Source organism: Hyla sarda, chromosome 1, assembly GCF_029499605.1.
Source record: "Hyla sarda isolate aHylSar1 chromosome 1, aHylSar1.hap1, whole genome shotgun sequence".
In the NCBI taxonomy this organism is placed as follows: Eukaryota; Metazoa; Chordata; class Amphibia; order Anura; family Hylidae; genus Hyla; species Hyla sarda.
In genome coordinates, this window is record NC_079189.1 from 72,671,419 (window position 1) to 72,743,507 (window position 72,089).

Below are 72,089 nucleotides of genomic sequence, written 5' to 3' on the forward strand. Positions count from 1 at the left end.
ATCCCTACGCACGCCGCGCCGGCGCAGCAGCATAATAACGTCACCAGAAAGCAAGGCCCGGACCTTGCAGAAGATGCGCAAGACACCGGAGGATCGCGAAGAAGACACCGGAGCAGCGGGACAGCATCGGGAGCCCCTGGAACAGCAGCGGGAGCGGTGAGGACCTGGTGCGGAGCGGCGGGGACAGGTAAGTACAGCTTCCTATACTTTACATTGCACGGATCCCTCAACATACGATGGATTCGACAAACGATGGGTCGTTTGGAACGAATTACCATCGTATGTTGAGGGACCACTGTATTACAAGCTCTGGACAGGTTAATGGAACCCAGGTGAATCATAAACTGCGGCGTTGAGTTCATATGAAATATAGAATCGAATACAAGTCCAAAACACAAGAAAACTGATCTATATAGCACTCGCGAGTCATAGTTTTGCAGAAATAACTGTACTTTATTCAAGCTTCAGTAGCCACATAAGAACGATATACATGGTGCAGGGAGGGAGAGAAAGCAGCCAAAGCCGCACAGCAAAGGAACGACAGACTGTTTCACATCAGTGGCGCTTCATCTGGTTCATTTTTACCTTCAAGTGTACCTGTCAGATCCAAAAAAATGTAAATAAAAAATGAATATGTTACCCAGTACCTAATACTCAAATTGTATATATCATTTTTATGTGACTAGCACCATTATTTTTTTTATTACACTTTTATTGTTGCTCACTTGCTTGAATTTCTCTCAAATTGAGGGGACGTGGCCTCACTGTGCAGGCCTCAGCCTGCTGTCAGCTCACCTCCCTTTGCATTAGCAAAACTACAAATCCCAGCATGTCCTCATTGTCAGTGCGTGCTGGGAGTTCTAGTTTTATATGTTCCCTCCCCAACCAGTCACTCTGCAGCCGCTCTAAAACTACAACTCCTATGATGCCCTGACAGCCTGTATATCTGTCAGGGCATGATGGGAGTTGTAGTTTCAGAGAGTGACAGGTTACGGAAAGAACATATACAAATATGTGTAACAGTACTAAATATATATACACATATGTTCTCTCCCTAACCTGTCACAGGCTGTCAGGGCATGATAGGAGTTGTAGTTTCAGAGAGTTTACTGTACCCTATACCTCCGCCCGCCATGCCCGCCCTGCTTTTCCTGCCACGCTACTCCGGGCTCTCAGCAGTGGCGTTGTCTGGGGGTCGGCAGCTCTTGCGGGGCACGCTCTGGGTTGGCTCTCCCTCCTGCTCTGCCGGAGAAATTACGGGCCAAGAAGGAGAGCAGGAGGTGCAGCACATAAACTGGGGGACCGCCACAGATGGCGCACCAAAACCTGCACACATCGGCGACCCCCTCTGTGGGCACCTGATGGAGGACTCCCCCCCCTTCTAACCCAAAACATGTATAAAGAAATATACACATACCAATTGTTGTGCAGTAACTTGGGTTGCTGCCAATGCCCACGATACACAGGATCCTGCTGATGCGCCTGATGTACGTGCGTGCGCGCTCTCCCGGAGGCCATGCGCTCACACAGGCAGTGAGCACAGCAGCACCGGACCTGCTGTCAATCAAGAAAAGGTTCCATGATGTAGGTGATGACCGCTGGACACGGCCAGACTGGTATGTGTACCAGAAGGCAGGAGGACCCCTAGTGGCCAGTCTTTTGACTGACTCTTTAATGGGGTACTCAGCCCCTAGACATCTTATCCCCTATCCAAAGATGTCAGATTGCTGGGGTCCCACTGCTGGGGACCCCGGGGATCCCTGCTGCAGCACCCCGCTGTCATTACTGCACAGAGCGAGATCGCTCTGCACGTAATGATGGCCTATACAGGGGCCGGAGCATCATTATGTCACGGCTCCGCCCCTCGTGATGTCACGACCCGCCCCCGTCAATACAAGTCTATGGGAGGGGGCGTGGTGGTCGTTACGCCCCCTGCCATAGACTTGCATTAAGGGGACAGGCCGTGATGTCATGAGGGGCGGAGCCATGACGTCACGCTGCTACGGCCCCTGTATCGCCCGTCATTACGCACAGAGCGAACTCGCTCTGTGCAGTAATGACAGCGGGGTGCTGCAGCGGCGATCCCCGGGGTCCCCAGCAGCGGGACCGCGGCGATCTAACATCTTATCCCCTATCCTTTGGATAGGGGATAAGATGCCAGGGGCGGAGTACCCCTTTAAGCATGAAATGCTGAAAATTTTCTGATTAAAGCAATTGGAAAACATATTGGGGGAGATTTATCAAACCTGTCCACAGAAAAAGTTGCCCAGTTGCCAAGAACAACCAATCAGATCGCTTCTTTCATTTTTCAGAGACCTTGTTAAAAATGAAAGAGGCGATCTGATTGGTTGCTATGGGCAACTGGTCAACTTTTCCTCTGGCCAGGTTTTGATAAATCTCGCCCCATTGTTTTGCAATGTTTTAGAACATATGAAAAGTTTTTATATCTGACAGTACTCATTTAATGACCGAGCCCTATTTTATAAATCTGACTTGTGTCTCTTTAAGTGGTAATGTTTGTAATGGGTTTTTCTTTTATGAGTGAAGCGATTCTGAGTTTTTTTGGGGCATTTCGTATTTATCTTAGTGGTACATATTTGTTGCTATAGGCAGCTTTTTGTGCTCCAAAAAATACTCCAAAATATAGTGAAATTTTTTATTTTATTTTATTTTGGTATTCACTGTGTGGTAAAAATGTTATCTTCATTATGTGGGGCGTTATGATTTTGGCAATTACTATGATTATGCAATACCTAATTTCTACAGCTTTCTATGTTTTTTCTTTTCACAATAACATCCTTTTTTTCTCTCTCTCTTTTTTTGTGTAGCGACGTTCCGTCAGCCATAACTTTACTTTTTGCCCTATTGCACTGTGTGAGGGCTTATTTTTTGCGGCACAAGATGTACTTTATTATATGATGTATTACAAAGCCAAAATATAAAACAATATATGTATGGCAAAATATGGAATTGCGCATTTTTTTCAGAGTTCACAATACGGTAAAAGTGATATGTTTACTTCATTTTATGGGTCAGTACGATTCCAATGATACCAAACTTGGTTGATTTTTTTTGTTTTGGTTTATGGATTAAAAAAATTGAAAAAACAACAAAAAACATGTCAATCTACAAAGCTGTGTTAGGGTTCATTATTTGCGTCATGAGTTGTAGTTTTTAATGGCACCTGTGTGGTTCTGGCTTTTTGATCCACTTTTTATTTAATTTTTCAATTTTGTGAATATTTGGACAAATATTCGTCCTATATTCCGCATATTCGTTCACTTTTTTTTCCATGCGAAATCTATATATATATTCAAAAACAATGCAGCACTACTTCACCATTAGATGCCCGGTGCCAGCGCCCCGACTCGATCAAAGTCCATGTAATAGAAAACAATGGCGCAGCACTCCAAAATTGCAAAAAAGTGTAAAAATGTATTCCTTCATGTCAAGATTCAAAGCGACGTTTCAGCTCCCCAGTGGGGAGCTGAAACATCGGTTTGAATCTTGACATGAAGGAATACATTTTTACACTTTTTTGCAATTTTGGAGTGCTGCGCCATTGTTTTCTATATAAAACTCTATGGGGGATATTCATCAAGAGCTGTGCGCATTTTCACAAATTAGGTGCACAAAAGACCGGCCTAACACTCTGTAGTTTGGTCTATATTGATGCGGGACATAGACAGCTTTGATAAATCTTCCCCAATGTGTGTATGTGTATGTGTGTGTGTATGTTCCAGCATCACGTCCAAACGGCTAAAGATATTAACATGAAACTTGGCACACATGTTACTTATATGTCAGCAACAAACATAGGATAGGGGATTTAACCCTTACTAACCCCCATTTGCCAGGGTTGGGGCTTTTATTTAAAGTCCCATACAAGTCTATGGGAAATTTATGTTATTGCATAATTTCCAAATGTCAAATTTAAATATATAATAGTTAAATTAACCCCTAATCTGTCCCCATATGTGAAGTATGGGGTTTTTGTTTCAAGTCCCCTGCAAGTATATAGGACTTCTGGTGCCTTACTCCACAAGCTCCGCTCTGCATCTCCTGGTGAATGTGTCAGTCCAGCTGGTAAGCCACACCCCATCTCACAAAGGCACGACCACCTTTAAGCCACACCCCTTTTATTTTCAGCTTACAATATCTTTACCACAACGCAGCCCCACCTGAGGACGGGGGATGAGGATTAGAAATGAGGATTAGCTATGGGAACGGGATATAAGGATGGGATATGAGGACGGATATGGGGACGAGATATGGGGTAGGGATATGGGGATGGGATATGGGGACGGGATACGGGGGCCGGATATGGGGATGGGATATGAGGACAGGATATAAGAACAAAATATAAGGACAGGATATGAGGTCGGAATATGAGGAGGGGATTTAGGGATGGGATATGAGGAGGGGATATGGAGTCAGGATTTTGGGACTGGATATGAGGACAAAAACTTCCTCCTTTGTTGCTTTTCCCCCACAAGGATAAGGTAGGAAAAACCGGGCAGCGCAGGGTTCTCAGCTAGTTTGTAATAAAATGTGCAACATGCACATGCGCGATTATATCTGTCAACTGACTACTTTCCTATTGCTTGCTAGGGATGTTGCTAATTTCTGACAACTGTATATGCATCCTTCTCATTGGCCAACAAGCTTAAAGAAGGGAGGGATCAATGTCCTCTGGAAGTGCGGATATTCGCTTATTTTTCGCATACAATTCGCATTCGCATATTCGCCTTCTTTGGACCACAAGCTGGAAGCAGGAAGGGATGATCACTTTTTATTTACACATGTGGAAAAAAACAAACGAATATTCGTCATAACGAATATAATTTGCGATATTCTAAATATTCGCAAAATTGCGAAGTGCCGATATTTGCGAAAAAATTTGCTATTCGAATATTTGTGCTTAACCCTACTGCTTTGTTAGGATACAGCAATCCCCAATCTATAACTCCCCAGCTGTGACAAAACTACAACCCCCAGCATGTCTTCACAGTCAGGGTATGCTGAGTTGTAGTTTTGCTAATGGTAGTGGGTGGAGGAGGTGGTGGGGAGATGTGCAGCGGGGATATGTGAGCAGCAGAGAGTTTGCGGGGGAAATGTGAGCAGCGGGATATGTGCGGAGGGAGATGTGCGGTGGGCAAATGTGAGTGCCGGGAGATGAGCAGCGCAGGGGGTAGGGAGCACGTTACTTCTGCCCGGGCTGCACAGTCAGTCTGTGGCGGTGAGATGCTATTCTCCCGCTCTCCGCGCCAAACCTGAAAGTCTGAAATCTTCTAAGACTGCTGCCAGGCATGGAGAGCGGGACAGCAGAGGAGCTGACAACCAACAATTGCGTCTTGCGTGCCTACATGCAGCACGTCACCACGTAACCTTAAAGCCACAGCTGTTTTAAAGCAGATGTAGCAATAATTAAAAAAACAAAGAGGCAGCCTGAGACCCGGGGCTATTGGCCTGACTCCAGTCCCGTTAGCCCCCACACCCCCGCCCCCAGCAACGCCACTGCCGGCAGACACTTCGCAGACCATGAGAAGACCATACACGCTTATATGTGCACTTGTACTCATCCATGCCAGCAGCTCTCATCCCCCACAACAAAGATTAACCCCTTAAGGACTCATGACATTCTCATATGTCTTCATTTCAGAGTCCTTAAGGACTCATGACGTATGAGAACGTCATGAGCTTTCCCGGCCCCCGCAGCCAGCTGGAGCGGAGCCGGTGCCCGATTCCTGCTGAAATCGTTCAGCAGGCATCGCGGCATATCGGCCAGGGGGGTCATGATGACCCCCATGTCGGCGATGGCCGCAGATCGCTGTACAATTCAGCCCAGCAGTCTGCGGCGGATTCCGGGTCAATTGGGTCTCCAGTGAACCGGTGACCCGGAATTACTGGCTGATCGGGGCCGTCTCTGACGGCCCCGAACAGCCATAGCCAGCAGGGGTGAGGTGGCACTGGTGCCAACTCACGATCGCCCTGATTCCTCGGCTGGTTTACCGGCCGACCAATCAGGGCACCTGCTGTGGGTGTCACTCCCGCAACCCGCTCCGCCCCTCTTCCGGAGGACGTGAGCGGTGCGGGAAGTTGACCCCGGCAACTGGGGTCCCCGGTGTCAATGTTGGGATCGGGGCCCCAGGAGCGGTGACGAGGGACTGACCTGTGTGCCGGAGCAGCAGTTGGAGCTGAGTGACAGCCTCCTGCTGTTGCTTAGCAACAGCTCCCAGTATGCAAAAAGGGCATGCTGGGAGCTGTAGTTATGCAACAGCAGGAGGCAGACCACCACAACTCCCAGCATTCCCTTATGGGCATGCTGGGACTTATAGTTTTGCAACAGCTGGAGGCACATTTTTTCTATGGAAAAGTGTACCTTCAGCTGTTGTATAACTACAACTCCCAGCTTGCACAATCAGCTAAAGTGCATACTGGGAGTTGTAGTGGTGCATCTGCTGGTTGCATAACTACTACAACTCCCAGCATGCCCGTTGGCTGTCAGTGACTGCTGAGAGTTGTAGTTTTGCAACAGCTGAAGGCACACTGGTTGTGAAACACTGAGTTAAGTAGCAAACCAGTGTGTCTCCAGCTGTTGCATAACTACAATCCCCAGCATTCCCAGCCAAAGTAGTATGCCTCCAGCTGTTGCATAACTACAACTCCCAGCAGGCACACTGGTTGCAAAACACTGAGTTTGTTACCAAACTCAGTGTTTCACAGCCAATGTGCCTCCAGCTGTTGCAAAACTACAACTCCCAGCATGCACTGATAGACCGTACATGCTGGGAGTTGTAGTTTTGCAACCGCTGGATGTTTCTCCCCCCCAATGTGAACGTACAGGGTACACTCACATGGGCGGAGGATTACAGTAAGAATCTGGCTGCAAATTTGAGCTGCCGCAAACTTTCTGCTGCAGCTCAAATTGCCAGCGAGAAACTACTGTGAACCCCCACTCGTGCGACTGTACCCTAAAAACACCACACTACACTACACTAACACACAATAAAATAAAAAGTAAAAAACACTATATATACACATACCCCTACACAGCCCCCCTCCCCTATAAAAATGAAAAACGTCTGGTACGCCACTGTTTCCAAAACGGAGCCTCCAGCTGTTGCAAAACAACTACTCCCAGTATTGCCGGATAGCCACTGACTGTCCACGCATGCTGGGAGTTTTACAACAGCTGGAGGCACCCTCTTTGGGAATCACTGGCGTAGAATACCCCTATGTCCACCCCTATGCAAGTCCCTAATTTAGGCCTCAAATGCACATGGCGCTCTTTTGCTTTGGAGCCCTGTCGTATTTCAAGGCAACAGTTAAGGGTCACATATGGGGTATCGCCGTACTCGGGAGAAATTGTGTTACAAATTTGGGGGGGTATTTTCTGCTATTACCCTTTTGAAAAATTTTAAATTTTTGGGAAACCAAGCATTTTAGGTAAAACATTTTTTTTTTTTTTACATATGCAAAAGTCGTGAAACACCTGTGGGGTATTAAGGTTCACATTACCCCTTGTTACGTTCCCCGAGGGGTCTAGTTTCCAAAATGGTATGCCATGTGTTTTTGTTTTGCTGTTCTGGCACCATAGGGGCTTCCTAATTGCGGCATGCCCCCAGAGCAAAATTTGCTTCCAAAACGCCAAATGTGACTCCTTCTCTTCTGAGACCTGTAGTGCGCCAGCAGAGCACTTTTCACCCCCATATGGGGTGTTTTCTGAATCGGGAGAAATTGGGCTTCAAATGTTGGGGGGTATTTTCTGCTATTACCCTTTTTAAAAATGTAAAATTTTTGGGAAACCAAGCATTTTAGGAATTTTTTTTTTTACATATGCAAAAGTCGTGAAACACCTGTGGGGTATTAAGGTTCACATTACCCCTTGTTACGTTCCCCGAGGGGACTAGTTTCCAAAATGGTATGCAATGTTTTTTTTTTGCTGTTCTGGCACCATAGGGGCTTCCTAAATGCGACATGCCCCCCAAAAACCATTTGTCGCTCCTTCCCTTGTGAGCCCTCTACTGCGCCCGCCGAACACTTTACATAGACATATGAGGTATGCCCTTACTCGAGAGAAATTGGGTTTCAAATACAAGTAAAAAATTTCTCTTTTTACCCCTTGCAAAAATTGGGTCTACAAAAACATGCGAGTGTAAAAAATGAAGATTTTGAATTTTCTCCTTCACTTTGCTGCTATTCCTGTGAAACACCTAAATGGTTAAAACACTTACTGAATGTCATTTTGAATACTTTGAGGGGTGTAATTTTTATAATAGGGTCATTTATGGGGTATTTCTAATATGAAGACCCTTCACATCCACTTCAAACCTGAACTGGTCCCTGAAAAATACTGAGTTTGAAAATTTTGTGAAAAATTGGAAAATTGCTGCTGAACTTTGAAGCCCTCTGGTGTCTTCCAAAAGTAAAAACTCATAAATTTTATGATGCAAACATAAAGTAGACATATTGTATATGTGAACCCAAAAATTTTTTATTTTGAATATCCATTTTCCTTACAAGCAGAGAGCTTCAAAGTTAGAAAAATGCTAAATTTTCATTTTTTTCATCAAATTTGGGGATTTTTCACCAAGAATGGATGCAATTTCCCACCAAAATTTACCACTATGTTAAAGTAGAATATGTCACGTTATATGTCACATTCCAGAGTTATTAATGTTTAAAGTGACAGTGGTCAGAATTGCAAAAAACGGCCGAGTCCTTAAGGTGAAAAAGGGCTAAGTCCTTAAGGGGTTAAAGGGGTACTCCGGTGGAAAACTTTTTTTTTTTTAATCAACTGATGCCAGAAAGTTAAACAGATTTGTAAATTACTTGTATTAAAAAATCTTAATTCTTCCAGTATTTATTAGCTGCTGAATACTACAGAGGAAATTATTTTCTTTTTGGAACACAGAGCTCTGTGCTGACATCATGACCACAGTGCTCTCTGTTGTCATCTCTGTCCATTTTAAGAACTGTCCAGAGTAGGAGAAAATCCCCATAGAAAACATAAGCTGCTCTGGACAGTTCCTAAAATGGACAGAGCTGTCAGCAGAGAGCACTGTGGTCATGTTGTCAGCAGAGAGCACTGTGTTACAAAAAGAAAACAATTTCCTTTGTAGTATTCAGCAGCTAATAAGTACTGGAAGGGTTAAGATTTTTTTAATAGAAGTAATTCTAATAGAAGTTAGTTGTGGTAGGGGATTCTATAATCAGGAAGACAGATAGAATAATTTGTCGCCAAGACCACCTCAACCGAATGGTTTGCTGTCTCCCTGGTGACAGGGTTCGGCATGTGGTGGAAAGGGTGGACAAATTACTAGGGGGGGCTGGGGATGACCCAGCTGTCGTGGTCCATGTGGGAACCAACGACAGAATACATGGTAGGTGGAGGTCCTTGAAGAATAATTACAAGGAACTAGGTGCCAAGCTGAAGGGAAGGACCTCTAAGGTTGTGTTCTCTGGAATACTTCCTGTGCCATGCGCATCGCAGGAAAGACAGCGGGAGCTTAGGGAGTTAAATGCATTGCTTCAGTCGTGGTGTAAAGGGGAAGGGTTTGGGTTTTTAGAGCACTGGGCTGACTTTTCATTGGGGTGCAAACTCTATTCTATGGATAATTTGCACCTGAATGGAAGGGGGTCCGCTGTGCTGGGGGAGAGAATCCTGAAAGGGGTGGCAGAGTATTTAAACTAGATGAGTGGGGGGGAGGATAATAAAGCAAAGAAAGCAGACAGTGGGATGGATAGGTTAGAGAGGGGTCAGGACATAATGGTGGGTGGAGAGGAGTCCTGTGGGGGGAGGTTAAGAGCAGTGGATAAGGAGATCCATGGGTTACAAACCAGCCGTAAAAATAAATGTAGCCCGAAAAATTGTAATCCCAATAATTCAAAAAATTCCATTAGCCCCAATAACTCAATAACTACAATAAGTCCCATTAACTAAAAAAAATACCATTAGCCCCAATAACTTAAATAATAACGTTAGACCCAATAACGCAAAAAATCCCATTAGCGCCAATAACTTAAATAATAACGTTAGACTCAATAACTCAAAAAATCCCATTAGCCCCAATAACTTAAATAATAACGTTAGACCCAATAACTCAAAAAATACCATTCGCCCCAATAACTTAAATATTACAATTAGCCCTTATAACTCAAATAATAACATTAACCCCAATAACTCAGAAAATCCCATTAGTGAGACTATATGTGTAAAACTTAATGGAAATATAAAGTGTATGTTCACAAATGCCAGAAGCCTAGCAAATAAAATGGAGGAGCTTGAGGCCCTGATACTGGAGGAACATATTGATATAGTTGGGGTCACTGAGACATGGCTGGACTCCTCGCATGACTGGGCTGTCAATCTGCAGGGGTTTACATTGTTTCGCAAGGATAGAATGAACAGAAAAGGTGGTGGAGTCTGTCTGTATGTAAGAAGTGGTATGAAAGTCAGTGTGAACGATGCCATAGTGTGTGATGATTCTGAGGATGTGGAATCACTGTGGGTAGAATTACAAAAGGAGGGAAATACTGAAAAAATAATATTTGGTGTAATCTACAGACCCCCTAATATCACTGAAGAGATAGAAGGTCGGCTGTATAAACAAATAGAGAGGGCCGCCCGGGCAGGTACAGTGGTAATAATGGGAGATTTTAACTATCCAGATATAGATTGGGGCCGGGGGCCGGGGGCTGGCTAAAACTACAAAGGGGAGAAAATTCTTACATTTATTGCAGGATAATTTTATGGGCCAGTTAGTGGAGGACCCAACAAGAAGTGATGCCTTGTTGGATCTGATCATTTCCAACAACGCAGAGCTGGTTGGTAATGTAACTGTGTGGGAAAACCTTGATAATAGCGACCACAATATAGTTACTTTTGACTTAAAATGTAGAAAACAAAGACAGACGGGGAAGGCAAAAACATTTAACTTTAAAAAGGCAAATTTCCCTGGGCTGAGGGCTGCACTACAGGACATAGACTGGGGGGAGGTGTTCTCAAATACTGATACAAAAGGTAAATGGGACATCTTTAAATCAACTCTAAATAACTATACAGCTAAATATATACCAAAGGGGAACAAATATAAACGATTAAAACTAAATCCTACATGGCTAACAAATGATGTTAAAAGAGCAATAAACAACAAAAAAATAGCCTTCAAAAAATTCAAATCTGATGGGTCAGCTATAACATTTAAACAGTACAAAGAGCTTAATAAAATCTGTAAAAATGTAATAAAAACAGCAAAAATTCAAAATGAGAGACAGGTGGCCAAAGAAAGCAAAACTAATCCTAAATATTTTTTTAGATATATAAATACAAAAAAAGCAAGGACAGAGCATGTAGGACCCCTTAATAATGATAATGGGGAGGTTGTCACGGGCGATCAAGAGAAGACGGAGCTACTGAATGGGTTCTTTAGTTCTGTATACACTATGGAAAAAGGAGCTGACATTGGCCAGGTCAGTGCTGGTAACACATCATGTAATGTACTGAACTGGCTTAATGTAGAGATGGTACAAGGTAAGTTAAGTGAAGTAAATGTAAGCAACTCTCCAGGGCCGGATGGACTACACCCAAGAGTTCTTAGAGAGGTAAGTTCAGTAATATCTGTACCCCTGTTCATGATATTTAGAGATTCTCTGGTGTCTGGTATTGTGCCAAGGGACTGGCGCAAGGCGAATGTGTTACCAATCTTCAAGAAGGGCTCTAGGTCTTCGCCAGGCAATTATAGACCGGTAAGTTTAACGTGCATTGTGGGTAAATTGTTTGAAGGACTTATAAGGACTTACATACAGGAATACATAGGGGATAATAGTATTATAAGTGATAGCCAGCATGGGTTTACTAAGGATAGAAGTTGTCAAACCAATCTAATTTGCTTTTATGAAGAGGTGAGTAGAAGCCTTGACAGAGGAATGGCTGTAGATATAGTGTTTCTGGATTTTGCCAAAGCGTTTGATACTGTCCCTCACAGACGTCTGACAGGTAAGTTAAGGTCTTTGGTCTTGGAAACTTTAGTTTGTAACTGGATTGAACACTGGCTCATGGATCGTACCCAGAGAGTGGTGGTCAATGATTCGTACTCTGATTGGTCCCCGGTTATTAGTGGTGTACCCCAAGGTTCAGTACTGGGCCCGCTGTTGTTTAATTTATTTATCAATGATATAGAGGATGGTATTAACAGCTCTGTTTCTATCTTTGCAGATGACACCAAGCTTTGTAGCACGGTACAGTCTATAGAGGATGTGTATAGGTTACAAGATGACTTGGATAGACTAAGTGTCTGGGCATCCACTTGGCAAATGAGGTTCAATGTGGATAAATGTAAAGTTATGCATCTGGGTACTAATAACCTGCATGCATCGTATGTCTTAGGGGGGATTAAACTGGCAGAGAAGGATCTGGGTGTACTTGTAGATCACAGACTACAGAATAGCACGCAATGTCAGGCTGCTGCTTCCAAAGCCGTCAGGATATTGTCATGTATAAAAAGAGGCATGGACTCGAGGGACCGGGACATAATACTCCCCCGTTATAAAGCATTGGTACGGCCTCACCTGGAATATGCTGTTCAGTTTTGGTCGCCTGTACATAAAAGGGACACTGTGGAGCTGGAAAGGGTGCAGAGACGCGCGACTAAACTAATATGGGGCATGGAACATCTTAGGTATGAGGAGCGATTAAAGGAGTTACAATTGTTTAGTCTTGAGAAGAGACGTTTAAGGGGGGATATGATAAACTTATATAAGTATATAAATGGCCCATACTAAAAATATGGAGAAAAACTGTTTCAGGTTAAACCCCCCCAAAGGACGAAGGGACACTCCCTCCGTCTGGAGAAGAAAAGGTTTAGTCTAAAGGGGCGACACGCCTTCTTTACCGTGAGGACTGTGAATTTATGGAACGGTCTACCTCAGGAACTGGTCACATCAGGAACAATTAACAGCTTTAAAACAGGGGTAGATACATTCCTGGAACAAAATAACATTAATGCTTATGCAGAATTATAAAAGTGCATCCCTTCCCCTTATCCCCTTACACCCTTCCCTTCAATTCCCTGGTTGGACTTGATGGACGTATGTCTTTTTTTAACCTTACTAACTATGTAACTATGTAACAAGGCCTCTGCATAATGAAAGAAGCAATCTGATTGGTTGCTATGGGCAACTGGACAACTTTTCCCTTGCACAGGTTTTGATAAATCTCCTCCATTTTTATTGTGAGCCCCCCAGTTGGTTTTCCCTTTACCAAGGGACCAATACAGAAGGGAATTTTTTCAATGCTTTACACTTTTTGTAACCCCCTGGAATGATAAGTGATAGAGAGCAATACGTTTCCTCTCTAAATGGAAGAGTCTTAGGATTTCCACTTTGGGTCCAACTGGTACTACAACCAATGAGGTCCAAGATAAAGCATTTAGTTGTTGGAGGTAGCTGTGTGTCATACATCCTACGTGTAATTGTGGCGACTACTAACGGTGTGCAGGGATATAGATCAGTTTGTGTCACCAAGGCACCGGGCACAAAGATGACACCAATGCAACTATCTTTACTGAGGCAGGGATTGTTAAATCTGTTGCAATACTGACTTCGATGCAGAGTGAACAAGGATAGCTTGTCCTCATGCTGGGATTTGTAGTTGCTTAGACTTCAGATTAAATAGCTGCCCATGCTGACTTGAAGATTTTAGATTGACTGGCTGACTGAAGAGAATGTTTCCCCCCTGCAATTTTATGCTCACCGCTAGGCTTTGACTTTCACCTGAGCGAGGGGGTGTCCTGAGATTGACGTGGCTGTAGATTTTGGATTTCTCCTCCTTAGGCCTCCTTTGACTTCTTCACACTCTTCTCCACACTCCTCTGAACTGGACTATACTGAACTGCATCTCCTCACTACTGAACAGCTCCACCCCCCTACACTATATAAAGGCCAATGTTGGGGGCTCCCATTAGGGCACCAGGGTCACTGTGCAGCAATCCCTTAAAGGTACAGTAACAATTTAACACAACACAGTGCAATACAACAGAATACAAGATGGAGTAGTGGGTCCAGCACAGTAGCAGCAAGGATGCCTGAGGCAATATTTAGCCCACAGGACGACAGCCTTTGCTTGGACACCATATAATATTTAAGACCCCCAGCCAAAATGAAAGAAGAAGAGGGCAATTTAGACCATATGGAGAATAATAGCATCAACTCACCAACAACTAGGACACGAGGAGTCTGTGAGAGCCAAATCTATGCAGTAAGACCTGGGTGTTATACATTCTATGGAGTAGGAAACGTTGAGACAACAGTCCAGCCACAGAAAGTGACAGGAAGGGTGTGTAAGATAAAGTTTCCCAATCTTCTGAGGACAAAACACCAAAATCATAGTAAAAAAATTTCAAAAACTGTAAGAGAATATCACAAATGGTATTTACTAAAAAGTTAACCATAAAGAGATGAGTTAACTGCAGAGGAGTATAATTACATGACTGCTGTCTCTAGCGGAGAGCAGGAATAGACAACCAATGACCTTGATCTGCCCTACACCTCAACAGCACGGCAAAGTTGCAAATAATGGTAAAAAGTGTCCACACCACTCTTTGGTGGATATAAATTCCCAGCCAGCCTGTTGTTCATTGCTTGTGTTTGTATCTGCACTGACACTTGTTTAACTCCTGGCTTGATCTTCACTCTGTATTTTTGACCCTTGGCTATGGTGACCTGACAATTCTCTTGTTTTCCGTCTTGGTACTGCTACCCATCCTTGTTTGAAGCAGCCTGTCTGTTTGTCTAAAATCCAAACTGGAGAGTGAGCAGTTGACTACCTCACATGATGTGCAAGTGTCTTGCCATCCTGCCAGGGCTGGAACAGCAAACTAGATCCGCAGAAAATAGACACAGAGGTCTGGTGAAAAAATGCTTAAAATGTATTGCACCAATAAAAGAAAATGCAATGTTTTGGCGTGAAAGCCTTTCTCAAGCATTACAAACAATAGGACATAGCCTTCTTAAATATACAAAGATCCAATATGACAGGTGACATATCAGGTTAATTACATTCACATAATCTCTAAATCCACTCACTGTTTTACAACTGGTCTCATAGACAAATCATGTGACTAATATCTGTCAAAACACGCAAATGATACCCCATAGTATATTCTATATATCTTAAGCCATTCTATGTGCACACAACATTCACTGTTTGTCTGTTTGCTGTATTGTGCTCCCTGGTTTGTGCTTTTGTTAACCTTTTTGTGTCCTGACCTGTTTCCCTGACCTCTGTACAGTATTGTTTATTGTTTTCAACTTTATTACACCCCAGGTCTATCATCCAGTTGAGGATCTTTTGCTTAAGGCGGATACTAAAGTAAACAGGGATAGTGACTGTAAGTGAGCTCAGAACTGCACTTATCCTTCCCAAGTGATGCCATGCTTCCAAGAAACCAACAACATCTGAGCCTTCGGCCTTTTTGGGCAAACCCGCAATGCCAACATTATTTTTGTGGAGCTGGTTCTAATAGTAATTCGCTCTTTCAGAAGCAACCTTGTTCTGCTGCTGGAGGGCAGTAATTTGCTGAGGGATAGGACCAGAAGCGTAGCTTGTAGCTTCAGGGCCCCGATGCAAAATATGCAAGAGAGCCCCATAGGCCAATTCTTTTACTGCTCTCTTATGGGGAGATATGCTTTGGGGCCCCCTTAGGCACCAGGGCCCTGGTGCGACTGCTACTTCTGCTATCTCTATAGCTACGCCCCTGCCCGTATATAACCAGGGGAGGGGCTGCAATGTCTCTCTTAGTTCCTGAGGTCCAGTGCAGTCAAATCGTCTCATTGTGTGTGTCCAGAGCATTGGAGGCCTCAAGCCTAAAGTCTGCAGCCACCTGTCAATTGCAAGTAAGTCAAAGTCATCTAATTGTCAGTCATCAAGTCAAGTCTACTATTTAGTCACCATGGCCTGCACCAAAGTTTGTCTAACTACTGCGAGTCCCAGCAAACCTGTGAGGTCCCCCTGTGTCACTGGTCACCACCTTGGGATATTGGCTGTATTGCACAGACTGTGTCATCTGTCGATCCCTTAGTAAAGCTACCGTTTGTCCGTAACTTGGCGTCAGTGTCTTCATTGCCCCCGTGCCTAGCCAAGGACCAGCAGTATTACCTTCTGGTGTTAAGGCTAAAACATGTCTTGGCGTCACGACAAGAAGGGGTTCATAACATCTGCCCCTTGGGTTATAACATCTACCCTGCACCTAACACCCCGACGCCACATCAACAACTAACATGGGATAGATAATTTAACCCTTACCCACCCAATTTGCAAGGGTCGGAGTTTTTATTTAACCCCTTAAGAACCATTTTTTTTCCGTTTTTGCATTTTCGTTTTTTGCTCCTTGCCTTTAAAAAATCATAACTCTTTCAATTTTGCACCTAAAAATCCATATTATGGCTTATTTTTTTGCACCACCAATTCTACTTTGTAATGACGTCAGTCATTGTGCCCAAAAATCTACGGTGAAACGGAAAAAAAAATCATTGTGAGACAAAAATGAAAAAAAAACGCTGTTTTGTAACTTTTGGGGGCTTCAGTTTCTACGTAGTACATTTTTCGGTAAAAATAACACCTGATATTTATTCTGTAGGTCCATATGGTTAAAATGATACCCTACTTATATAGGTTTGATTTTGTCGTACTTCTGAAAAAAAAATCATAACTTCATGCAGGAAAATTTATACGTTTACAATTGTCATTTCTGACCCCTATAACTTTTTTACTTTTCCATGTATGGGGCGGTATGAGGGCTCATTTTTTGCGCCGTGATCTGAAGTTTTTAACGGTACCATTTTTGCATTGATAGGAATTATTGATCACTTTTTATTCATTTTTTCATGATATAAAAAGTGACCAAAAATGCACTATTTTGGAATTTGGAATTTTTTTGCGCGCACGCCATTGACCGTGCGGTTTAATTAACAATATATTTTTATAATTCGGACATTTCCGCACGTGGCGATACCATATATGTTTATTTTTATTTTTATTTACACTGTGTTTTTTTTTATGGGAAAAGGGGGGTGATTCAAACTTTTAATAGGGAAGGGGTTAAATGATATTTATTCACTTTTTTTTCACTTTTTTTTTGCAGTGTTATAGCTCCCATAGGGAGCTATAACACTGCACACACTGATCTTTATCATTGATCACTGGTTTCTCATAAGAAACCAGTGATCGATGATTCTGCCGCTTGACTGCTCATGCCTGGATCTCAGGCACTGAGCAGTCATTCGGCGATCGGACAGCGAGGAGGCAGGTAGGGGCCCTCCCGCTGTCCTGTAAGCTGTTCGGGATGCCGCGATTTCGCCGCGGCTATCCCGAACAGCCCACTGAGCTAACCGGCATGCTTTCAGTTTCACTTTAGACGCGGCGTTCAACTTTGATCGCCACTTCTAAAGGGTTAATAGCGCGCGGTACAGCGATCAATGCAGCGCGCTATTAGCCATGGGTCCCGCCGTGGCCCCGCGTTATAGATCGGGAGTGGACACATGACGTTCCAGTACGTCATGTGTCCCTAAGGGGTTAAAGTCACAAACAAGTCTATGGGAAATATATGTTACTGCATAACTTCCAAACAGCTGGAGATATTTTGATAATACTTGGTCACATGTTACTTATATGTCCACTAAAAATATAGGATAGCTAATTTAAACCTAACCTACCCTCATTTGCGAGGGTTGGGGATTATGTTTAAAGTCCAATGCAAATCTATGGGAAATGTATGTTTTAGCATAACTTCTGTACAGCTTGAGATATTTCGCTAATACTTGGTCACATGTTACTTACAAGTCAAATAGAAATATATAATAGTTAAATTAACCCCTAACCTACCCCCATATGTGAAGGATAGGGTTTTTTTTTTAAATCCCATGCAAGTATATAGGACTGGTGCCTTACTCTACAAGCCTCGCTCTGCATCTCCTGGTGAATGCATCAGTCACTGGCAAGTCACTCCCTCCCCGCATTCCATGCCCTATCTTGCAAAGACATGCCCACCCTTTAAGCCACACCCCTTTTATTTTCAGCTAACAATATCTTTACCACAACACACCTGAGGACAAGATATGAGGATTAGAAATGAGGAATAGATATGGGGACGGTAGATGAGGACTGGATATGAGGACGGGATATTAGGATGGGATATGAGGTCAGGATATGAGGTCGGGATGTGGGGACAGGATATGGGGACAGGATATGAGGATGGGATATGAGGTTGAGATATGAGGACAAAATATGAGTACAGGATATGAGGTCAAAATATGAGGAGGGGATATGGGGTCAGGATTTAAGAATGGGATATGAGGACACAAGCTTTCTCCTTTGTTGCTTTTCCAATAAGGTAGGAAAAACTGGGCAGCGCCGGGCTCTCAGCTAGTTTACAGTATAAAGGACAAAAAGTACTGCCAGGTTATTGAGGACCAGTTCAGTGTTGCACAAAGCCTTATATCCTACATCAGTGTCTCAGAATCTTAAGCAGCACTTGTCACCTTAGCTAAGGTCAGTACTTTGGAAGTAACTCAATAAACAGGAATAATGATGCCGAAGTCTTTACTGCTTTACTGCCCTCGACACATAAATGGTATGGTTAGTTAAAGAAAGGTGATCAAATTACTGTACCGTGCAAAGTGCAGCAGATCAAAAAGAATTCTGAACATTTCCACGTCTCTAGTAGTTTGCATGTGCTTTCTTGGGACTACAGATATAGATATCAGCCGGGTTGCGGAGAGGGGAACAGGTTCATGTAGTGTGTCAGAGGCATCAAAGGCATTTCTAACAGTTCAAAGCCACCTCTATTACTCATGGCTGCATCATCCCTACTAGAGATGAGCAAACTTTTAAAAAATTCGATTTGGCCGATTCGCCGAATTTTTTGAAAAAATTTGGTTCAATCCAAATTTATTTGTGGCAAATCTATATTAAAAACGGCTATTTCTGGCCTACAGAGAGCCTTAATAGGGGTGTAGAACACTTTGCTGTGTTTTTACACGCAAATGGAGTGTGCTGGGGTAGTGAAATAATACTGTTATTCAGAATAACATGCAGATTACAGGCATCGCCTTTAGAATCACTGCCGCAGAGTTGCACAATGACAGGGCTTGGAGGTGGCTTCAGTATGAGGAGACCATATGTTGGGTGAATTACACAGCGTGGAGGTGTTGGCAGCATGAGGAGACCATGTAGTGGCTGAATGACACAGCTTGGATGAGGCTGAAGCATGAGGAGACCATATAGTGGCAGAATGACACATCCTGGAGCTGGCAGCAGCATGAGTAGACACTAGGGCTTCACAATCCCTAAGATTAAAAAATGAATTTTGAAATTTAAATTGAAGATTTATGGTAACTAGTTCTACCCAGACCATGGCCCAGCGGCATCAGTAAACCATATATTGCCTGTGTGACACAGCCTGTATTAGGCAACAGCCGGAGTAGACACTAGGGCTTCACAATCCCTAAGATCCCTAAGATTTAAAGATCTACTAATAAAGTGACATTTCTGTGCTACCTCTTTCAACAGTATCTTGTAAATCATAGGTATACTTTTATTACCCCGTGTAAGCAACCAATCAACAATGTAATTTGACTCAATATCAAATATCTCTTTATCAATTGATGCAGCATAAGCATGCAATATTTGTATCATTCTATACCCCTGTGAATTATTTAAATGACATTGATTTTGTAAAGTTTCAAAGCTAACAACTTTTCTATTTACAATCAATTGTTCAACCAACAAAATATTGTGTTTTTCCAAAATCCATAATCCTCTATTTTATAGAATTCCAAAAGATTTTTATTATTCCATAACTGGGTTTATTTTGTGCAAATTAACTCTAATTTCTTTTTTAATTCTGAGCCAAAAATCAATTTGTTATAATATAGTGAATTTTTTCCCTAATTCTTGTCCTAATCCCCGTGATTCAATTTTATCGAATATATAACCAAATCATATCCAAACCTTTCCATATAAAAATCCCAGAGTAGGTCTCCCCTATGTCCTGTTATTTGAGCCTGTTGAGATGACCAGTAGTATATCTTAAAATTTGGTATAACCATTACTTCTCATTGTTTGGGCAATGTCATATATTTCAATTTCATACATACATTCTTATTTCCCCAAATTAGTGTGTCTACCATGCTGTCAATTTCTTTAAACCATTTATCTCCAATATAAATGTGTGACGCCTATAAAAAATAAAGTATTTGTAGGAGTACAACCATATTGACCAAGGCTATACAATCTGCCATTGAAAGAGCAATTTTCAGCCATAATTAAATTTTTACATTTTTTTTTTAGTTTCTCAATTGCTGGTTTTAAATAAATTTTCAAATAATCCTATATCCTTCTGTTCATTTCTATACCTAAGTATTTGAACGAGTCAGGATATTTTATTGCTTGCAGCTCTCTAATGTCTATTTTAGCTTCTCTATCTAATAGTAAAAAGTAGGATTTATCGCAATTTATTTTGAATTCTGATAAGGTACTGTATTTTTTAGTGATCTGCATAATTTGTTTAATATATTTATGAGGTCTATTAATAAAATGCAAAATATTGTCTGCATAATAAATGGCCTTTCCGCTTTTGTTCTTGTACCCAAAGCCTTCAAAATTTCCATATTCCTTAAAGGGGTACTCCGCCCCTAGACATCTTATCCCCTATCCAAAGGATAGGGGATAAGATGTCAGATCGCCGGGGTCCCGCTGCTGGGGACCCCGGGAATCGCTGCTGCAGCACCCCGCTATCATTACTGCGCAGAGCGAGATCACTCTGTACGTAATGACGGGCAATACAGGGGCCGGAGCATCGTTACGTCACGGCTCCGCCCCTCGTGACATCACGGCCCACCCCCGTCAATACAAGCCTATGGGAGGGGGCGTGGCGGTCGTCACGCCCCCTGCCATAGACTTGCATTAAGGGGACGGGCCGTGATGTCATGAGGGGCGGAGCCATGACGTCACGCTGCTCCGGCCCCTGTATCGCCCGTCATTACGCAAAGAGCGAACTCGCTCTGTGCAGTAATGATGGCGGGGTGCTGCAGCGGCGATCCCCAGGGTCCCCAGCAGCGGGACCGTGGCGATCTAACATCTTATCCCCTATCCTTTGGATAGGGGATAAGATGCCAGGGGCGGAGTACCCCTTTAATGTAGGAAGCATGAGTTTCCAAAAATATAATAAACAAAAGTGGAGAAAGGGGGCAGCCTTGCCTTGTGTCCCTCCCGAGGCAGAATCCATCCATCATCATCATTGATTTCTCATAATTTGGGCCTGAGCCCCAAAATACATTGTTTTAACCATACCTATAAAGCCTTTCCCGAACCCCATCTTTTCCAGCACCTTCCATAGGAATGCCCACTCCACCCTGTCGGCTTCTATCAAGTGACAGGGTGGAGCTGACCGTTCCACTCCCCATTTGCATTGTTACCTGCGTTTTCCTTATATTATGAAATACATTTCTGCCTGTCATGAAACCCTCCTGGTCTTCATTCACTACAAAATTCATCAGGGGTTTAATACATAACGTTAGGGCTTTTGAAAAAAAGTTTAAAATCAGTATTTAGAAGCGAAGTTGGCCAATACGAGTTGGCTTTCAAATCAGCTTCTTTCAAATAATTTCCTAAATTTGGTCCCCTGCCTGGCTGGAAGGAGACCAAACTAACTGTTTGACTTGCGCAGGGAACAGAACAGAGCCATCTAGTGGCTGTTTTTTCAATCACACTAAAACATATAAAGGTTGAGAATTTTAACAGTAATTAATAGCAAAGTATCCTATAATTATAAGGAACAATATATTAAAAGTTTAGTTTGGTGACAGATGCTCTATAACCCCTTAAGGACCCAGCCAATTTTCACTGTAGGACCCGGCCATTTTTTGCACATCTGACCACTGTCACTTTAAACATTAATAACTCTGGGATGCTTTTGTCTTTCATTCTGATTCCAAGACAGTTTTTTCGTGACATATTCTACTTTATGTTAGTGGTAAAAATTTGTCGATACTTGCATAATTTCTTGGTGAAAAATTCCATAATTTGATGAAAAAATTGAAAATGTTGCATTTTTTTTTAACTTTGAGGCTCTCTGATTATAAGGAAAATGAATATTCCAAATAAATTATATATTGATTCACATATAAAATATGTCTACTTTATGTTTCCATCATAAAGTTGACATGTTTTTACTTTTGGAAGACATCAGTGGCCTCATATGTGTATATCAAATGTTCGGCGGGCGCAGTAGAGGGCTCAGAAGGGAAGGAGCGACAGTGGGATATTGGAGAGTGAGTTCTTCTGAAATGGTTTTTGGGGGGCATGTCACATTTAGGAAGGCCCTATGGTGCCAGAACAGCAAAAAAAAAAAAAAAAACACATGGCATACTATTTTGGAGACTACTCCCCTCAAAGCACGTAACAAGGGGTCCAGTGAGCCTTAACACCCCACAGGTGTTTGACGACTTTTCATTAGCTCCTTAAGGACGTAGGGCATACCTGTACGCCCTATGCCCGGTCCCGGTGTTTAAAGCGGGGTCACGCCGTGACCCCGCATTACACCGGGTCGGTCCGGCTGCTAATCATAGCCGGGACCCTGGGCTAACAGCGCGGGGCATCGATCATTGTGCCGCGTGCTGTTAACCCTTCAGGCGCAGCGATCAAAGTTGACCGCCGTGTCTGATCAGCTGGGACGCAGGCGGAGGTCTCCTTACCTGTCTCCGCGGCGTCCGATCGTCGATTGATTGCTCCAAGCCTGAGCTACAGGCTTGAGCAATCAAGCCCCTATCTCAATGATCCGTGCAAAGCTATGGCTTTGCAGGGATCAGCATAGGAGATCAGTGTGTGCAGGGCTATAGCTCCCTATAGGAACCATAGAACTGCAAAAAAAAGTAAAAAAAAAAGTTAACAAAGGTCATTTAACCCCTTTCATAATAAAAGTTTGAATCACCCCCCCTTTTCCCATAAAAAAAAAACTGTGTAAATAAAAATAAACATATGTGGTATTGCTGCGTGTGGAAATGTCCGAACTATAAAAATATATAGTTAATTAAATTGCACGGTTAATGGCGTGCGCACAAAAAAATTCCAAAATCCAAAATAGGGTATTTTTGGTCCCTTTTTATATAATGAAAAAATGATTAAAAAGTGATCAAAAAGTCCAATCAATACCAAAATGGTACCGATAAAAACTTCAGAACACGGTGCAAAAAATGAGCCCTCAAACTGGCCCGTATGCAGAAAAATAAAAAAGTTATACGGTTTAGAAGATGAGAATTTTTTTACGTATAAATTTTCCTGATTTTTTTCCGAAGTATGACTATTTTCAACCTATATAAGTAGGGTATCATTTTAACCGTATGGACCTACAGAATAAAGATAAGGTGTTATTATTACCAAAAAATTAACTGCGTAGAAACGGAAGCCCCCAAAATTAACAAAATTACATTTTTTCTTCAATTTTGTTGCACAATGAATTTTTTTTTCGTTTTGCCTTGGATTTTTGGGTGAAATGACTAATGTCACTGCAAAATTGAATTGGTGGCGCAAGAAATAAGCCATCATATGGAATTTCATGTGCAAAATTGAAAGTGTTATGATTTTTAGAAGGTGATGAGGAAAAAATGAAAATGCAAAAACGGAAAAACCCTGCGTCCTTAAGGGGTTAAAGTTGGATGTGTAAATTTTTTTTCCCACTAAAGTGCCAGTTTTCCATCAAATTTAAAATTTTTACAAGGGGTAATAGGACAAAATGCCCCCCAAAATTTGTAACCCCATCTCTTCTGATTTTGATGATACCCCATGTGTGCTCTGCTGGCGCACTACAATGCTCAGAAGAGAAGGAGCACCATTGAGCTTTTGGCCAAAAAAAATTGTTTGTAATGGAAGACAGGGGTCATGTGCGTTTACAAAGTCCCCAGTGCTGCCAGAACAGTGGACCCCCCACTTGTGACCCTATTTTGGAAACTACACCCCTCACAGAATTTCATAAGGGGTGCAGTGAGTATTTACACCCCACTGGCGTTTGACAGATCTTTGAAACAGTGGGCTGTGCAAAAGAAAAAAAAATGTTTCCTTTTCACGGACCACTGTTCCAAAAATCTGTCAGACACCTCTGGGGCATAAATGCTCACCGTACCCCTTATTACATTACGTGAGGGGTGTAGTTTCCAAAATGGGGTCACATGTGGGGGTCCATTGTTCTGGCACTATGGGGGCTTTGTAAACAAACGTGGCCTTCAATTCCGGACAAATTTTCTCTTCAAAAGCCCAATGGTGCTCCTTCTCTTCTCAGCATTGTAGTTCGCCCGCAGGGCACTTTACATCCACACATAGGGTATGTTCTTACTCAGAAGAAATGGAGTTACAAATTTTGGGGGGCTTTTTTCCTATTTTCCCTTGTGAAAATGAAAAATTTAGGGTAACACCAGCAATTATTTTTTTCATTTTTTCATCCAACTTTGAACAATTTTCATTAAACACCTGTGGGGTGTTAAGGTGCACTATACCGCTTGTTATGTTCTGTGAGGGGTGTCGTTTTCAAAATGGGGTCACATGTTGGTATTTTTTTTTTTGCATTTATGTCAGAACCGCTGTAAAATCAGCCACCCCTGTGCAAATTACCAATTAAGGCCTCAAATGTACATAGTGCACTCTCACTCCTGAGCCTTGTTGTGCGCCCGCAGAGCATTTTACGCCCACATATGGGGTATTTCCGTACTCAGGAGAAATTGTGTTACAAATTTTGGGGTCTTTTTTTCCCTTTTATCGCTTATGAAAAAAAAAAGTATGGGGCAACACCAGCATGTTAGCGTAAAAAGTTTTTTTTTACACTAACAAGCTGGTGTAGCCGGTCCTTTGTTCCATAAATATTGCGATTTTTACACTATATACTCGTACCTCCTAACTATACCAGTCATCAAGGAGTTAATAAAGCTAGAACTCAGCCAGGAATCACTTCTGTTATAACCTGGCTCCACACTAAAGCGTGACGTCCGGGACTCTAACCCGCCCCCTGTGGGCGTCAGAGCAGGGCGGAGATAGGTGACGTCACGCCAGGATGCCAGGATATGACGCCAGACGCCGACAGACCCGGAAGGTGAGCGCAGAGAAGCCGGTTAGACTTATTCCGGCTCCCCGCCACTGCAGGTTGCGCACACTCCGGGATCCTGTGATCGGCATCACGTTCAGCAAACCGTGGGTAGCTGATGAGTGGCTTTACAGCTAGCTTTTTTGCAGGTACAACGGAGCTTTTCTATTTACAGGATTGCATTGTTTTCATTTCACAGGTGTTTGAAAGAACGGAGAGTATTGTGAGTGTGAAACTCCCAACAAGATCAAAAATTTACAGCACTGTATTGTGAGCTGGGGCTTACCCCATTGTTGATTTCTCTCCTAGGTCATACCTGTATATCTCCGTTGGACTGCTGGCTACGATCACACCCGTGGGATGGCATGCAGAATTAATATGCCATCCACCTATCATCTAACAGTGCTATCTCTATGAGCATATGATATCTTTATTGTTATATATGATACTCAGTTTCATTTGTGTGGTATCTCTATATTCATAGCTTATCCTGAGGACGCTCCGAATGGGAGTAGAAATGCGTAGAGAACATTTGATATACATTTGAGATATTTTTGAGACATTTGATGAGAATATCTGACATACAAATGAGATATCTTTGAGACATTTGATAAATCCATCGGATGGGTGGTGATCCAAATGGATCCTGTGTCACATTTTTTAGAATTGGTGATGGAATCACATATTGGGTGATATTTTATTAGAAACATTAAAAGTTATGTTTTAAATAGCACTCCCCCCAAAAAACCTTAGATTCTTGTTATCAGGTTTATTGCTCTAATTCCTTTGATACTGGGAGAATTTTGGACCGCTTGTAGGTCTTGTGTGTACAGTAATTCTACATATGCATCTATTGAAAGCTGGTGTAGCCCCCAACTTTTCCTATTCATAAGGGGTAAAAGGAGAAAAAGCCCCCCAAAATTTGTAGTGCAATTTCTCCCGAGTACGGAAATACCCCATATGTTGCCCTAAACTGTTTCCTGAAATACAACAGGGCTCTAAAGTGAGAGAGCTCCATGCGTATTTGAGGACTAAATTAGGGATTACATAGGGGTGGAGATAGGGGTATTCTACGCCAGTGATTCCCAAACAGGGTGCCTCCTTCAGCTGTTGCTAAACTCCCAGCATGCCTGGACAGTCAGTGGCTGTCCGTAAATGCTGGGAGTTGTTGTTTTGCAACAGCTGGAGGCTCCATTTTGGAAACGCTGCCATACAATACCTTTTTCATTTTTATTGGGGGGGGGGGGGGGGGGGGGCAGTGTAAGGGGGTGTATATGTAGTGTTTTACCCTTTATTATGTGTAGTATAGTGTAGTGTTTTTAGGGTACATTCTCACTGGCCGGTTACGGTGAGTTTCCCGCTAGGAGTTTGCGCTGCGGCGAAAAATTTGCCGCAGCTCAAACTTCAAGCAGGAACCTTACTGTAAACCTGCCCGTGAGAATGTACCCTGTACATTCACATTGGGTGGCAAACCTCCAGCTGTTGCAAAAGTACAACTCCCAGCATGTACTGACAGACCGTGCATGCTGGGAGTTATACTTTTGCAACAGCTGGAGGCACACTGGTTGGAAAACCTTCAGTTAGGTTCTGTTACCTAACTCAGTACTTTCCAACCAGTGTGTCTCCAGCTGTTGCAAAACTACAACTCCCAGCATGTACTGATCGCCGAAAGGCATGCTGGGAGATGTAGTTATGCAACAGCTGGAGGTGCACAACTAAAACTCCCAGCATGCCGAGACATCAGTTTGCTGTTTGGGCATGCTGGGATTTTCAGTTTTGCAACATCTGGAGGGCTACAGTCCACTGCACAGTGATCTCCAAAATGTGGCCCTCCAGATGTTGCAAAACTACAAATCCCAGCATGCACAGACAGCAAAAGGCTTTATGGGCATGCTAGAAGTTGTAGTTTTGCAAGATCTAGAGGGCTACAGTTTGGAGATCACTGTGCAGTGGTCTCTAAATTGTAGACCTCCAGCTGTTGCAAAACTACAACTCCCAGCATGCCCAAACAGCTGCCTGGGCATGCTGGTAGTTGTAGTTTTGCAAAATCTGGAGGGCTACAGTTTAGAGACCACTGTATAGTGGTCTCAAACTATAGCCCTTCTGATGTTGCTAGGCAACTCACCGGCTTCCGTAGGATCCAGGGAGCGAGCCGCACGACATCGCCGACCGCCAATCACCGTCGCCCGCAGCCTCCACAGATCGTTAAGTGACCTTCGGAGCCGGTCCCTGTCGGTTTCCCCGTCCTGCCCCGCCTATTGTGGGTGGGCAGAATGGGGAAACCGAAAGTAAACCCCCCCGTCCCCGATCTGCTATTGGTTGTCGTGTCTATACGACCAATAGCAGGCATAGGAGGGGTGGCTCCCCTGCCTCCTCACTCCTATCCCTTTAGGGGGGATCGTTGGTGTCTTGGACAACCGCAATCCCCCTTATATTCCGGGTCACCGGGTCACCATAGACCTGTAATGAGCCGGAATTGCGCAAATCGCAAGTGTGAATTCACTTGCGATTTGCCGCGATCGCCGACATGGGGGGGTCTGATGACCTCCCTGGGCATATGCACGGGATGCCTGCTGAATGATTTCATCAGGCATCCCGGTCCGATCCCCGCCCGGCGCACGGCGGGGACTGGAATTCTCCATGATGTATGCGTACGTCATGGGTCCTTAAGTACCAGGGTGTCATGACGTACGCGTACATCAAGGGTCCTTAAGAGGTTAAATAGATTTGTAAATTACTACTGTTAAAAAATCTTACAGTTCCTGACATGGACAGAAGTGTCAGAAGAGAGCACTGTGGTCAGACTGAAAAGAACTTCACAACTTCCTCTGTAGTATAAAGCAGCTGATAAGTACTGGAAGGATTAAGATTTTTTAAATGGAAGCAATTTACAAATATGTTTAACTTTCTGGCACCAGTTGATTTGAATTTGTTTTTCCCACTGGAGTACCCCTTTAATTCTTAGCATCATGTCTGAAGGAAACCAGGCACTGCTCATCACCTCCCTATTACCATACCTAGAGTGAGGCATAATGGTTATGATGACTGCTTCATTCTGTGGGGGTGTTTTTTGGCGGCTGGGACAGGGAGTCTGGTCAGGGTTGAAGGAGAGCTGAATAGAGCAAATTACAGAGATATTCTTAATAAAGATCTAATTTAGAGTGCTCTGAATCTTAGACTGGGCTGACAATTTATCTTCCATAAGACAGTGACCCTAAGTTCGCAGCCAAGACAACACATGAGAGGCTAAGGGAGAACTCTGTCAATGCCCTTGAGTGGCCCAGCCAGAGCCCTGACTTGAACATCTCTGGAGAGTCCTGAAAATGGCTTCTACCAAAGGTCCCTCTGCAACCGACAGAGCTTGAGAGAATCTGCAGAGAACAATGGAAGAGAAATCCAGATGTGTAAACTCCCCAAGAAGACGAGAGGCTGTAATAGCTGTCAAAGGTGCTTCAGCTAAGTACTTATTATCGGGCAATTAGATGGGAAAAATATCATATCAGCGCTGACATATCATTAGATCCAGTGTCTGCCTGGCTTCTTGTTAACACTTTGGCATCTCCCCAATTATTACACAAAACAACAGAATATTTGTACAGATTAAATATGGATTTCAAATGATGTATTAAAGGATTAGCAGGATTAGAGAGAAATTCTACTTAGAGAAGCCAGTAAATATTTCCCAGTTATATTGGCTTCTCATCAATGAATTATAGGACATGTGCCAAATGGCATCACAGGCTCAATGTGCGCCCTATGATACCGGTTGTTGTCTTTAGTTTAGGAGGGAAACAGCAAGAAGTTTTATATTCTTTTTATTGTGATATTGAATTGTCTTAATAACACTGTACAGTGACCTCCCCCCGACCTACGATGGCTCCGATATACGATCATTTCAACATACGATGGCCTCTCAGAGGCCATCGCATGGTGAAGGCAGCATCAACATATGATGCTTTTGTATGTCGGGGCCATCGCATAAATGGCTATCCGACAGCACAGACTGCTTCAGCTGCCATTGGATAGCCGTTTACGGGGCCCCGTGTGGTCCGCTGACGATCACTTACCTGTCTTCGAGGCTCCGGCGCGTCCTCTTCGGGATCCCCTGCATCGTCGGCGCTGCGCACGCCGTCCCGTCATCCAATAGGATTGGCGTGCGTAGCGACGTGATGGCGGCGACGGAGAGCGAGGATGCCGGGGAAGCAGAGGCCTTGCTGGAGCGTGGGGGAAACCCCGGGGACGCTGCGACAGCGATGAAGGGCGACATCCAGGGCAGCGGTGACGAGCAGTGACGGTCCGGAGCGGCAGGGACACGTGAGTATAACCTCCAATACCAGTGGTCTTCAACCTGCGGACCTCCAGATGTTGCAAAACTACAACTCCCAGCATGCCCGGACAGCCGTTGGCTGTCCGGGCATGCTGGGTGTTGTAGTTTTGCAACATCTGGAGGTCCGCAGGTTGTAGACCACTGTCCTATACTTTACATTGCACGGATCCCTCAACATACGATGGTTTCAACAAGCGATGGTCCATTTGGAACAGATTACCATCGTATGTTGAGGGACCACTGTATATATATGGTTTTATTGGTAAGCAATTGTACACTAAAAGGAAAAAAAAAACGTTCATTCAAATTTTTAATCCTTAGAAAGTATTCTATTGTTTTTATGTTCAAAAAGTTATTGTGTAAGAAATTAACCAGAATAAATAGCATCTGCACAGAGTTGGACAGGATCGTCCTTTCTCTTTAACCTCTTCCAGACTGAGCTTGTCCAGGAATTCTGGGAGTTGTAGTATTGCAACAGCTGGAGGCACGCCGGTTGGAAAACACTGAGTTAGAACAAAACGTTTTCTTTCAGGGAATGCCATACGTGTTATTCAGCTCTTCACTTATCTGCTAACCCTCCAACCTATGAAGCAATTGTGGAAATTCAGCAACACATTACTGACTGAAAATAATGTTGCAATATGGCTGCTCTCTGTGCGATTTGGAGGGTAAATATCTTGCTTCCTCGTTTTTCTGCAGATCAGTGCATTTTATTGATTTACCATGCTACAGAAAAAGAATATTTTTTAGAATGTACTCATTGTGCCGGGAGGGAATGTTTTCATTCTGATATCTGAAGTTATTGTGGTAAGGAGTTGTAAATGACGGAAATTCCTAAAAATTAGGTCCTAAAAATAAACTGCAATCACAGAAATGTTGACACAAAGCGAGAATAGAATTAGCAACAAATTGTTACAAAAATGATTGTTGTCACGAGATTTTATTTACTTTTTGTCTTTCTCAATTGAGATTACAGGCTGTTGTAAGAGCATGAAATGTTAGGCTATGTTCACATGTACTGTATACGCTGTGGATGCTGTGTAAATCAGTATCAATAAATACATGAATACAGCCTTTAATTGGCAGCATCAAAGCTGCAGTATATACGGTACATGTTAACATAAAGGGGTACTCCACTGGAAAACATTTACTTTTAAATCAACTGGTGCCAGAAAGTTAAACAGATTTGTAAATTACGTCTATTAAAAAATCTTTATCCTTCCAGTACTTATCAGCTGCTGAATACTACAGAGGAAGTTCTGTTCTTTTTGAATTTCTTTTCTGTCTTACCAAAGTGCTCTCTCCTGACACCTCTGTCTGTCCATTTTAGGAACTGTCCAGATCAGGGGAGGTTTGCTATGGAGATTTGCTCCTACTCTGAACAGTTCCTGAGACAGAGGTGTCAGCAGAGAGAATTGTGGTCAGACAGAAAATAAATTAAAAAAAGAAAAGAACTTCCTCTGTAGTATACAGCAGCTGATAAGTACTGAAAGGATTATAATTTTTTTAATAGAAGTCATTTACAAATCTGTTGATTTAAAACACAATGTTTTCCAGTGGAGTACCCCTTTAAAGTGATGGACAACTATAGCTCAATAACTCTCTCTCCAAAGTCATATCACTACTAAATATACATGTGTGGTAGGCCTCTGGGGTAGGGGTAGTGTAGTCAGGGTTTTGCTTCAGTATATCAGGGGTTAAGGTTAACCCTATTGTTCGTGACACCAGGCTGAGGGCTAGTATGCTGAGGTAATTCTCCGGCCTATCGCCGCCCTTCCCAGTAACGATAGGGGCATGCAAATATTGACTGAAGGTCCACAAGGTAGCTGAACTTGAACTTGGATAAACTTTACTTAAAGACTTGCGGTACATCCAATGAACAGTAACAGTCTCATCCAAACAGTCTCCATACACTTCAGTGACTGACAGTTGTTGCGGACCTTGACTTTTGTTATAAGTCTCAGAATTTAGGGTAATTTGCGAAGATCCGTCCAGATTTAGGGGATAGATAAGGTCCGGTGATCTTGCAGAGTGCTTAGGGATTGATACACTCACGGTTTGTAAAGATCAGCTGTCGCGGCAAGGCTCGGGCCTAAACTCACTGATGACAGCAGCGCAAATCCTTCCCTGTCAACAGCCCAGGAACAAGAGAGCGAGCCATGGCCGCCGCTCCCCTATATGGGCAGGGCCGTTTTGATTGGTCCGAGTAACTGTCACTCACCGTTACAAGGAATGATGGGTGAAATACGTCATAGGGAGCTCCAAAGGTCCTTAAGCAAAAACCATAGAGTTTACCTGATCACGTGACCCGCAGGTCCTGCTACGCTCTGTACAGGTAATTAACTAATTATATACATTTGTACAATTATATTTATATAAATCCTGAATAAACTGTTAGATAACTAATACCTAGATGAGAGTTGACAAGGGGCGGACTAGATAAGAAGGACCCCGACGTCCTAGGGACTCTGGCTATGGGGACCTCTATACAGGTACCGTATAGGATGCGGTACCGGGACACCACACATGTATACCGGATTCTGGGCCATTGTATCTTCCCACCACAATGCCATTTTGTAACCATACTGTTTTTGTCAATTTAGGGAGCTTAGCTAGCTCTGGGGTTGGCATCCAAGCCAGCCCTCTGAGTGACGTCTCTGGGTTACAAGGGAATGCTTTACTGTTATTGGCGGAGCATGGAGTATTGTCGCATGGCAACTCTAGGCTGTGTTACTATGGACAGTTTTTTATAGACACAGTAACTGTGAGGAATGGCGTGTGCTTAGCTGTCCAAAACCAAAGTAAGCAAGATTTGCACAGCATGGAAACTGCCTAATGGAGGTGCCGCAGCAGCAGGTCCTTTTTTTATGCCCGAAAGCCCATGGACAAAACAGATATAGTAAGCCCCAGGAGCACCTTGCATAGTGTTTTGGATTTTCTTCATCAGCGTCAGATAACCCCTTTAAAGTGGATATTCAGTGTCAGGATAGGCCTCCAATAATAGATTGGCAGAGATCTGACTCCCTAACCCAAGACTGATTCTAGGTTTTCTGCTGCCTGAGGAGTAAATTTAAATGGCGCACCCCAACCCCCACTGAAAATCCTAAGAAAGGGCTCGTTCACACGAGCAGATTTCGTTCGAAACTTGCAGCGGGTTTACCTCTGGCTCTCCTCGGGTGGTCCGCCACTGATTTTCACCAGCAGAATCTCTACTGCGGAAGGGCTTGTTCACACAAGCTGATTTCTTTTCAAACAACTTTTTAAAAATCCGCCGCAGACCCCATTGAAGTCAATAGGGTCTGCGGCGGATTTTTAACAGCGGAGATTCTGCTCCAGGTAGTGCACGGAGACCCCGCTGCTTTTCAAACTTTTTAAAAGAAATACGCTTGTGTGAATAAGCCCTAAAAAGGTGTTCTGAAAAAAAAAAAAAGTTTCAATCCAGTGCCCTGTTGCACATTGCAGGGGCTTTTTGTGTGTGTGGTAGCACCAAAATAGAGATGAAGTAGACAAGTAGATATGACAGCAAGCTCTGCTGCCAAAAACACTCTGGACAAAACACTCCCATTAGGAGACAAAACACTCCCAAAAGGGGAAAATAGGGGACAAAACACTCCCACTAGGGGACAAAACACTCCCAATAGGAGACAAAACACTCCCAATAGGAGACAGCCAGGTTTATGTGCCGGCCCTACCTTGTACACAGGGCTGCCAGCAGGCGTTACAGCCAATACCCCAGTAATGGGGCCCACCCCCCTGCAGCAGCCCCAGCACAGAAGCAGAAGAACACTGTTTAAACAGTGGTCCCCTGCTTCTGGATATCCGCTAGCCATATCATTCACCCCCCCATTCACCCCCCCCATGATCCCCCATGCCACTTTATTTTCCCTGTGCCAAATCATCACCCCCATCACCCCCTTATTACCCCCTTATTTCCTCTTGATCCCCCCTGTGCTATTTCATTCCCCCTTATTACCCTCTGTGCAAATTCATCACCGCCTCATTACCAGCCCCTGTGCCATTTCATTCCCCACTTCATAAAGAGGGGGTGATGAATTTATACAGAGGGTAATAAAGGGGGCATTAAATGGCACAGGGGGGATCAAGGGAAAATGATGTGGCACAGGGGGTAAGGGGGGACAATGTGGCACAAGGCACAGGGGAATAAGGTGGCACAGGGTATAAAGAGGGGATGAAATGATAAAGGGGAGGGATAAGGGGGGATTAAACAGTACTGGAAGATTCTACTGCAATATTGTTTTTTTCATCATGTTTTATAGGTAATTACACTCTGAAGTGAGTAAAGGACAGTATTCGGTCATTTAGAAAGATTTTTGAGCCTTTTTTCCCAATAGGGGACACCTCTCAATAGCGGACACTTTTTTATTCCCCGTAAGTGCCCGCTATTGGGAGATTCTGCTGTATAACTTTCTTAAAGCATTGCATAATGATATTTTCCTATAATACCCCTTCAATGCTCCCATGACCCATTTGTCTTCTTTCCCAAGAAATAGTTCAAAAAGAAGGATAAATAGGACATTCACTGCTATGTTGTTCTTACATTTCTTTAATCCAGCTATGATCTCCTGTGGTGCCCTGGGGCTGTGTAGGGCGCACAGGCAGAAACCTTTTCAAGAGGGTGTTGTTGGGAAAACCTAACAGGAAGTGAATGTGCGGTATTACTGACTATACGGGAGCCACCCGTCCTTAATTGTTCTCTGCTTCTAATTGTTGACTAACTTGAGAGCGATGATGAAGCCGGGCACAAGAGGATACCAGACTTTAACAAGATCAATGAAAGATAGAGCAGATCTCACTGATAACAATCCCATGCCTAAGGTGAAACAATAAACCTGCGCTCACCCGCAGTCCCATGCACTGCAGCGCTACCCTGGAATTTAAAGTTTAACTCATCCCATGCCTCTTTGTTTCTAAATATAATATATACACAGCTAAGTGATCTAAACCACTGTGATACAAAGGCAGGGCAATAGGAGAGAGTAAGGAATAGGATTTTTAGTCTTACTTTTACCCTTATTTAATATTTACTAACCCCTTAAGGACCAAGCTTTTTTTTAGTTTTTGCACTTTCGGTTTTTCCTCCTTACTTTTTAAAAATCATAACCTTTTAAATTTTGCACCTAAAAATCCATATGAGGGCTTATTTTTTGAGCCACTAATTCAACTTTGTAATTTTACTATAAAATCTACAGCGAAGCGGGAAAAAATTCCTTGTGCGACATAATTGAAGAAAAAACACAATTTTGTAACTTTAGGGGGCTTCAGTTTCTACGCAGTACATTTTTTGGTAAAAAGTACAATTTATCTGTATTCTGTAGGTCCATATGATTAAAAAGATACCCTACTTATATAGGTTTGATTTTGTTGCACTTTTGGAAAAAATCATGACTACATGCACAAAAATTAATACATTTAAAATTGTCATCTTTTGACCCCTATAACTTTTTAAATTTTCCGCGTAAGGGGTGGTATGAGGACTCATTTTTTGCACCGTGATTTGAAGTTTTAATCGGAACCATTTTTGTTTTCATCTGACTTTTTGATCACTTTTTATTCCTTTTTTTATGTCATAAAAGGTGACCAAAAAGTGACCGCACGGTTTAATTTATGATATATTTTTATAGTTCGGACATTTACGCACTCGGCGATACCACTTATGTTTATTTTTATTATGTTTATATATTTTTTATTTGGAATTTGGGAAAAGGAGGGTGATTTAAACTTTTAATAAGGAAGGGGTTAATGTGTGTTTAAACTTTTTTTTTTTACTTTTTTTTTTCTACTCTTTTAGTCACCTTAGGCTACTTTTAGGAGGAATCATATGATTCCTCATACAGATGAATGTGGTTCTATAAAACCACATTCATCTGTGTGCTCTGCGCTTGATTGATAAAGCCTGGCGCCAGCATGGAAGGAGAGGTAAGCCCTCAGGCTACCTCAGCAGTGGATCGCCACCCCTCAGTGACCATGGGGCTCTCCTGCAGTGTCTCCCCTGCTTTTCCTGTAATGTAATTTATTATAATGTGATTGTAGTCAGTGTCCTAATGTATAGTTAGTATAAAGGACCTGTGACATGCTGTGAGATGTCTGAGGAAAAGCAAACCCCAGATACCTCAGTGCTAGTGACCAGCACCTGGAAGGCCTCAAATCTACGGTCATTCCAGTAAGTTAAAAGTCTATGTCTGCTGTCACTACCCATAGCCAAGTCCAGTCTAAAGTCAAGCCTCAAGATAATTATTAGTGTTGAGCGGCATAGGCCATATTCGAATTCGCGAATATTCGCGAATATATGGACGAACATTCGTCATATATTTGCGAATATTCGCGTTTTATTTTCGCACATGCAAAAATTCGCATATGCGAAACTTCGCACACCAGTCTCACACAGTAGTATTAGAGCCTTCTTTACACCACACAAGCTGGAAGCAGAGAGGGATGATCACTGTGATGTGTACTGTGAAAAAAAAAAAAAAACGAATATTCGTAATTACGAATATATAGTGCTATATTCGCGAATATTCGCGAATTCGCGAATATGCGATATTCGCGAATAAAATTCGTATTGCGAATATTCGCGAGCAACACTAATAATTATCTAAAGTCTAGTACAAGTCTAATTGGTCCCAGAAAGCTGTGTGGTCCTTCTGTGTTCCTGGCCACCTCTCTGGGAATCTGGCCTAGCTGTGAAGATAACCATCTATCTAAACTCAGTTAAACCATAACCTGGTTGTGGACTCTCATTTTCACTGCCTAGCTATTGGAATAGTGGAGATACCGTTCATGTGGTTCTGGTACCCAAAACCACTCTGGTGTCATGAACATTAGGGTGTTAACAACACCTTGCCCCTGGGGTTAATACCATCTTGCCCCCTCCATGTACACGCTCAGTGGCGTTGCTAGGGTTGGTGTCACCCGGTGCGGTAGAAAATGGTGTCACCCCCATACCTTCCCCCCCTCAGTAAGTTTTTAGCTTATTGTGACAGAAACAACTGTTGTAGCGCATTGTGAGAAATTCCAGTATAATAATCAGATATACCAGTTGCCACAGAATAGGAAAGTGTTAAAGAAGTTTTCACCATTTAAATATACAGCTCCCAGAATTACTTAAAGGGGTACTCCACTGGAAAACATTTACTTTTATATCAACTGGTGCCAGAAAGTTAAACAGATTTTTAAATTCCTTCTATTTAAAATCTTAATACTTACAGTACTTATAAGCTGGTGTATGCTCCACAGGAAGTTGTGTAGTTCTTTCCAATCTGACCACAGTGCTATTTGCTGACACCTCTGTCCATGTCAGGAACTGTCCAGAGCAGGATAGGTTTGCTATGGGGATTTGCTCCTACTATGGACAGTTCTTGACATGGCAGAGGTGTCAGCACAGAGCACTGTGGTAAGACAGAAAAGAAATTAAAAAAGATAATAACTTCCTGTGAATCGCTTATACAGCAGCTAATAAGTATTGGAAGGATTAAGATTTTTAAATAGAAGTAATTTACAAATCTGTTTAACTTTGTAGCACCAGTTGATTAAAAAATATGTTTTCCAGTAGAGTACCCCTTTGAGCAGTGGTGAGGTTATGCTGGGAGTTGTAGTTTCACTGACCATAACTGTAGAACTGACAAGCGACTACAGCTCTGATAGGACATAGAGAGGAGAATACACAATGATATCAGCGACTACAGGTGACGTCTTCTCTATAGTCTTCCCTTATCTAATTCAGATGGTACATACCGCCAGGACTTGTTCCAGCTAAAACTTCTGTCTGTAGAATGTGACGCCCAGACGTCTCCTCACTATGTCAGCGCATTCTCATCCTCTATATGAAAACAAGTATTATTATAAACCTGCCAGACACTGTATCCTCTAAATATAATACTACTATACACTATAATCTTTGAATATAAACCTTCCATACACCGTACCCACTGAATATAATACTACCACACACTGTACATTCTGAATATAATACCATCACATACTGTACCCTCTGAATATAAATCTGCCACATACTGTACCCCTGAATATAATACTATCACATACTGTACCCTCTGAATATAATATCAACACATACTGTACACTCTGAATATATTACTACCACCCACTGCGCCCTCTGAATATAATACTTAGAGATGAGCAAACTACAGTAAATTCAACTCGTCACAAACTTCTCGGCTCGGCAGTTGATGGCTTTTCCTCCATAAATTAGTTCAGCTTTCAGGTGCTCCCGTGGGCTGTAAAAGGTGGATACAGTCCTAGGAGAATCTTTCCTATGAATGTATCCACCTTTTCCAGCCCACCGGAGCACCTGAAGGCTGAACTAATTTACGCAGGATAAGTCATCAACTGCTGAGCCAAGAAGTTTGTGACGAATCGAATTTACTGTAAGTTCGCTCATCTCTAATAATACTACCACAAACTGCGCCCTCTGAATATAATACTACCACAAACTGCGCCCTCTGAATATAACGTTGCCATACAGTGCACCCTCTGAATATAATACCACAACCGCAGTAACACCCCTCAACATCCGTTAGCTGATGCTATCACCACGGGAGGGGGGTATTGGTGGTGTTGCTAGTGGATGATGGGGGTGCTACTACTGGGGGGGGGTGTTGCTGAAGGATGATGAGGGTGCTACTGGCAGTATCACCCCCATCATCCATCGGCAGGATCATCCTCCTGGCAGGAGCACCGCCATCATCCACCATCAGGATCTGCTGATGGAGGTGCTGCTGCTGGGGGGGGGGGGGTAGTTGCTGGCGGATGATGTGGGTGCTACTGCCAGGGGGGGTGCATTAGGTAGGCAGCAGTTCCCCCACATTTGGTACCAGTTTCCCCACATTAGGTAGGTGCCAGTTTCCCCACATTCGGTAGCACAGATTCCCCACATTAGCTAGCATAGACTCCCCACATTAGCTAGCATAGACTCCCCACATTAGGTAGCATAGACTCCGCACATTAGGTAGCATAGACTCCGCACATTAGGTAGCATAGACTCCGCACATTAGGTAGCATAGACTCCGCACATTAGGTAGCATAGACTCCGCACATTAGGTAGCATAGACTCCCCAAATTAGGTAGCATAGACTCCCCACATTAGGCCACAGGTTCCCTTGCAGGTTCCCCACAATGCGTCAAAGTCTCCCCACACACACATGCACACACACACACACAAAAAAAAACACATACAACACAGAGAGACATACACACAAACACACAGTCAGAGAGACACACACTCACAGACAGACACACAGAGTCACACACACACAGAGTCACACACAGAGACACACACACACACACATAGTCACACACACAGAGTCACACACACACACAGAGTCACACACAGAGTCACACACACACAGTCACACACACACACACAGAGTCACACAAACACACAGTCACACACAGACACACAGAGTCACACACACACAAACATAGAGACAGACACACACACTCACCCATCCAGCACAGCGATCCTTCTCACCGGGCGCAATGCGAGTTACGTAACTGACGTCCCCCTGCGCGGCCATGCGGTGTGACGTCAGGCCGGCGCAGACGTGGGAGCGGAGGCCGGGCACAGTACTGGTGAAGGTGAAGGGGGGGGGGCGTGATGACGGACGGGCGCACTGAAAGGGGGGGGGGGTTGCTAACGGACGGGTGCACCGCACACACAGCACAGGGGGGGGGGTGGTGCTGACGGATGGGAGGCCGGTCGGGCACATAGGGGGGTGTCAGTGTAGCTGGGGAGGGGGTGTGGGTGCTGCGGAGCGTCTTGGTGTCACCCCATTAGGTTGGTGTCACCCGGTGCGGGCCGCACCCCCCGCACCCGGGTCGCAACACCACTGTACACGCTACACCTTGTGGTCCCGCCATCACCGTGGGTCACCACACTAACAGAAGAAATAAGTATTTCTCTTACTAAAAAGTTGACTTCTTTACCCACTGAGATCTATTCCTGTGTCAGGGTTCTCACTCCTTCTCCGGACTTCTCAGCAGACAACAACCCTCAGCAGGTACTAATGAGCAGCTCCTTGTTTCCCTGGCTACCTGCTAACTAGCTAGCCCATTTCCTGCTGGGGCCTGGCGGAATCAGCAGCACTTTCCATTAAAGTCAATGGGTAGCAATGAAATCTGCTGAAAATCATAGGTGTGAAGTACTCAAAAACTGCAACAGGTTAGATTGCCTCTGCCCTTGTGTGGTCTATGATCTCCAAAAGTGTTGCTGTTATTCCTGACTGTGATTCTGTGTATGACTTTGGCCTGGCTCATAGCCACTCTGGGTTCTGATCCTGGTCCTGACTTTTGACTATGCTGCTTTGGTTATTCTTCAGCACCCACTTCATCTCTGGACCCCTGGTTGTGTGTTTGACCAAGTCCCTGGACTCTGCTATTGTTTGTTATTTTGTATTTTTAATAACTTTAATAAAGGTTTGATTTATACTTCACTATGGTCTCCATATGGTTTTGTGGTTCCTGAGATCATGGTTTTGGAAAGTCAAAAATGATGAGAAATATAGGCCCAGATTTATCAAACTGTGTGACAGAAAAAATAGAGAAATTTCCCCACAGCAACCAATCACAGCTCAGCTTTCACTTTACCAGAGCTCGTTAGCTGAGCTGTGATTGGTTGCTGGGGGAAAATGTCTATATTTTTTCTGTCACACAGTTTGATAAATCTGGGCCATAGAGCCTAAATAGCAACAACCGACATCCTAATTCCACTTAAAAAATCTTCCCTTCCAACATGCATTTTATTACTAGACAATCCAACCTTTATATAAATCTTCTCAATAAAGATGTCATTTTATAAAGTGTAATCTAATCTAGATTTTGTATGTACTCTGATTTGGTTGTATTTATTTAAGTGCATGATGGCACCACCTAGTAAATAAATGTTGCACAACCCTAGAAGGCTTGGCCTTTACTTATGTTGCAAAATTCACATTTCAGGAGTTTGTAAATTCAGATTATCTGGTGTCTTAAAGGGGTACTCTGGTGGAAAACAATATTTTTCAAATCAGCTGGTGCCAAAAATTTTGGAATACTGTGTCAGGAACTGTACAGAGCAGGAGAGGTTTGCTATGGGGATTTCCTTCTACTCTGGACAGTCCCTGACACTGACAGAGGTGTCAGCAGAGAGCACTATGGTCAGACTGAAAAGAACTACACAACTTCCTGTGGAGCATGCAGCAGCTGATAAGTACTGGAAGGGTAAAGATTTTTTTATAGAAGTAATTTACAAATCTGTTTAGCTTTCTAGAACCAGTTTATTTGAAAAAAAAAAATTCCCCTTAAGGACTCAGGGTTTTTCCGTTTTTGCAATTTTTTTTTCTCCTCACCTTTTTAAAATCATAACCCTTTAAATTTTGCACCCACAGACTCATGTGATGGCTTTTATTTTTGCGCCACCAATTCTACTTTGTAATGACATCAGTCATTTTACCCAAAAATCAACGGCAAAACCCCAAAAAATAAATCTTTGTGTGACAAAATTGAAAAAAACTTTTTGTAAGTTTTGGGGGCTTCCCTTTCTAGGCATTGCCCTTTTCAGTAAAAATTACATATTATCTTTCTTCTGTAGGTCCATACGATTAAAATGATACACTACTTATACAGTTTTGATTTGTTTTACTTATTAAAATGTAAAAAAATATCCTCTTTTGGCCCCTATAATTTTTTTTTGTTTTTCCGTATATGGGGATGTGTGATTTTGTGCGCCGTGATCTGAAGTTTTTATCGTTACTATTTTTTTTTTATTGGACTTTTTGATAGCTTTTCATTCATTTTTTTATGGTCTAAAAAGTGACCAAAAATACGCTATTTTGGATTTGGAAATTTTTTTACGTGTACGTCATTGACCGTGCGGTTTAATCAACAATATATTTTTATAGTTTGGACAGGACACACGCAGCAATACCGCATATGTTTATATTTATTTTTATTTACATAGCTGTTTTTTTATGGGACAAGGGGGGGGGGGGTGGTTCAAACTTTTATTAGGTGAAGGGTTTAAATCACATTTATTTTTTTTATACTTTTTTTTTTTGCAATGTTATAGCCCCATAGGGGACTATAACATGCATTACCTTGATTGCAGGCACTGATCAATGCTATGCCAATGCATTGATCAGTGTTATCGAATTGCGATTGCTCAAGCCTGGATCTCTGGCTTGGCGCAATCAATCAGATGAGGAGGAGGCAGGTGGGGACCTTCCTCATGCGCCCTACCTGATCGGGACACCGCAATTTCACAGCGATGGTTCCAATCAGCTGCAGGGAAGGTTTTACTTTCACTTTAGATGCTGCGATCAACTCTGATCGCCGCGTCTGAAGGGTTAATACGAGGCATCACCGCGATCGATGATCTCTGGTATTAGCCGCGGGTCTTGGCCATTGATAGCTGCTGGGACTGATCCGATATGATCAATGATACGTTAAATCGCGGGAGCCGGCGCAGGACGTCAATATATGTGGTGGCCCAGTACGGGATGGTGTTTCCCCGTACCTTTCCTGCCCTGTCAGTCAGTGTCCCTCAGTGTCCCCAGGGCCCCCTACAGTTGTTTCCCTCATGTAAATATGTTTTGTATTATATTTTGTGTTGTATCTTTAATAAATGTACCATGTGATTGTTACCCAGGAGGTACTAGTGACCAGTTGACCCCAAAGGTAATCTATGGGCTCCTTGCTAGTCTCCCCCATATAAACCCTGGGTGGAGCTAGCTTCTCTCTCTTGTTCCTGAGGTCCAGTGCACTCAAGTCAAGTCCTGCAGATACAAGTCAAGTCCTGCAGCCTCAAGTCAAGTCTTGCAGCCACAAGTCAAGTGCAAAGTGAGCTAAAGTCCCAGCCCTGTTAGTCAAGTAAAGTCTTCTGTCTATCCAGCGTGGCCTGCACTAAGTTCTCCTGTCTACTACACATCCCAGCAAACCTGTGAGATCTCTGTGTCACTGGTCACCTCCTTGGGCCCTAGCTGTACTGCATAGACTGTAACAACTGTCTACCCTCACTAAAGCTACCATTGTTCGTAACTTGGTGTTTGTGTCTTCATTGCCCCCATGCCTAGCCCAGGATCCAGCGGTACCGTCAGGCGGTTAAGGCTAAACCACGCCCTGGCGTCACAAACACAAGGGGTTAATACCATCTGCCCCTAAGGCAACAACATCTGCCCTGCACGACACATCCCACCACTACCCCAACTTTTGGCGTCACGAACAGGATACGGGTGTGTGCCTTATGCCATAAGTCCTAGCCCCTAGTCTAAACTGTGTCCAATATTGTCTACAAGAAACTCACATGCTGATGCGGATAAAGTTTGAGCCAGAAAGTGTACATGACTTTGTCTATGAAAATTTTTTTACTCGTGGTGCTTGTGAAATAGAGGGGGAGGTGAAGAAAATAGACTGTAACAACTGTCTACCCTAAGTAAAGCTACCATTGTCCGTAACTTGGCATCGGTGTCTTAATTGCCCCTGTGCCTAGCCCAGGATCCAGCGGTATAACTTCAGGTGGTTAAGGCTAAACCATGCCCTGGCATCACGAACACAAGGGGTTAATACCATCTGCCTCTAGGGCAGTGTTTCACAACCTTTTTCGGCTCGGGCACCCCTCCAAAAAAACTTTTCGCGTGGCACCCTTACCGAAGAGGTTGACAAGCAAAAAAAGGGCGGGGGGGGGGGGGGGGGAAATCACCCCAATGCACAAAATGCACAATATGTATTTACCTATGGGTATGTAGATTAAAGTGCTGCTTTAGACAGCAACTCACCAATGACGTCTTCTCTAATCAGCGTTGTTCCGTCTGGTCCGAACCTTCATGACAATTTCTTCCCGCCACAATTCTTCACCGTTAAAACCTGCAAAACAAACCTATTAGGCTCTGTACAATTTTTTTTTACATGGGTGACAGAGGGGTGTAGAAGAGTGTACATTGGTGGCAGAGGGGTGTATAGGAGTGTACATGGGTGACAGGGGGCAAAGGGGGGGATAGAGGGGTGTACATTGGTAACAGAGGGGTGTTGGGGGTGGACAGGAGTGTACATGGGTGACAGGAGTGTAGAGGAGTGTACATGGGTAACAGAGGGGTGTACATGGGTGACAGAGGGGTGTACATAGGTGGCAGAGGGGTTTAGAGTAGTGTACATGGGTGACAGAGGGGTGTACATGGGTGGCAGAGGGGTGTAGAGGAGTGTCCATGGGTGACAGGGGTGTAAAGGAGTGTACATGGGTGACAGAGGGGTGTAGAGGAGTGTACATGGGTGACGGGGGGTGTAGAGGAGTGTACATGGTTGACAGAGGGGTGTAGAGGAGTGTGCATGGATGACAGATGTGTGTAGAAGAGTGTACATGGGTGGCAGAGGGGTGTAGAAGAGTGTATATGGATGGCAAAGGGATGTAGAGAAGTGTACATGGGTGACAGGGGGGTGTAGAGGAGTGTACATGGGTAACAGGGGGGTGTACATGGGTGACAGAGGGGTGCAGAAGAATTTACATGGGTGGCAGAGGGGTGTAGAGGAGTGTACATTGGTAACGGGGTGTACATGGGTGACAGGGGTGTAGAAGAGTGTACAGGAGTGTGACAAGGGGGTAAAAGAGGGGTGGACAGGAGTGACAGAGGGGGTGGTCTGAGGTGACAAAGGGACAGAGGGGTGAATAGGGGGTTAGACATGAGTGACAGAGGAGTGTACATGGATAACAGGGGGGTGTACATGGGTGACAGGGGGGTGTAGAAGAGTGTACATGGGTGGCAGAGGGGTGTAGAGGAGTGTACATGGGTAACAGGGGTGCACATGGGTGACAGGGGTGTAGAAGAGTGTACAGGAGTGTGACAAGGGGGTAAAAAGGGGTGGACAGGAGTGACAGAGGGGGGTGGTCTGGGGTGACAAAGGGACACAGTGGTGAATAGGGGGTTAGACATGGGTGACAGAGGGGTAGACTGGGGGGTGGTCAGAGGGGTGGACGGGGCGGAGAACATGGGTGACAGGGGGATGACAGGGAGGTGGACAAGGATGACAGGGGGAAAAAAGAGGGGTGACAAAGGAACGTGGGGGTGAACATGGGCAACAGGGGGGTGGACATGGGAGACAGGGGGGTGAACAGGGGTGACAGGGGGTCAGAGGGGTGAATAGGGGATGGACATGGGTGACAGGGAGTGAGAGGGAGTAAAAGGAGGGGGGGGGGACGTGGATGACAGGGGGATGGACAGGGGTGACAGAGGGGTGGCCAAGGCGGACATGGATGACAGGGGGGTGGAAATGGGAGATGGAGGGGGTGTACAAGGATGACAAGGAGGTTAAAAGGGGTGACAGGGGTGACCAAGGGACAGAGGGGTGAATAGGGGTGACATAGGGGATAGGGGTAGATTGGGGGGGGTAGACTGCGGAATGAACATGGCTGACAGGGGGTGAACAGGGGGTCAGAGGGGTGGACAGTGGTGACAAGGGGGTAAAAGAGATGTGGACAGGGTTGACCAAGGGACAGAGGGGTGAATAGGGAGTGGACATGGGTGACAGAGGGGTAGACTGGGGGGTGGTCAGAGGGGTGGACGGGGGGGGGGGTGAACATGGGTGACAGGGGGATGGACAGGGGTGACAGAGGGGTGGCCAAGGTGGACATGGATGACAGGGGTTGGACATGGGAGACAGGAGGGGGGTGAACAGGGGGTTGGACAACGATAACAAAGGGGTACAAGAGGGGTGACAAAGGGACAGAGGGGTGAACAGGGGAGGTGAACATGGGTGACAGGGATGGACTGGGGGGTGGACAAGGCAGACATGGATGACAGGGGGGCGGTGGACATGGGTGACAGGGGGGTGGACATGGGTAACTGGGGGGGTGGACATGGGTGACATGCTACACTACCTTAAGCAAGCTGGCACGGGAATCCGGTGCAGCTTGCAGTTCCACAGCATTTTCCCCTCTTCGGTGTAGCAGGGCACCATTTTCGTCTCACTGCACTGGAGGGGGACGCTGGGGGATGTTGAGAGACGCTGTGGGCGCAGTGCTTCCCTTCCCCACTGCAGCGCCGTGAGTCACAAACACACAGGTCGGGGCGGGAGATTTAAAAAAAAAAAATATAATAATTCACTGCAAAATCCCGCGGCACCCAGGGCAGTGTGCCGGGGCACCCCGTTTGGAAATCACTGCTCTAGGGCAACAACATCTGCCCTGCACCACACACCATGCCACTACCACATATACATCCAGATAATCCCAAAAAAGCGCAAAGGAGTCATTTAACCCCTTAAGGACTCAGCCCATTTTGGCCTTAAGGACTCAGACAATTTAATTTTTACGTTTTCATTTTTTCCTCCTCGCCTTCTAAAAATCATAACTCTTTTATATTTTCATCCACAGACTAGTATGAGGGCTTGTTTTTTGCGCGACCAGTTGTCCTTTGTAATGACATCACTCATTATATCATAAAATGTATGGCGCAACCAAAAAACACTATTTTTGTGGGGAAATTAAAACGAAAAACGCAATTTTGCTAATTTTGGAAGGTTTTGTTTTCACGTCGTACAATTTCTGGTAAAAATGACATGTGTTCTTTATTCTGAGGGTCAATACGATTAAAATGATACCCATTATTATATACTTTTATATTATTGTTGCGCTTAAAAAAAATCACAAACTTTTTAACCAAATTAGTACGTTTATAATCCCTTTATTTTGATGACCTCTAACTTTTTTATTTTTCCGTATAAGCGGCGGTATGGGGGCTCATTTTTTGCGCCATGATCTGTACTTTTTTTTGATACCACATTTGCATATAAAAAACTTTTAATACATTTTTTATAATTTTTTTTTAATAAAATGTATTAAAAAAGTAGGAATTTTGGACTTTTTAAATTTTTTTTCGTTCACGCCGTTCACCGTACGGGATCATTAACATTTTATTTTAATAGTTCGGACATTTACGCACGCGGCGATACCAAATATGTCTATAAAAAATGTTTTTTACGCTTTTTGGGGGTAAAATAGGAAAAAACGGACGTTTTACTTTTTTATTGGGGGAGGGGATTTTTCACTTTTTTTTTACTTTTACTTTGACATTTTTTTACATTTTTTTTTACACTTGAATAGTCCCCATAGGGGACTATTCATAGCAATACCATGATTGCTAATACTGATCTGTTCTATGTATAGGACATAGAACAGATCAGTATTATCGGTCATCTCCTGCTCTGGTCTGCTCGATCACAGACCAGAGCAGGAGACGCCGGGAGCCGCACGGAGGAAGGAGAGGGGACCTCCGTGCGGCGCTATGAATGATCGGATCCCCGCAGCAGTGCTGCGGGCGATCCGATCGTTCATTTTAATCGCGAACTGCCGCAGATGCCGGGATCTGTATTGATCCCGGCACCTGAGGGGTTAATGGCGGACGCCCGCGAGATCGCGGGCGTCGGCCATTGCCGGCGGGTCCCTGGCTGCGATCAGCAGCCGGGATCAGCCGCGCATGACACGGGCATCGCTCCGATGCCCGCGGTTATGCTTAGGACGTAAATGTACGTCCTGGTGCGTTAAGTACCACCTCACCAGGACGTACATTTACGTCCTGCGTCCTTAAGGGGTTAATTGAAATATAAAATATAGTTTTGTTGATTACATATTAAAAACATGCAATTCATAAAAAAAGGGGGGGGGGGGGAGAGAAACTACAACCACTGGGGGAGGTTGAACAAAAAGGGGCAACACTACCTGCTTGTGCATCAATTCATAACAATAAATAATGTGTATAACTGGTAAACAAATTTAAAGTGCATGATAGGGGCTTGCGACAGCTTCCATAAGGTGCATTGACATAAATAAATACCAGCATACATACCAAAGTACAAATGTAGAAATATAATAGCAAAACCAAGCAGGAGTGACGCCACCCCAACGATCGTTTCGGTAATACCTTCATCCTGGGGGTGGCGTCCTAACAGTGCATGATGGTATAAATACAAAGGATAGCCAATCAGAGTATTTTTTCAATTTTATATGACACACACCTGAGTGATAAGTCTGTTCCTCCTCCAGGATTGGTGCATGGCGACCGGGCCGCCGAACACCGCGGTACTTCCGGGTATCGTGTCAGACGCCGAAATCACATGATGAATCACGTGACCGGCGCTCATGTAGACGCGACACCCGGAAGCCGCAGCACCGGCGCATGTGCACATGGCAGAAAGAAGGACTTAGTCTCCACAGACTATACAGGGACGTTACATAGATACAAATAGCCGATAGTCTAACGTACATAATGAAAAAAGCCAATAAGCAGCAGTGTATCAATAGAAATAAATGGTAAGGTCCCTCTATTTGCAGCTCCGGGGCACCGCTATGGGGGCACCTTGTGCGCCCTAGTATGCAAATTTGTTCCTGGGGCTGTGGGAGAGGGACCTCTTCCTGTCAGATCATGGGGACCTAGCGATAGACCGAGTCCTATTCTGGGCGCGGTACATCGACGACGTCCTCATGATCTGGCAGGGCAACATTTTTGAGTTAGAATGTTTTATTTCTGCCATCAATGCCAACAACAAAAACATCAAAGTTACGTATTCTTCACATTCCCATTCTGTGAATTTTTTAGATGTGACACTAACCCGGGATTCCCATGGATTTATTCGCACCAATGCTTTTCGGAAGGAGACGGCCAGCAACTCCTATCTACATGCATCCTCAGGTCACCCGAAGCAAGTCATAGATGCTGTCCCCACGGGCCAATATCTACGCATCCGTCGTATTTGCTCATCACAAGAAGATTTTGAATATCAAGCAAAATTACTCCAATCAAGATTTAAAGAACGTGGGTACAGTAACCGTTGCCTGAAAAAGGCATACAAAAGGGCCAAGGAAACACCTAGAACACAATTGCTACATACTAAGAAAAATTAGATTCCGGTTGATTCTGTTCGATTTATTACAAATTACAACTCGCAGTGGATGACCATGAAACAATGTATTGAGAAACATTTACCTATTCTAAGAAGCGACCCTGTATTACGCCAATATGTTCCACCAAAGATCAAGATGACAGCCAGACGAGCCAAAAATTTGCAAGACATTCTTGTTTCAAGTGAGTACACCCCAAAAAATCCAGTTAACCCATTTGGTTCAACAGGTCCCAAAAAAGGATGTAAACCATGCGGCAGATGTGTAGCATGTCCAAATATTGAAACTAGTGATTTTTTTCTGAATTCTAGTGGCACTAGAAAATTCAACATTCGTCACACTATTTCCTGTACCACAAAAAATGTGGTCTATTATGCGACATGCCCTTGTAATAAAATTTATATTGGCATGACTACTAGACCTCTCAAAATACGTACACGTGAGCACATCAGGGACATCCGCCTTGCAGTTGAGACCTCTGTAATGGAGGATCTAAAACCTATAGCCAGACATTTTTTCCTCAGCCATCAGAGTGATGGCTCTGGTTTAAAAATAAAAGGTATTGAACATGTTGACCTAGGGTTGCGCGGAGGGGATACAGCCGAAAAATTAGCTCAACGAGAAAGTGAGTGGATTTGGAGACTAAAAACGTTACAGCCCGATGGGCTTAATGAAATTCTACCATTTTCACCGTTTCTGTGATCATTGGTCTCGTAGCAGTGTTGTTTTTATGGTTTAAATTTTTTAGCTGTATAGTTATTCCTTTTTATGTTTTTTGCCTTCAGAGTTTCCAGTATACCCCTGTAGTTGATTTACCCCCTGGATCAGTAAGGAAGTATACAGACATTGGCCTCCCTCAAGTATCTGGACCCCAGGATGATCGTTCTCCGACGTGCTGATTTTAAACATTCTCCTTTTCTTTTTCTTCTTGTTTTCTTTTTCTATCCCCTTTTCTCCTCTTTTTTCCCCATTTCTTTCTTTTTACATTTTTTATTGTATTTATTCTTCATTTTTTATTATATTTTTTATTTATCATTCATTTTTTCATATTTTATATTCTATTTATTTTGATGACCTCTAACTTTTTTATTTTTCTGTATAAGCGGCGGTATGGGGGCTCATTTTTTGCGCCATGATCTGTACTTTTTTTTTATACCACATTTGCATATGAAAAACTTTTAATTAATTTTTTTTTTATAAAATGTATTACAAAAGTAGGAATTTTGGACTTATTTTTTTTTTTCGTTCACGCCGTTCACCGTACGGGATCATTAACATTTTATTTTAATAGTTCGGACATTTACGCACGCGGCGATACCAAATATGTCTATAAAAAAAAAATTTACGCTTTTTGGGGGTAAAATAGGAAAAAGGACATTTTACTTTTTTATTGGGGGAGGGGATTTTTCACTTTTTTTTTACTTTTACTTTTCATTTTTTTACATTTTTTTTTACACTTGAATAGTCCCCATAGGGGACTATTCATAGCAATACCATGATTGCTAATACTGATCTGTTCTATGTATAGGACATAGAACAGATCAGTATTATCGGTCATCTTCTGCTCTGGTCTGCTCGATCTCAGACCAGAGCAGGAGACGCCGGGAGCCGGACGGAGGCAGGAGAGGGGACCTCCGTGCGGCATTATGAATGATCGGATCCCCGCAGCAGTGCTGCGGGCGATCCGATCATTCATTCAAATCGCGAACTGCCGCAGATGCCGGGATCTGTATTGATCCCGGCACCTGAGGGGTTAATGGCGGACGCCCGCGAGATCGCGGGCGTCGGCCATTGCCGGCGGGTCCCTGGCTGCGTATGTTTGCTATGGAGATTTTCTCCTACTCTGGACAGTTCCTAAAATGGACAGCAGAGGTCAGCAGAGAGCACTGTGGTCATGACATCAGAGGAAATGCATTTCTTTTTTGGATTTCTCTTTAGTATACAGCCCCTAAAAATTACTGGAAGGATTAAGATTTTTAATAGAAGTGATTTACAAATCTGTTTAACTTTCTAGCACCAGTTGATTTAAAAAAAAAAAAAAAAAGTTATCCACAGGAGTACCCCTTTAAGTCATGCATGGCTTTATACTATTTGTCTGCTCATATAAAATGAGGCAGACCACTGTGGTGCTCTGAATGGGTCTTCTACTCTAAGTCCCACAGCATTGTGAGTGCATACACATAGGAAGATACACAGTTTAGTGTATTCATATCTAAATCCCCCCTTCCTTCAGTATATGTCCACTCTTTTTAATCTGGCCCCCTTAAAAGATTGTTTACATAGATTTTAGCACAGATGAGCTCACCCTGTTCACACCTGTGCCTGTGACATTTCCTTATAGGAAATAATTCTAACAATGAGGTACTTGAGAACAGCTTTTCCCTTAAGTGTTTGTCATGAACCGATGCCAAGAGTTTAGGTGGCATTGTAGAAGCAGTTATGATATCTGGTATTTCCATGATTTAAAAAAAAAAAAAAAAAAAAAAATAACATAGAATGATTTTAAATAATATATTTTTTAAATGTCTTAAATATTATGAGCAACATACAGTGCCTATGACACTTGTGGCTCGGTGAACCCTTTCTATGTGAGCCCTACACCTTTTAGAGCAAATACACCCTGTTCCAAATTATTATGTAAATGATATTTAAGTGTCACAAAGATTAAATATTTTGTGGCATTGTGTCTCAGGGCTCTTTTGATCACTGAAAACAATCTTGGACACCTGTGATAATTAGTTTGCTAGGTGAGCCCAATTTAAGGAAAAACTGTGAGTGTTCCACATTATTAAACAGAGCACCATTTTCAAGCAATGTGGGGAAGAAAAAGGATCTATCTGCTGCTGAAAAGAGTGAAATAGTTCAATACCTTGGACAAGGTATGAAAACATTAGATATTTCACGAAAACTTAAAGAGGTACTCCGGTGAAAACCTTTTTTCTTTTAAATCAACTGGTGGCAGAAAGTTAAACATATTTGTAAATTACTTCTATTAAAAAATCCTAATCCTTCCTGTACTTATTAGCTGCTGAATACTACAGAGGAAATTATTTTCTTTTTGGAATGCTCTCTGATGACATCACGAGCACAGTTCTCTCTGCTGACATTATTATAATAATAATAACACTTTATTTATTGTTGTCCTTAGTGGGATTTGAACCCAAGTCCCCAGCACTACAAGGCAGCAGTGCTAACCACTGAGCCATCATGCTGCCCTTAGCATACATCTGCTATGCATGGTTACTAAAATGGACAGAGATGTCAGCAGAGAGCACTGTGCTCGTGATGTCATCAGTGTTCCAAAAAGAAAGGAATTTCCTCTGTAGCATTCAGCAGCTATTAAGTACTGGAAGGATTAAGATTTTTTAATAGAAGTAATTTACAAATATGTTTAACTTTCTGTCACCAGTTGATTTAAAAGAAAAAGGTTTTCACCGGAGTACCCCCTTTAATAGCTGCTATTGGGTTAAAAGGAGAGAAAGTCATGGTGTGGCCTCCATCCTCCCCTGACCTCAATCCTATTGAGTTCAAAGTTTGATTTAAATAGCTTTTGATTTCAGTAAATATGCTGTAAACACAACAAATTTTCAGTTCTTTACAACCTATAAAGTGTTTTGAAACTTACTGTGCATAATAATTTGGAACAGTGTATTGCAAGTTTTTTTTATGTTTAAAAAAATACTGTTATCATTAGGAGGTTTGTTCAATAAAATTTGAATTGTACTCTTAATAGTTGATAACATGAGAATTATGCTGACTGTTATTTACATTTACAATAATTTAGGTAAATGAGAAAAATTTCATTTGCATAATAATTTGGAACAAGGTGTAGACATAAGTTGTCCTGATGGAACAATACATGGATTGTCTTGTCCTTCCATGCCAAAGGCTTTTTCAAAAATGCCTGTTTTACTCTTTTATGTATTGCATTTACGCAACGAAAACACAGATTGCATGTAAACATAAGGTCATATATTTCCACAAGCTGTATAAGCGATAGCTACCTTGCCAGTTTAATTATGTCATACCTGCCGCAAGTTGTATAAAATTCCATTAGTAAGTTGCCAAAAACATCAGCAATAAAAAAGGATTATTGATTATTAATCTTGAGAAGCGGTCTAATGTCTTCATGACAGTCATGTTTTATGAGGGCAAAGAAGGTACATGGTTTAACTATATGACACACCCGATTTCAGATTATCTTCTGGCAGTAGGGAATTTGCGTGTGTGTATATATAGGTGCAGGGCCATATCTACAACTTGTGGCACTCGGACTGTTTACCTCTTATGAGGGCGATTTGTAATTTTTTCATACAGATCTGTCACAAATACACAGCAAACCCCATATGAGTAACATACAGATCTTTCTGCAGATTGACAATGGAACTCACCCTATACACAAAAAGGGGAATTCATCAAGCTATTTAGAACCTAAGTCTAAAATTGTTGCACAAAAAGTCTCAGTCACTTCCCATGCAACTTTTGTGAGACTTGTTTTGATCATATTTGAAAGTGAACCACCATTTGCAGCGCTTTAGACTAGTTTTATGCAGTGGGCACCGATTCATTATTTTCTCTGAAAGTCGCAAAAAAGTTGCAGTGGCCATCTTTTAGACACAACCCACACTCATTTACTTCAGCCTTGTAAACCAGTCTAAATGGGTACCAGGGGTGTAGGAGCTGGTAAATTTATCAAGTGGCGTGAGAATTTTGATGAATTTGCCGCAGGAAGGTAACATCAAACGCGACTTTTCTGCTCTAAAATAGTACACATACTAGACAACAATTGATGAATTCCCCTCAAAGTGTGGTGAAATTAATCACAAATCCACATTATGAGCAGCTGCAGCAGCAAGTCTCCAGGTAAAAATGTCAGCTGTTCTGACCCATAAGTATTGCCTGGGGTTATCTTTTCTCCAGCATGACAGTGGTCAAATCAAATTTATGTCTTTTTTTTACTTACTAAATTGCTGCCCCATTCTAATACTGCTGCCCTAGGCACATGCCCATGGGTGCCTAATGACAAATGAAGCCCTGCATAGATACAGAAAATAACAAACAAGCCACAACAATATAATAAAATGATGGAGAAAGAGCTTCCTTTGCCCTCACCTATGTGCTATATCTTATTGCAATGTAATCATACAAGAAATTGTGGTCAGATTGGGGTAAAAAGCTGAAATAAATATAAAAAGGTATGAATCTCAGAATGCGACAATGAAAACAAAACAATATTTTGTTATTAAAGGGAACCTTTCTCATTAGAAGTGTATAGAGAAAGACATTTCACTCAAGCCAGCCAGCCATAAGAAGCTGCCGTAACCCACCAAGAGGCTAGTTACGCAGGTCCCGGGTTTTATTTTTTTAAACTATGATTACTCTGAAACCCCCAAGCATCTCAGAGGTAATCACGGTGTGCCCATTTCACAATGCCTGCACCAGTTTTATGTGGCCCGCCACTGTATGGGCAGCATTAAATTGATGACCGGTTCCATTTAAAAAGGTTTATTAACAGTATAGGTGATGAGTTGTTATTGGTGGCGATCAAATCAATGGGACACCCACTGAATAGGCATCCCGTAAAATGGGTTAAATGGGCAGTGGTTGGACATGTACGTTTAAAGGGATACTCCACCCTTAGACATCTTATTCCCTATCCAAACGACAGGGGATAAGATGTCTGATCGCAGGGGTCTGGCCACTGGCTACCATTGTGCCTTCTCCCATAGACATGAATGAAGGGGGCATGACGTCACGACCATGGCCATACAAAGCCAGCTTTCTGAACATAAATGTTTAGAACACAGGGGTGCCAGTCCGGAGATTGTAGGGGATCCCAGCGGCGGGACTTCCGCAATCAGACATCTTTGGATAGGGAATAAGATTTATATGTGCGGAGAACCCCTTTAAGGCCCAAAATAGGCTGTCCTAAAGGGGCTAAGAAAGATTCACCCATTTAAGGTTAGGAAATCATAACATTCACTGTTTAGTAACATAGCAAGCCAAATATAGGAAGCCAAAAGGGGCTGTAGCTCCAGAAACCCTTTCATATGTTTGCTGTAGGGCACTGATATGTAGGCACTATATCGTAGTATTATCTGGGCACTGTTTGTTGCTGTAATGTGGCACTGTTATTGGGGCTATATTATGGTAGTATTACTCACCACAGGGTATATTCCCTCCAGGACCTCAAAAGGTCTGACTTTTAAAAACGACAGATTTTTTTTACTCTTGTTTTTATAGCCCTGCCGTATAGGGTCACATCTTTGTCCTCAATCATATCATTATAATTGACCCTTTTTATCAATTCCTAGATAATATTTTATGCCATCATGAAGATAAAAAAAATATTAAGATTAACTAGCTATGACCTATGTACAGTAAAGTAAGGTGAATATCTGTGGGACCTTAATGGCGCTATAACCCATATAGGCGCTTTCTTACATATCTGAGCCTAATGTATGATCATCTTTCAACTCGAGCAGATAAGAGCTTTGTTTGCTTTGTTAGATTATTGTATTATGGGTTGATTAGGTTTGTACACCGATTAAAGGCCCCCATACACATCACGGAAAAGTTGGCAGAACCTGTTGGCTTCAGTGGGATCGGACAACTAACTTATGGGTATGGTGGCCTGCTGACTCTCTTCAACAGAAAATTTTGGGAGGGGGGGCGGAGCCTGATCGTGGAGCTGGATGGCCGCATGAACGCGCTGCTCTCCACGGCCTGAACATGGGCAAACACGACCCTTCGAGATCCGGAGACAACCCCGGTCTGAATAAATCCCGCAACAGCCAGCCGGACATGTCGGCTTTCTTGAACAGAAGACCAGCACAGAGTCTGGAGCGAACTCCCAAGATGGTGCCGCCAGCTACAAGCGAAGCTGATAAAGAAGATGGGTCAGACAGAGAGAGCCTTCAGGGGAGCCAGGCGGACTCTGGAGGTGAAGAAACCAGACTGGCGACTACCAAATCGATAATTAAAAAGACCGTGCACCAAGCGGTGACCAGAGCTATACAAGCAGCCATGGCGCCTATCCTTCAGGAGCTGGCAGAAATCAAGGCCACTATAAAGCAAGTAGGCCTCCGCACGGAGCACCTAGAAGGCGCGCTCACAGAGACATTTACCTTTAGCGACTCAGCTTCGCACCACCTTCGGGCACAAGAGTCGCAGCTGAATAAAGCTTTTCTCCTCATTGAAGACCAGGAGAACCGGAGCAGGAGGCGCAACGTACGGCAGAATGGCATTCCGGAGTCCTTCGCAGCAGAGGCATTACCTGCAGTCACCCGTCAGATCTTCGCCCAGCTGGTAGGGGCAGACAGAGCTGACTCAATTACTATAGAGAGGGTCCATAGGGCTCTGAGGCCTAGGCTGAAACCCGCGGAGCCCCCTAGAGACGTAATATGCGGCCTACTCAGCTACTTAGACACTGCGGCTATACTGAAGGCGAGCAGGGAGACCGACCGGGTGACCTATGAGGGAGCAGAGGTGAAATTGTTTCAAGACATAGCCCCATCCACGCTTGCGAAGAGAAGACTTCTTAGCCCTCTTCTGCAGCGCCTGAGAGAACTGAACGTTCAATACACCTGGCTGTTTCCCTTTGGCTTCTCGGTACTCAAAGATGGTAGGCGACTGGCTGTACGGGACCCCGACGATCTGCATGGACTCTGGCCTTTCCTGGGAATTGAAAAGATAGATATTCCCTCCTGGCTGCCGGTGCAACTTGGCGATACCCTGCCGGCGCTGCCTAAAATGCCTCAATGGTCGAAGGTGGAACGCTTCAAATCACCCAAACAGAAGAAGAAGTCGATGAAAAATCTGCAAAAGCCCGACTACCCACCTGCCTGAGACGTGGGTTGCACCCCTATCCTGAACCCATTGTCTGCATAGGGTGTAACGAATACTTGACACCCTGTGGTCGTAGATGAAAACCTGCGGTTGCTCTCGCAATCTATGCAAATGTTAGCTGTTTGTTGGGACTGAGACTTTCATTTTGAATGTATGGGACGACGGGAGAAACCAATCCTGCATCACATATCGCACGCAGAAGCAGCGAGAAGCCCCCATGGATGATCTCTTCCTGATCTGAGGAATATCGTACCTATCCATCCACCGCCCCTTGCCCTAGGTGCATCCCTCTCTGTCTATTCTCCCTCCCCCCCCCTTTTTTGATTACGTACTGGAACTCAAATCCAAGGACTTTATTGCTTCCATTATTGTCCTTTTCATTGAACCACTGCGATTACCTCTACAGCCACTCTCCCCTCCCCTTGGCCGATTGAACTGAACTTTGCTACTGGACTTCCTATCAGGCCGGAGACGCTGAGGCTTGAAACCCCCCCCATCTGTGGCACCTTGTCTGAATTAAGTATCCAGCAGACTCACACTGATGCGGGTCCTCTCCTTGGCAAGTTGATGAGTGCCGATGCCTTTCCCTGTCCAGCCATTGGTATCTCCTTAATGTGATGGTTCATGCCTTCTTGCTTGTATGGGGTTTATTATTCCTTGCCAGTCTTGCTCTTTCCCACAGCATCACGACCCTCTCAGTTGCTAATAATACACTTCCAATTAGCAGTTCACACATTGACCATAATTCACTCATGTCTCAGTGCTTCTCAGTACCTTTGGGATTTCAGCAAACCTCCCCCCCCCCCACACACTCTATCTCCCCTACTCTCCCATGTCCCCCTCCCCCTCTTTTCCTTCACCCTCACTCCCCCCTTCAACCCCCCCCCCCCCCTCCCCCCCTCCTTGTATCTCCCTTACAAGGTTTACATGCTTCTCACAAGTGCAGTGGTTAGGATGTTGCCCCGGTTCCCTGTTTATGTGTTGCTTTATCAGTTTACAGATATGCCATTTTACTTTGATTATCTAATTAGTGTTCTTCATCAGTCGGTACTGGGCTGGCTGTCGGTCCAGGAACAATTTTGTACCCCACACTTTTATTACCGCCTGGTTCCCCTAGGCGACTGGGCTTTCATTGTCACATCTCCCACCTTACTTGTAGGTGGATCTCCTGATCTTTGATCTCTACTTTTGGCTCTTTCCCTACATCTTATTCTCCTCTTTGTCTACTCTTTACATTCTTCTTCTGTCCTTTAACTTTTTACCCCCTTCCTCTTACCCTTCTTGCTGCCCCCCCTGCCTCGTCCTTCCCTTACCCTTACCCTCTCCTTGTACCCTCACCCACTCCCTAGACCGCCTCCTTGCAGGCGCACCTTGTAAACGGGCATCTATATCACGCACACGTTGTATTACCACTAGGCTTACTTGACCTTTTTATCCGGAACTCATGAGCACCTTGAAGTTTCTAACCTATAACCTGAAAGGGTTTAACTCCCCATGTAAGAGGCATAATATCCTCTCACTGCTAGCCAGAGATAGAGCTGACATCCTTTTCCTCCAAGAAACTCATTTTAAGCGAGGTAGAGTTCCAAAGCTTCCGACTACTAATTATTCTACTTGGTTTCACAGCTGCAGCACCAACTCGTCCTCAAAGGGTGTTTCTATCGCGATTCACAGAAATGTGCCATTCATCCTGGAGGCGCAACATGAGGATGCTGAAGGTAGAGTCCTCTTCATCAGAGGTAAGGTCGGAACCGTGACATAAACCTTGGCCTCCATGTATACCCCTAACACCAAGGAGGTCTCCTGGTTGTTGAAGACCCTTGGTTAATCTTAAATTGTTTGCAGTGGGCCCTATTGTCATAGGCACAGACCTTAACTTACCGCTGTGTCCATCCCTTGACTCATCCACTGGTAGATCCCCCACCTCCGACCTAGCCCTACGGACTCTTAGAAACAAGCTATGAGACTTAGAACTAACGGACACATGGCGCGCTATGCACCCATCTGAGAGAACGTACTCGTTCTATTCGAACCCACATGTCTCCTCCCATCGCTTAGACTACAACTTTTGTCATGACAGCTTACTTCAGGCGGTACATTCCTCAGACATTGGACCGAGAACATTGTCAGACCATGCCCCTGTTCACACGATCATTTCATTACCCCACTTACCCACACACGCTAGGACTTGGAGGCTCAATGAATCGCTCTTGACAGACCCGATTATAATTGCTGACTTGTCCTCACAACTGACTGACTATTTCACCAACAATGACACCCCAGAGGTCTCCTACACTTCCGTATGGGAGGCACACAAGGCTTATATACGAGGCCTCCTTATTGCAATAGGCACCAAAGTTAGGAGGGAGAGGATGGCTCAGATTTCCCAGCTGTTCCAAAAGATAGCGGAACTGGAGGGGTTGACTTCACACGCGAGAGCACATTCATCTGATAGCTCTTTGAGCAGGGAATTGGCCTCCTTGCGCGATAAATTGAAAGATATCTTGTCCAGACAACACGCTGACCAAGTTGTTAGGTACCAGCAAAAACTGTTCTGACATGGCAATAAAGGTGGCCGCTTAATGACGGCCATGATCAAGAAACGCAAAGAAAGGACACATATTAGTAAGATACTAACATCTAACGGCACACAACACATGGAAACTGACATGATTGCGGAGACATTCCGCGACTTCTACACATCCTTATACAACCTGGGCCCCTCGCTCTCTTTCTCGACCGATAGAACGCAGGCGATCAATACTTTCTTGGACAAATTGAATCTCCCTAAATTGGCCAATGTGGATAGCGAGGGACTGCTTAGGCCTTGTACGACGGAGGAGATAGAGATCATCCTTAAGTCTTTTCCTACAGGAAAAAGCCCGGGGCCAGATGGCCTAAGTTTGCAATACTATAAAAAATTCCTCCCAGTCTTGCTCCCGAATATCACTAAATGGTGCAACGCTCTCCTAAATAGTACCCCCCTGCCCCCACAATCGTTGGAAGCACATATCACTATCATCCCAAAGGAGGGCAAAGATGCTCTCCTGTGCTCCAACTATGGACCCATCTCGCTCCTGAACATGGATCTAAAAATATGGGTAAAGCTGATATCTATGAGGATTAGTTCCTTGCTACCTGACCTCATACACGTAGACCAAACTGGATTTGTTAGGGGTAGAGAAGGCAAGCACAATGCGTTGAGAGTAATGCACACCATTGCTTATGCCACCCAAAAAAACATCCCCCTCCTCCTTCTCTGCACCGACGCCGAGAAGACGTTTGATAGGGTAGCGTGGGACTATATGAGACAAACTCTCCTTAGATTAAATTTCCCTCCACGGTTTATTGATGTCATTATGACCTTATACTCAAATCCTAGTGCCCGGGTGAGAGTCAATGGGGCTTTTTCGGACCCTTTCCTTATACGAAACGGGACCAGACAGGGCTGCCCATTGTCCCCAACATTATACATATTAGTAATGGAAACACTACTCCAAGCTCTGAGGCGGGACTGAGAAATTAGGGGACTGGAGGTAGAGGGTAGTACACACCTCACGGCCGCCTTTGCTGATGATCTGCTTATCATGATCACCAACCCCGAAGTCGCCTTACCCCGTATTGAGGGCATTATCGAGGAATATGGTGCCCTGTCGAATTTAAAGGTCAACTACACAAAATCTGAAATTTTAAATGTTACGGTGCCTCGGCGCAGGGTGTCCTTACTGCAATCCATCTCTCCCTACCGCTGGCCTACTAAAAGCATCACCTACCTAGGGGTAGCGGTTCCGCCGAATCTACATAACTTATTCGACTTAAATTATGCCCCAATGCTATCTAAATTGAACACTAAAATAGAAGCGTACAAGCTCCCATTTTTGTGTCTTGGGTGGGTAGGAGGAACCTCCTTCAAACTTATATTATCCCCTCGGTCCTGTACTTGTTACGGATGGTGCCAATTGCCCTACCCCAGTGGTACCTGGCGAAGTGGAGACAGTTATTCTCCACCTTTTTGTGGTCGAGTAAACGCCCCCGACTAGCTCACTCACTCCTTCTCAGGTCAAAGATGGCTGGAGGATTCAGCATGCCGGATGTCTCTCTGTTGTATAGAGCCAACCACCTCCACCGTTGGGTCGAAAAAGCCTCAGGGACCAGTCTATTGGGATACACTCTCCTTGAAAGTACCCAGCTGCAGACTCAGGGCCACACTGCAGACAGACACATATGGCTCCCCAACCCAGCGTCCATCTCTAGGTTAGGTAACCCTCTACTAAAGGGGACAGTCTTGGTTAAATACTATTGGGACAAAGACTTACAGGCTCAACGGACGGTTCTCAGACTGATTTCCCCCCTTATGCCAGGTTCACTAACTCCCTATGTGGTACACTCGGACTTGATTAGAGCTGATGACATGTGGACACACTTCAAGGGGGTGCCCGTTAAAGACATGTTCCCTGACAATAAACCCCCCGCAATAACTGACCTGACTTCCAGGGTCCCACATTTTCAGGCCCACTTTCTGCACTCACGCATACTACAGGAGACCTGTCAATCTTTCCTAAAGGTGTGTGTCATCGGCGACGACCCGTCCTGGCTTGACAAATTACTGCTGTTAGCTCCAGGTATGAAACCCAAATTCTTCAATTTCAGTGCCTCTTTGAGGGAGGTGAAGTAAGGTGTGAACCCTCTGTTTCTAAAGTCATGGGAGGACGAGTTGGGTTGTAGACTTACAGATAGAGATCGTGGGCTTATCCTGCGGAATTCCCACGGCTTCTCCAGATGCGTTAAAATCCAAGAAAGCCATTACAATTTGGTTGCTAGGTGGTATAGAACCCCTGAGAGATTGTTTCACTGGGGTTTAGCTAACACTCCTGCATGCTGGAGGTGCCATAGGGGAGTGGGCACCCTCTCCCACCTGTGGTGGTCTTTCCCTAAGATTATACCATATTAGGGGGTGGTGGGCTCGATCATAGATAAGGTAATGGGGACCCACGTCCAATTAACCCCAGAGACGGCTCTGCTGGGCCTCCCGAACGACTCTTGCCCTTTGAGCAAGAAATCTCTGATAGCTCACCTGATAGCAGCTGCGAAGCTGCTGATTCCGGTACACTGGCTAAATGAGGTTCCCCCCACGGTGGCACAATGGGTAGCCAAGGTTTCGCAAATTTGTAAATTGGAAGAGCTATCCAGTTGGAGTGACCGCTCCTACGAACGATATTGATGCACCTGGGCACCGTGGCTGAATTTCAGGGACTCTGAATTTCCATCAATGCCAGCGGGTTAGATACTACTATACTGCCCATATGGTTTAATACTGTAGCTTTCCATGCCCATTCCGCATAATCCTCCCCCCCTCCCTTCCCCCCCTTCCTCTCCTTCTTGCTCCTCTTACTGTACATTCCCTACTACTGTTTCTATATCCGTTTCTTACACTCTTGCCTTTCTTTGTCTCTCCGCTATGTCATTTCAATCTCTAGCTCTTTTTCTCCTCATTGAACGGTTCTTTTGATGGAAGCCTTTCTTACACCCACATTCCCACTCTAACATGTTAAGTGATTTGCATTGAGTATTACCGGCTCACACACGTTACACAACACTAAACACCTGCCAAGAGATGTCAACCTGAACCGAGGTTAATTCAGCGTTAACTAGATACTCTATGTGATGTTTCTGCTTTAATTGGAGTGTGATGCTCTATTTACCTTACTTGAGGTTATGTTGATTGTATGTTGTTATGTCTTATTTTGAAAATAAAGAATTGAAAAAAAAAAAAAAAAAAAAATTTTGGGAGAAAGAAGGGTTTTTTATGATGAATTTTGTTGCCCGGTCCTTGCACTCATGACTTGCACTCATGGTTACTGGTATTACGATTCCTATAGCAGGGCATAAGACAAAGATATTTGTGACATTTAAGCCACACAGTACTAACTCTGTCTGGAAGCCAGAAGATTCCTTGCACAGCTATACTTTCTTCTGGCTAGATGATTTTACTCTTGAGAGCAGGAACAGGATTATGCACATGCATGTCCTCTCAGAATGGACTGGAGACAGTTAATGTGTAAAACCTCATGAAAGGCTACATAAAGCCATGATCACCACAACCAACCAAGAGCTGACTATTAGCAACTGAAAGTAGATGTAGATTCTATGGCTGGAAGGGAAATGCTAAACTAAACCAAACCTCCTCTCTTCATGTGACCTAGAAGGATACTGTCTTACCTAATACTTACACTTCTCTGGCCAGCAAAGTCTTACAAGCCTAGACTGGGGAGAGAGGGTGGGCTTAGAAGAATTCCTAGAACCTTGTAGCATAAGCTAGTCTGAGGGAAGGTCATGTGACCAAAGCTTTATGGACCCTTTACATTTGATCCACCAGTGGTGGCAGTACAGAGAAAATATTGGCTTTTATTAAAATATTGTCACTTCCTAATACTACAGTATATGCAGAAATATCAGTGTAACAGACAATATGATGAGTTACACAGGTAAAATGATACCCAGACAGAGGTGCAGACATTTTGAAAGAAACTGCTAAACTGCACAACAGCATTACAGCAGCTGGCAGATGGGTACTGGGACACTGCATATCCCTGCCAGCAAACAGCAGCTCCCTTAGCATAAATAAGACTTTCAGTGAATTAGTATTTTTCCCTTCTCCCTCCATTTATACTCATTATGGTTTCTCCTTTTATAATAAAATGGTCCATAAAGGTTGGTGCGCAATTACCCAATAGGGACGACTGTAAAGATTTGAATACACTAATATCATTTAGAATTCTTGCAAGAAAAAAATGCAGGAAAAACAGATTTAGGTCTGAAAGACACTGGAAAGGTATTCCTGGAATCTTTTTTCTGTGTTTCTGCTAAACTTTGCAAAACAACGACAGTGATTAAAAAAGAGCTCACAAAGCCTTGAACAAGACACAGCCATGCCAAACAAAGACCAGTAGGAACCTCCTTCAAAATTGAGTCCATATTACACCCATATGAAACCGGACTAAGACTGGGGGTCACACTAAGTATCTTGATTGGGCGATAATGGTCAAAAATCCAGCAGAAGCACGATTAAGAAAACGGTCCTGCGCGTGGTTCTACTCTGTATACATGGCTCTGCTAACTGCAGGAGGCCTTAAAGGGAACTGTTACATTTTACCATACCATATATTTTTGCTCAAACCGCCATGAAGAATTTCAATCATGACTGTTCTCCACAGAATCTGCCAGACAACAGACAGGTTAGGATCTGCACTTCTACAGCACATTCCTTACCGTTTCCCCTATACTCAGTGACTCAAATAATGCCCCCCTTGGAGCCCTGCTTAGCATGAGGAAACATTTAAGTTTGTTGAGGAAGATTGGGTGGGGGGGGGGGGGGGCTAGGTAATTTTCTCCCATTAGGTGAATTCCGCCATTAGGTAGGTAGATAATCTCCCCAAGTAGGTAGGTAAGTACCTGCGGATATATATATATATATATATATATATATATATATATATATATATATATATATATATATAAAACGCAAAAAGCGCAGCACTCCTCCAAATATTAAAAAGCGTGAATTTATTGGCTCACATAGCAGCAACGGTTCTCTCCTACCATATAACCATTTATAAGCTAAGTGATACAATTCAAGAGGATGGTAGATATACCCATACATAAGTGAACAATCAGTGAGTCATAAGTGATTCAATTAACACATCAATATTCCATAAATTCATATTAAAATCTCATAAAAGTACAAAGGGCCATAATTCTTATATAATAGTGTCAATATATTGCAAAGTTCCATCATAAAAAGTGCATAGTGAAAATAAATATTGCTTGAAACAGTAACAAACTTATAAACTATGTTAAACATCATTAAAATACACCACTGGTGAGCACAGGGGATGGAATCCTAAATAATAGGACACCCAATAAATTGGGGCCAGACATGACCACCCTACAAACCAGGGAGCTACCCCATTGTTCATAATTAATTGGAGATTTTCCTAGTCTAGATGACAGAAAATATAGATTTTATTAAAGGCAGGAGGCAAGTATTATGCATTTCTTTCTTTACTGAAAATTTACAGCAGCTAAACAGTTAATGAACCGAAACAATGAAAAAACTTTGTAGGTAAAATACAAACCTGCTGTGCATAGTGCTCAGCCAATTAGCAATATGGTAGGCTATATAAGTCTTTGCAGTCTTCAAATATCCCTCTTTCTTTCATAGCGAAAGAAAACTTTTACCATACACATCGTAGTTCAATGAAGAATAAGGAACTTCATCATTGAGGAGAGTAATCTCGGTAGAAACGGGAGGAAAATTTGGTGTCTTCCAATATGCAGAAGGTTCTGTAACATTTTAAACAGCTAGGAGAAAAGATATATAAATAAATAAATATATATATATCATTATAGGGATGGGTATTCGGGAGGCATAATACTTGCCTCCTGTCTTTAATAAAATCTATATTTTCTGTCATCTAAAATAGGAAAATCTCCAATTTTATTCAAAGAGTAAGAGTAGGAGTGTCTGAAGGGAGTTCCAGGTTGAGCATGGCTGGGAGAGCGGCCCCTGCCTCTCCCAGCCCTGCCGAAAACCTTGGGATGGAAGACTTTCCGTAGGGATGTTTGGGCCTTGTCCAGTGAAGAAAAGAGACCTACGTATTTATAGATCTCCTTAATAAAGGATTCTCCAAATAGAAGACCATCGGTGATGGGAGTAGCTTCAGAAGAAGCCAGATGAGAAAGTTGGGTATATGATTTCATCAGGATAGTCCTTCTTTCTGTACAAAATGCTGCGTTGGCGTTACCAAAAAGGCACATTGCCCTTTGAGCCCAGCCTTTTAAGACAGAGACGTCCACTGGGGTACCTGAAGAAGAAGATTCTTCAGCCAGATCTAAAATCTTGGTAAGGGGCTGAGTATACCTAAAAACTTTTCCTGGCATAATTTAAAAGAGCAGTCAAGCCCCTTTTTTGTTTTCCCCCCCCCACTCTTAAGGATATATCTAATGAGGATGGGATCAATTTGGGGTAATGGCTATATTGGAAGATTGAGATGGACGTGGGAATTCTGCCTTTAATTTATTTCTTTCTGCCTTATCCAATCCCTTTTTTTTTTAACCAAAATTCAATAAATTTAGATACTTGAGGATTCAGAATCCATTCCCCTGACCTGGGTTGTTTTATTTGAGAGGGATGGAAGAAAGGAGTCCCGGTACTATCTAGGATAGTACAATCAGTATTTTCAGCATCCTGAAATCTGACGTCATTGTCCTCAGATTCCTCATCCATACAAGATGGGTCATCAATATCAGAGAAATATTCATCTCAAGAAGTGTCATTACAAGACTCTAGGTAAGAATCAGGTTTCCTCCTCTTAAAGGATGTCCGAGCCCGTACGCAGTTCTCTTCCACAAGGGCGGAGGGTTTATGATGTTACTTTATGACATATGCATTAGTGCTGCACGTTGGTAGTGAGCCTTCATATTGTACCTGACCTGCTCCTTTATCGTGCGACATGCGCACTTTTTTGGAGGTATGGTCGTCAGAAATAATATGTTGTTTTTTAGAGGAATGTTTGCGAGAAATTTGCCTTTCAGAAGGGGTATTAGTATTATCATCTGCAGATCAAAATTGGTCCGTGGGTGCAGATTTTGGGGTAGAATAAGGCAAAGCAAGGGCCACAGACTGTGCTATGGTATCCTGCATAGAAACAAAGGCTGATTGGACAGCAGATTGTACTGACCTATTAACTGACTCATTAACAACAGAGTGAATTTGGTCCTCAGTAATGGGGTTATTGTTCCTAGTTTTTGACATATCAGAGGATGACATTGTTAGTAATAATGGAAATTAATATCAGGGAATGAGGAAAAATAAACAAATCCTGTGGGAAAAAAAAGCATACTATTAATATTATTTATTTAGTATGAAGTGGTAATGAATATGAGGTAATTCAGAAATTGGAACCTCTGTAATACCTGAGTAGAGAACTGTAGAGAATGTAAAAATACACCACTGATACAGTGTGGGGGGCTAAATAGAAGCCGGGAAGTAGGAGAGGTGCAGTACCGAAGATAGACACTGAGAGAAGCGGAATGCACGGAGCTCACAGAAACACTGTTATACCAAGAGGAGACGCTGTCGTGTGAGGGGAGATGGCACGGGAACGCTGACAAGATTAACAGCAGCGTTAAGAGGAGCGCAAGCTGCTGAGGTTGGCACATGACGCAGAGCAGCCAATATACAGATATGGTATAACACCGCAGGATAAACTGGCAGGGTCAGCCCAGGTAAAGCATTTGTTACATGGAGGAAAAACATGAATAAGTAGTATATATATATATATATATATATATATATATATATATATATATGTAGATGTGTATATATATGTGTGTATATATATAATATATATGCGCTGCTATGACGCAGGACTAATATTAACCGAATAATAATGAAGTAGTAAAAAGGTGATAATAATAAAAATTATAATGTAATAAATAAAATATGTTATCAGAGAAATACAATATTGGAACAGTGACACTGTGACTTAACTTTCCAGAGCAGCAAAGAAAGAGGGATATTTGAAGACTGCAGAGACTTATATAACCTACCATATTGCTAATTGACTGAGCACTAACTGTTTATATTGCTGTATATTTTCAGTAAAGAAAGAAATGGATAATATGAGCCTCCAGTCTTTCAATAAAATTGACACATATATATATATATATATATATATATATATATATATATATGTGTGTGTGTATTTTTTTTATTTATTTTTTCTTAATTTTTTTTTATACTTATTTTTTTTTTTACTTAGCTATTTCTATTTTTGTTTCCTGTATTCAATCAATATTTCTTTCTATTTGATTTAAACATTTCTGGTATTATTTATTCTATCTATATACTGGATCTTTTATATAAACAACGTCTTGTTGTCACCATCGGTCTTGCTGAGTGTGCTTCAGGAAGGGGCGGAAATAGCGTCCCTCTGTTCTATTCATGTGCCTGCGCATCCAGTATTCAGTGAAGCGCACACAAGCGCATGGCATTTTTGATGAGTTGACACAATATACATTCAAATGATAACAAAACGTTGCTTTGTTCCTTTCATGCGCGTGCGCATGCCATTTTTAGTTGTTATTGTTAGTTAACACAGGTAAGTACAGGTTGCAACAGAAATAAGGCGCACGGGGGCATATACATATTTATGGTAGTCCATGTATACAGGTATATGTTACGCATACGTGATGAATAGAACCCATAAAGAGGCGCATATTAAATATCATAATCCAAACTTATAAGTATACGTTGCACAATTGTAGATACAGCGCATGAAGCCGATTACCACAGTCTAGAAAGCTCACATGATTGGATGTAAATTCTAAAATAATATAAATGTTCCCTTTAGTATCCATGCACACTATGTCATTTTGCAATGTATATTGGAAGAATTGCCATCTATGTCCGAGTATCCATATGCTTCCCATCTGCAAGGCTATGCATCACATAGAATGTATTTATCATTATTTCAGTACATAGAAAAACTGATGAGTAAACATACATCAATGTTTAAGATAATGGTGTAATACATATGGTCCAAAATATTTAAAAAAATCAAAAAAATCATGGCGCCATGGTCAGCTGTATACTGTTACACTCTGCATTCCGGCTGCAAGCACTGGCCATGAGGGCAGAGTACCTTTGTCCCCGTCTGCCAGTGGAGCTGGGATTCGCATCGCGGGACGCGCCCGCATGCGAATCCCAGCCCCTCACTTACCATGCTCCGCTGCCCCTCCTTCTCTGTGTCCCAACTCCGGCGCGCGTCCCCGTCTCCTAGACTTGTGTGCTCTGAAATTTAAAGGGCCAGTATGCCCATAATTACTGTCACACCTGTCACTATATTATAAAGTTCCTGCACCTCCCCCACTTCCCTGCAGGATCTTCAGTACCCCTAGCCTGAGATGAAGCATTCCATATTGCCTGTTTGCCTTATCCATGTATCCAGACCTTCCCGCTACGTTATTTGACTTCGCACCTTTGCCACCTGCCTTGACCTTCTTCTATGTCTGAGTGCGCTACTGCCTTATCCTTCGGTACCTCGCCTTGCCCAGCTACCTGTGTGGTCGAGCCGTGTCGGGGGGTAGCGACCTGGGTGTTGCCTGCCGCAGCAAGCCTATTCTGCCTTGCGCCGGGCTCTGGTGAAGACCAGCGGCACCTTAGACTCTGCTCCCCGATACGGTCCGAGTCATCAGCCACACAGGTTAAAGGATCCATATCCAGCTCTGCAACATATACATACACAGAGCAGATTCACAGGTATCTCCGATATTACATTTTGCTAAACACAGGTGTATTTTAATGATGTTTAACATCGCTTATAAGTTTGTTACTCTTTCAAGCAATATTTTTATTCACTGTGCATTTTTTATGATGCCAATTTGCAATATATTGACACTATTATATACGAATTATGGCACTTTGTATTTTTATGAGATTTTAATATGAATTTATGCAATATTGATGTGTTACATTGATGTTATGACTCACTGATTGTTCACTTATGTATGGGTATATCTACCCTCCTCTTGAATTGTATCACTTTGCTTGAAAATGGTACTATGATAGGACAGAAATGTTGCTGCTATGTGAGTCAATAAATTCACATTTTTCACTATTTGGAGGAGTGCTGCGCTTTTTGTATTTTTGTATCCTGTGGACTGTGATCGAGTCTAGGGCGCTGGCACCTTATATGGACTTGGATAAGTAGTGCTGCATTGTTCTGTTATATATATATATATATATATATATATATATATTCCAGTTGATATATTCAAAGAGTTCCTACTTGTGACTTGAGGTGACCTTGGAACTTTAATGATTTATTCTTATACAGTAACAATTCATCATGATACTAAACCTGCATTATTGCTTTAAAGCTCAAATGGTTTACTGTATAACCTCACCAATGATCGGTATATACTGCGGACTGCCTTTCTTCTTCACATTATGTTCACTAGAGATGAGCGAACTTACAGTAAATTCGATTCGTCACGAACTTCTCGGCTCGGCAGTTGATGACTTTTCCTGCATAAATTAGTTCAGCTTTCAGGTGCTCCGGTGGGCTGGAAAAGGTGGATACAGTCCTAGGAGACTCTTTCCTAGGACTGTATCCACCTTTTCCAGCCCACCGGAGCACCTGAAGGCTGAACTAATTTACGCAGGAAAAGTCATCAACTGCCGAGCCGAGAAGTTCGTGACGAATCGAATTTACTGTAAGTTCGCTCATCTCTAATGTTCACTTATGATATATTAACATGTCTACTTCTTTACACAGAATCAATTGTCTCTGTTATTACACTTTTATTTTCTGGTAATAAAACAAAAGTATGTCGCTGCTGAGCGAGCATCAAGTTCAACAGGTATCATGTAGCCGCATTTCTTCTAAGAAATGATAAGCGATTGATCAAGGTCCAGATTGTAGTATTTGGAGACTGTAACTAAGTTGTACAAGTTTCTTATACAAAGAATGCTTCAGCTTTGGAATGTTACATCAGAAGGTGACCTGGGAATATGGTATGTCCTCACTTTTGACTACATCTACTCTAGGAATCTTTTATATAGGAATTGCACTTCTCCAATAAGAAAATACAACAAAAACAAACTATCCCCAATATGGAACCCAAGCAGCAAGTGTTCAATTCCAGGGAAGTACAGTCGCCATTTAAATAGGCACTGTCAGGTTTAAAAATGTTTTATATATTGCCCATCTTGGCAAAACATTAACCCCTTAAGGACCAAGCGTTTTTCAGTTTTTTTCCTCCTTACATTTTAAAAATCATAACTCTTTCAATTTTGCACCTAAAAAACCATATGAGGGCTTTTTTTTTTGCACCACCAATTCTACTTTATAATGACATGAGTCATTATTCCCAAAAATCTGCGGCAAAATGGAAAAAAAAATCATTGTGTGACAAAATTGAAGAAAAAACGTCATTTTGTTATTTTGGGGGCTTCCATTTCTACGCAGTACATTTTCAGTAAAAATTACACCTTATCATTATTCTGTAGGTCCATACGATTAAAATGATACCCTACTTATATAGGTTTGATTTTGTCGCACTTCTGAAAAAAATCATAACTACATGCAGGAAAATGTATACGTTTAAAATTGTCATCTTCTGACCCCTATAACTTTAAAAATTTTTCACGAACTGGGTGGTATGAGGGCTCATTGTTTGCACGGTGATCTGAAATTTTTATTGGCACCATTTTTATTTTGATGGGCCTTTTTATCGATTTTATAAATTTTTTTATGGTATAAAAAGTGACCAAAAATACCCTATTTTTTTGCGCATACGCCATTGACCGTGCAGTTTAATTAACTATATATTTTTATGGTTCGGACATTTATGCATGTTGCGATGCCACATATGTTTGTTTTAATTTTTATTTACACTTTTTTTTAAATGGGAAAAGGGGGTAGGGGGTGATTCTGATTTTTATTAGGGAAGGGGTTAAATCAAATTTATTAACTTTTTTAAACTTTTTTATGCAGTGTTATAGCCCCCTCAATGCTATTATTGATTATCTATTAACCCTTTGGACGCAGCGTTCAAAGTTGAACGCCGCGTCTAAAGTGAAAGTGAAAGTATGCCGGTTAGCTCAGTGGGCTGTTCGGGATAGCCGCGACGAAATCGCGGCATCCCGAACAGCTTACAGGACAGCAGGAGGGTCCCTACCTGCCTCCTTGCTGTCCGATCGCCGAATGACTGTTCAGTGCCTGAGATCCAGGCATGAGCAGTCAAGCGGCAGAATCATCGATCACTGGTTTCCTATGAGAAACCAGTGATCAATGTAATAGATCAGTGTGTGCAGTGTTATAGCTCCCTTTGGGAGCTATAACACTGCAAAAAAAAGTTTAAAAAGTTTGAATCACCCCCCTTTTCCCATAAAAAAACACAGTTTAAATAAAAATAAACATATATGGTATCGCCGCATGCAGAAATGTCCGAATTATAAAAATATATCATTAATTAAACCGCTCGGTCAATGGCGTACGCGCAAAAAAATTCCAAAGTCCAAAATAGTGCATTTTTGGTCACTTTTTATATCATGAAAAAATGAATAAAAAGATCAATAATAAGTCCTATCAATGCAAAAATGGTACCGCTAAAAACCTCAGATCACGGCGCAAAAAATGAGCCCTCATACCGCCCCATATGCACAAAAATAAAAAAGTTATAGGGGTCAGAAGATGACAATTTTAAACGTATACATTTTCCTGCATGTAGTTATGATTTATTCCAGAAGTACAACAAAATCAAACCTATATAAGTAGGTTATCATTTTAATCGTATGGACCTACAGAATAAAGATAAGGTGTCATTTTTACCGAAAAATGTACTACGGAAGCCCCCAAAAGTCACAAAACAGCGATTTTTGGGCAAAATGACTGACGTCATCACAAAGTAGAATTGGTGGCGCAAAAAATAAGCAATCATATGGAGTTTTAGGTGCAAAATTGAAAGAGTTATGATTTTTTAAAGGCAAGGAGGAAAAAACGAAAATGCAAAAACGGAAAAACCCTCGGTCCTTAAGGGGTTAAACTGTTAAACTGTCACCATAGTTTCAAACAACTTCTCTCCCTACCATAGTCTTAATGATTTCTAACTCTCCAACAAAACAAGTCAAGGCTGTTCGGTGTATCACTGCTGCTCAATGCCTCATGTTAGGCTAAGTCCATCTCTAGTAACAGACAGACCAAGACAGAACACAGGAATTATGGGCAGGGCTTAGCTACTGCTATGTGCAGAGGGAAGAGAGAAGATCAGCAGTATACCTGCAATTTTGAGTCTGTCTCGCTTCCCCAATCCATGAAAGGTA

The 72,089-nt window shown here is 43.1% G+C and overlaps 1 long non-coding RNA gene across 4 annotated transcripts; it reads right to left on the reverse strand.

Annotated features, from left to right (window-relative positions):
* Window positions 1-444: 444 nt before the first annotated feature.
* On the reverse strand, window positions 445-52,681 carry LOC130301212 (uncharacterized). Of its 4 annotated transcripts, none has more exons than XR_008851904.1 (4): window positions 52,635-52,681; window positions 37,210-37,294; window positions 1,418-1,554; window positions 445-597 (listed from the first exon to the last, which is right to left on the reverse strand). It is a non-coding gene; the product is annotated as an uncharacterized LOC130301212 (long non-coding RNA). The 4 variants fall into 4 exon arrangements; XR_008851892.1 differs by lacking the exon at window positions 52,635-52,681 and adding an exon at window positions 43,242-43,301; XR_008851898.1 differs by lacking the exons at window positions 37,210-37,294; window positions 52,635-52,681 and adding an exon at window positions 6,173-6,206.
* Window positions 52,682-72,089: the final 19,408 nt, after the last annotated feature.